This window comes from Gossypium hirsutum, chromosome A11 (assembly GCF_007990345.1).
Source record: "Gossypium hirsutum isolate 1008001.06 chromosome A11, Gossypium_hirsutum_v2.1, whole genome shotgun sequence".
In the NCBI taxonomy this organism is placed as follows: Eukaryota; Viridiplantae; Streptophyta; class Magnoliopsida; order Malvales; family Malvaceae; genus Gossypium; species Gossypium hirsutum.
Window position 1 is genome coordinate 17,915,215 of NC_053434.1, and position 69,572 is coordinate 17,984,786.

Below are 69,572 nucleotides of genomic sequence, written 5' to 3' on the forward strand. Positions count from 1 at the left end.
ATAAAAGAAATTTGCAAAAGCACGAACCGGTCTGGGAATCGGGCAGAGACAGAGTGGGAAGACGAAGGGAAGGAAAGTGCAAATAAAATAAAACATAAAAAAACGAAGCTAAAAGTAGCCGAAAACACAATTTCTTGTATTCCTTCCTTTAAGCTCTCTATTTTTCTTGTTTCAAAGTCCCGAATAATAATAATTGTGTATTATTCTCTGTATTTTTGCTAAAAATTATTTGAGAATTGACTCCTTAACCTTCACTTGTTTGTGTCTTGTTACTTTTATTTTTCCTTTATGTCTCCTCAGATCTGAACTTTTTCAGAAATATTTTTAAGGGCGAAATCGATTTGGCAAAACCAGCGACGAAAATTGGAAATAAGCGGCTGGTCGGATCCAAGAATCCGGATTGAAAATGGATGATTTACCAGGTTTATTTGCGAAAGATTTTGGGATCAAACCCCAAGGTAAAGCAGCCCCTATGGCACCTCCTCGAAACTCTTCTTCGGGTCCGAATTACGGGTACCGATCTGATTTTACCCGATCTTCATCCGCCAACGTTAAATCGTCATCCAATTCCATTTTCGATGATCAAGATCGCGACGGCGGACTTGTGTTTGACGACGTCTACGGTGGACCCCCGAAGTACTCATCCGAGTCTCGAGCCACAACCGCGCAAACCTCGTCTTTTGATTATGATTCCTTTTTTAAGGACCCGAAGCCGCCGGTTTATGACAAGCCTGTTTACGATGACGATATTTTCGATGGATTGCCTGGGATCAAGAGCTCTTCGACGACATCGGCCGCTAAGTACGATGACGTATTCTCGATCTCGGGGTCTCCGCCTCGTCCCAAGAATAAGTCGCCAAACAACTCTCCGTTTGATGACCTGCTTGGGAATCTCGGGGGGAAAGAACCGGAGATGAAGGTTAAGAGTGAGAGAGTGAAATCGGAGAAAGATGCGCCTCTGTTTGATGATTTGCTTTCTGGTTTTGGCCGGAGTAGCTCTCCTACACCCGCGAGGTATTTCCGGTTTTTAAGTCTCATTTAGAAATGAATGAACATTACAACACTTTGTTTTTTGCTGTGGTGTTGTACTTGCATTCTTTGGCGGACAGCTTAATTTTGGTATTTGTGCTGGTTTTTCATATAGAAAGGTATTGACACACAAATGCTTCTGAGGTTCTGAGATTTGGTTGCCGTTTTGGCAGCTTAGTTTTTGGCATACATAGGGGGCAATGTATTAATGAAATGGGCATGTACAATTAAAGAATTTTTTTAGTTTCAGTTGGTTAGGATTAGTGCTTGTTTTCTGTTACTTAAACTTCAATCGAGGTTATGTTTACTGTTTTGATGTGTTCTAAATATTGGCAAGTTAATAAATTGCACGTTGGTGTGATTAAGTTGTGTGGTGTTTGATAATTGACTAAAGAAGGGAACTTTTTTTGCAAATATTGACTTAAACGAGTTGGCTAGTCAATCGTTTGTTTAAAATATGTTCTATACTAGATACTTTCCTGTGATCTAGTAGTGGGATTTTCTGTAGAATGACTGAAGAAGGCTATTTTCTCTCAAATATTGACTTAGACGAGCTGGAGATTCTAGGTTTATTTATCAATTAATGTCTCTTATTTGTCTGGCTTCTAAACTGCATAGCTTTAGCTTTTCCCTGAATTATTTAGTTCCATGTAACCAACACTGCTGGCGTTGATCAAGACTGAATTATCTGATGTAAATGTTGATCTCATGGAATTTGCGTTGCTGTAAAATGTTGCTACACTGTGAATATGTAATGAATACAAAAGAAATAATATGTGGATTTTTCTCAGCTGGGGAAGATATGTACTTTGGTTCAGTTGCATATTCAAGGGAGCATTACATTTGGAGTAGCAACTACTGTAGAAATCTTCATCTAGGATGAGGAGGGCTAGCCAAAAGCTGTTTTTGGGATTCCAAATTGCCTTACATTGAACATGCATATTGAATAGGGCATATTGAGCTCATCACTCTCACTCATCACTTTCATCCACCGTAGAAATCTACATCTAGGATGAGGAGGGCTAGCCAAAAGCTGTTTTTGGATTTCAAATTACATTACATTAAACATGCATATGTAATGGGATATGTTGAGCTCATCACTCTCAGCCATTTCCACCAAAGAAAAGCTGTACCCTCCTTACTGGGTATCAGCTGTGAAATGAATATATATGCAATCCTTCAATTCCTATATGCTAATGTTGTAGACAGAGTCAAGAGGGCAATTAACATATAAAAGTCAACGACCCATAGCTTCTTTGGATGACTGAGTCTAGTCAATTGTGATGCTTACTAATACCTGAGTCTTGATATTGGCAATTAACATATAAAAAGTGATCAATGCATATTCATACTTTCCTGATGTATTGTAACTAATCAGATTCAAAGATTTTTTTTTTTTTTGAAGCAACTTGAGTTGTTTCAGTGTGTGATACCAGGTTCATACTTGCATGAATATGACATCTTATGAGAGGTATAACATGAATGCAAATGTAGCTCTATTAATCCTCGTTTGGTCATCTACCTCTGCGAATATCTTTTGTTGGTTGAGGAATGCTTGTCATCCTCTGTTTATTTCTATTTTCTCTTTTAAAGTGGAAAAATTCCTAGATTCAATTCAATGGTTAGGTAACCTTCTTTTGGTTATTGAATGTTGTTGTAAATAAGCTAGGACAATATGTACTGCTAGAAACTCTGAGATTGGCTTATGGGTATGATAACCTCTCTCTCTCTCTTGGATTTGAACACCGTAGTTAGAAACATGGCCATATCTTTTCCTATAAACTTCAGTACATATCAATATTGTCATTCATGGTGTTTTTACTTGTAAATATTTTATCTGTATCCAGACTTGGAAGAGGTAAAGAGACCAAAGATACAAAACCTTATTGTCCTTACACTTGTGGTTCTGGGCTAGATATGTTTATGGTACATTTGGACTCTAAACACTTTGTTTGAAGCTTGAGATCATGTTTCTTTCTTTACAGTTCTATATTTGTCCAATGCATTCTTATTAGTCTCTTCTTCTTATGGTACTTGGCTTTACCATGCAAAAGTTAGCTGATATCATGCTACATCCTTTGGACAGATCAACTTCAGATGCTGGTCAGTCCCAGAATCCACCTTCAAATTCAAGTAAGACTGGGTCCAATTTGATGGAAGACCCTTTTGTTGTCTTAGGATCAACATCAGACCCTGCAGATGCATCCTCAGGGTTGTTTATGGACCCCTCAGAAGTAATAAGTAAACCTAACGGGTCTGGGAAGTCAAGAGTGGAGAGTTCATCTGGTAGTGGGGGAGTGTTTGATGATATAGATCCTCTTGATGGTATTGAAAAATATGTACCTCCAATGTCATCCGAGGTCAATAAGAGGGGGAAGGATAGGAGCCCTTTAAGAACTGCAAGTGGACCACAATCTGCTGCTAGTAAAGAGCCAAACGATGAAGATTTGGGGAGCTATACAAAGAAGAAGATGCCTTCTATGGAGGAGTTTCCAGGATCTCATGAACCTGTGTTTGACATGCCCAGTATGCCAACTAATTTTCATAGCTCTGTTGGTCGAGCTACTAGCCCTCCTGCTTACTCGAATGTTGGTTCTAATGATACTAGTTCCCAGGTAAATTCAACTCCAAGATCTGAGAACTTCGACACATTTGATGATGTGTGGCTCACTGTATCAGAGATTCCCCTCTTTACACAACCTACTAGTGCCCCACCCCCTTCAAGACCACCACCTCCAAGGCCACCACGGGTTTCAAAGCCAATGCCAGGCTCATTTTCTTCCACTAATGCAAAAAAGGTCAATGAGTTTTCTTCTTTCCCAAATTCAACTCAGTACTCACAGAGCTCTCAATCAGCTTATGCTGCAGCAAGTAGCTCTGTTACCTCTCAAATTGATGAACTTGAAGATTTTGCAATGGGTAAGGCCCAGAATAACTTTGAACGGGCTGAAGGTTTTCCCAGTGATGATTTTGAGACCAGTTCTGCTGCTGCTGCTTCTGCTGCAGCCATGAAAGAGGCAATGGATAGGGCTGAGGCTAAATTTAGGCATGCTAAGGAAATGAGGGAGAGAGAGAATCTGAAGGCTGCTAGAAATAAAGAAGCTGGTCATATGGATAGAGATGAGAGAGCTATGCAAGATGCTTTGAATAGAGAAGTTAGAGAAAAGCAAGAGAGGCTGGAGCGTGAGAGGCAACAAAGGGAAAGAGAAGAGGAAGAGAGAGAGCAAAGGAGGCGTGAAGTAGAGAGGGAAAGGGAGGAGAAGGAGAGAGAACAAAGAAGGCTTGAGAAAGAGAGGGAGCGAATTAGGAAGATGGAGAGGGAAAGGGAAAGGGCCAGACAAGCTGTTGAAAGGGCTACTAGAGAAGCACGGGAAAGAGCAGCAGCTGAAGCTCGTGCAAGAGCTGAAAGGGCAGCTGTTGAAAAGGCAGCCACTGAAGCCCGAGAACGTGCAGAAAGGGCTGCAGTGCAGAGAGCACAGGCTGAAGCCCGCGAAAGGGCAGCAGCTGAGGCAAGAGAAAGAGCAGAACGAGCTGCTGCAGAAGCAAGAGAGAGGACTGCTGCAACAAAAGCTGAAGCTGAAGCAAGGCTTAGAGCTGAAAGAGCTGCTGCCGAGAGGGCTGCTGCTGAGGCTCGAGAAAGAGCAGCTGCTTCTGCAAGGGCGAGCCAGCAAAAGAATGACGATGATCTTGAATCATTCTTTATGGGTTCTCGAGCAAGCAGTGCACCAAGGCCAAGAGCTAACTCATCAGTGAGAATCTAAGGCTGCCATGCTGTGTTCATCTTCTGATTCATGCTATAGTGTCAGATTGTCTGATTTCTAACCTGAGCTGTTGCTCATGCAGGATCCCCTGTTTGATGGACAAAACAAGGGAGGGCCTGAAGTATCATCTAGCATGAGGAAAGCTTCTTCAACTGCAAACATTGTTGATGACCTCAGTTCTATTTTTGGAGGTACTTGTGAATTATAGATATAATGATCTTTGCAATTTGTAATATATGGTCTTCTCCATAGTTGCATTTGACTAAGCTGCTTTGCTGCTAAAGCTGCTGCATCTTCTTCTGGAGTGTTCCAAGAGGTTGATGGTGAAACTGAAGAAAGGAGAAGAGCCAGGTTGGAACGCCACCAAAGAACTCAGGAGCGTGCGGTATGTGCTCCATTGCTCCATGTTACATGTTTAATTTATCTTTTCTCTCCTTTACATTTTCTACTGCTTGCTGGCCTTGGTTTACCATTGAGTTTGAATTCCAGGCGAAAGCATTGGCTGAGAAAAATCAGCGTGACCTTCAAGTTCAAAGGGAACAAGCTGAGAGACATGTAAGTGGTTTAGGTTTTTTTTTTTTTTAATTGAAATCCAACAGTAAAGGACTCTTGCTTTGGCCCTAGCCTTTTATCATACACACATTGCATGATGGCATAACATTTTATGAGTTGCAAGTGTTGTTTAGGTCTGAGGTTGCTTGTGCTTTACTCTAGATGTTCAGTTAGTGTTAAAGTTAACTTGTATAATTGACTCTGGAATAGTTTACTCAGTTTTTTTACTAATACTAATGTATAAAACTTCATCAATACTTTTTGTCTCAACTTTGTAATTCTGGTATCGTCAGTGAGATGAGTTAGGCTGGGGATTTAATATCTTATATGAACATAAAATTGTGCTGACTTGCCCAACAAGCATTGCACTCAAATGATATGTTAATTTGGGTTTGGTTGGCTTAAGTGATTGAAAGTGTTATTGCTCATAATGTGTTGAAAGAAATAGTTACTGTCTGGAAAGCATTACGCTGCTTTAATATGTTATGTTTAAATGAGTGGGTTTATATTTGTGTGTGCATTTTCCTAGTAAGGTCCTTTATTAATCACTGTCTAATATTGATCTGTGTTGGTATTTCAGAGAATTGCTGAAACACTAGATGTTGAAATCAAAAGATGGGCTGCTGGGAAAGAGGGAAATTTGCGTGCTCTGCTGTCAACTCTGCAATATGTGTGTTATTACTACCATTCATCTTGTTTGTGCTTTCTTGCATAATATTTTATGTAGGAACAAACTATTTGATTTGCTGTGCTTATTTTTTATTTTATAGCGTGCTTGGTTGGTTGTTCTCATTTTATTGCTTAAATACTCAGTCTGATATTTTACTTTTGAGATCTTTTGTGCATGTGGTGGATGACTTAAAAGGCAAATTATGATATATGTGTTGGAGGAAGACTGAGTAAGATGAATTCAAACATAAGAAAGAACTTGTGGTCGAACTCTAAGCCTCCCCTGATGACCTACTTTTTAAGCTGCCAAACTCTTTACTTACTGTGTACTGCTGTTACATTAAATGGATACACTGTACATGTGATGCTGATTTTAAGTAGAACTCAAAACTGAAAAGGAGATTGGACTGGCAATTTCAAGTGTCCAGATGCAATTTTTGTTATCTTTACTGTCTGATTTAGCTGTGGATGTTTAGAATTAAGGTACTGAAGCATAAGAGTATGCTTTCGAAGCTTCTTCCCTTCATGATGCTTACTGTCTGACTTTTGCAGTTCTGTTCTTCTAGTCAAGAAACTATTCTTGTGCCTGGCATGCAACTCTCTTTTGAGCATTAAACTTTCTCAAACCCCTTTAGAAAGATTTAGTGTAGGTGGATCTCAAACTTGTTTTGAGCATCTAATACTCAAACTTGCAGAATGCATGGGCATCCTTTGCAAAACTATTCATAGTGCTGCTTACCTTTTGGTTAGATTTTGGTATCCTAGAAGTTGGATAAACATCTTGTTAAATCTTTCATCTCACAATTGATGGTCTTTTCGGATAATAATGCAGACTATACATGTAATAGTATTTAAGAAGGCAATGTGGATTCCAGCATACCATCTTTAGTTCTTTCATTTTCTTCTCGTCTTGCTAGCAGTTGCATAACAATTTGAATTCACAAGTTCTTGGACATGCAAATAATTATTTTGAGGATATGTTTAGTGTTTGTAGCAATTGAATTGCTTGAGAATGAGATTTATTTTCTTGCATTTATTTGCCTATTTGTCCATTCATCTTAAGCTTTAATTGTGCTCCAACTTCTAAATTATTGTGATGTGGGCAGTGCTTTAATTTTGAAAATGTATGGTGGTGGGATCTTTTAAAAAGTTCAGGGAAAATGTGATGTTATTGTTTTAACTAATTCGTCTTGTGAACCTGTTCTTTTGTGATTAGGTTCTTTGGCCTGAATGTGGCTGGCAGCCTGTTTCTTTGACAGATTTAATCACCGCTGCCGCAGTTAAAAAGGTTTACAGAAAGGCAACTCTTTGCATCCATCCTGATAAAGTCCAGCAAAAAGGTGCCAATCTTCAGCAGAAATATGTTGCAGAGAAGGTGTTTGACTTGCTCAAGGTACTTTATAAATGTTTTGCCTCAAGTTCTTTATGGTTGATGTGCTATTTTACTATTAGAGCCTCAATTGTACCCATTTCTATATTTATTTCACTTTTTCTTAGATGGGAAAATTTGCTGTTTGTGTATCACTATATCAATGCCCTACTACCGCATTTCTTTCCATCTTGCTTTCGGTCTCATTCTATTTTGTTTCTCTATGGTAAATAGGAAGCATGGAATAAGTTCAATTCAGAGGAGCTTTTCTGAGTTCAAATCGTTGATTATATAGCTAAAGAAATTCGTCGTTTGACAAACTAGGCATTGGAGTTGAATGAAAACACGACTGTCCAGCAGCTATAATTCGCTTAGCTGCTGCTGTTGCCTGCTTTGGTTTGATGATTCATTAAGTCAGCTGTTAAAGAGTGGCACATGATGCTAGCTCTCGCTTCAAAGGCTTGTGAGGTACGTATGTGAAGAGTGAAGTACACTCTTCTTTTGTTCTGATGTATGTACATTAAAAAATCTTCATCCAGCTAATGTGCGTGGAAATTTGGAATCACCGGGTTAGTGTAGATTAATATTCATCAAATTGGTCAGAATGATATGCACAAGTTGAGGGGATTTTTGTGTTAATTCTTTTTTATAATATTGTTTTGTTTGTGTTTCCGTTTCCCCCATTTCCCCACCTTTTGTGGCAAATACAGTATGTCCTTTTCATATAAAAAGAATAGTACAAGATATGTATGATTGTTGAGAGATGGATACTCCGAGGTGGATGATTCAATATAATTTCATTTGTTTCTTCTATGACACGGTACTTATTTCTTTTCTTGCTAATAAAATTGATCGTATTTACCTCTTTTCTTTTTTTTCTATACAAGCAGAATGTGACTGAAACTATTTGCATTTAGTGTAGAGGATTATTCCCTAGTGTCATGATTGATGGGTTTCAGGTTTTCAGCATTTGTAACTATATTTCCGAAGTTTTTGTTTTGTTGTTTTTGGATGTGGAATTGTTGCATTTGTAGCCAGCTAGGATCAGAATATTCATTCATTGATATTCCAGTTTGTCATTTCATCACTACCCAGTCTGGGTATTAATGATTGAAAAGGAAAAGACCATCCAGATAAAACAGAAGCGCGACAAAAGCAATATAATATTAAATGAAACGTTTTAGACAAAACATGCTTGATGCTTCTATGATATAAGCTCTGCTGCGTCAAATTCATATTGAATGAATATAAACACGAAAACGTAAGTTTTTAGGCATTATAACTATATGGAGCAGATAGAAGGTTGAAAGCTGAAATTTTTTTTATTAAACTTAGGGTACCTTAAGTTACGAAACTAATAGTTTATTAAATTAAAAAATTTAAAGTAAACTCTCCCAATAAATATATTTTTCAAGGAACTTTGTTTTCGGAGAACAGAAAAACTGAATATAAATGAAAGGCCTAGACGGTGGGCCTAAAAGGCCTTAAGTGTTTGCGTTTTTTGGGCTTGGGACTGAACATCTACGGATCCAGATAGATAGTTGGAGAGAGAGCAAAAGGAGTTTTTTTTTAATGAAAGCTTCGGTAAAAATAAATAATTTACCCCCCAAAAGATGGTAAAACCCTGCAGTCTCTCAGCTCTGACCTCTCAGCCCAACCTTCTTGCTTCTTTTTCAATTCATCTCTATCGCATTCCCTGAATTAAAAGTAAGTCTTTTCTCCTCCATATATTCCTTAATGTCAGCTTTAATGAATGCAATTTTATGTTTATTATCTACAATTCTACTGGATAACCAACTTGGAAGTTGGAAGTGTCGGCATGGATTTTCTTTGAAGTCTTTTATTTAGAAAAGACTCCATGCACGTCTACTTCAATAACATGTTGGATGAGTGTCTGAAAAGGGTACATGACCTAAGATGAAGGTTTGAAGTAAAATAGCTTGTTACCATTTGAATTTTACTATTCACATTAAACTTCGATATGGATAAGCTTACTCATTATTACTATATTTATGTTCTAAAGAGTCTCGTCTTGCTGATCAAGAGACAAGAGTGCGAAAGAGGAGCAGCCAAAAGGAGAAAGGTATCGAGAATCCTTTCTAGATGATCATCTCCAGTTCCTACCTCTTTTATTTTGTTATTTGTTGTGTATAGGGTTCTTTGTTCTCTACACACACCTTTAGTCAATTCTAAGAAACAGCTTAAGTTTTCAGTCATTACTGAAAGTGATTTATTTTATGCTTGATATGTGCCTCTTCCAAAAACCAAATAGATCAAGAGGTGGTTAAAAATAGTTTTTTTTTTTTCAAATTACTCTAACTATCTTCTAATTTTTTTCCCATTAAATAAATTTTTATTTCCATGTTTTTCTTTTTGTAGGATAAAGAACTTGTTGATGAGGATAGAGAGTCTTGCACAGTTGAATTAAGTGATCACATTGTGGTGATGATTTCCTTAATGATAAAGTTGAAGGTGACACAGCGGTTTCCTTGATGATGATACGTGCCTCTTCCAAGGAAAAAGATCAAGTAGATGAAGTGGCTGCCAAAATTTCTATTTCCCAGTCTTCTTATCATTCTAAGAAGAAAGGTGATGATGATGATGAAGTTGAAGCTGACACAGTTGTTTCTGTGGAGAAAAAAGTTGATTTTCTTGGCTTTTCCATTCTTTCTAAACATGCGAACTACTTGAAAATTATTTACCAGAAAGAAGGTGATTTTTGGGAGACCTTTGCATCTTTCAGAGTTCATAAATAATTTCTTTTATGTTGGATGCATTAGGAAGAGCTTTGGTGATAGCTGATGGTCTACCATTTCTTCAGAAAAGCAACGTTCATGGATGATGGCATGAAAGCTGGATTTAGACTTGATTGTATCGATTTCTGCACATCTAAAGCTCCAACTTTTCTTTTTATGGAAGCAAACAAAACCCAATTGAAAACAGAGATGAAAGAAGTTACCCAGAAGATTGCCTCTTCGCAAAAAGAGTTGGAGCTGAAGGAGGATGGTGAAACAGAGTTAAAGAAGCAGTTTGAAGCTATTTCTGAATTCAGCAGTAATAGTTCTTCTCCATTAAGCTGTATAGTTGATTAAAAGTATTTATATTTGTTTCTCTCTCTTTTCTAATTATATGAATGCATTTCTTCATTCAATAAGGAATAATCATGTTTTCATTAGTAAAAGAAATTCTCAAGGACCTCCAACTGCAACAGATAGACCTCTATTTGTTTAATTTTAAAGTTGTTCGTGTTTGGTCATTAAAAATTTTTAATTTATCTTTATTAGATTTAAATAATTAAAGGTAAGGTAAAAATTTCTTTTAGTTAAAATAGTAAAAAAAAGTTTTATATTCATGATGTTGTTGGTTTAAATCTTTTTATATTTATAAAAAAAATTAATTAAAGGTATTTAAGATAAAATCCTATCAATGAATTGTATGCTACGAAATCTTGAAAAATTATGATTATTTGAATCTAATTCACTAGATGAATTAAATTGAGAATTGATTATAATATTGATTAAAAAAATTAAAATTAATTAAATCATAAATAGATTTAACTAAATTAAAAAATTAATTAAATTATTTTTTAAATATTTAATAATTTATTTAATTGAATCCTCTAAACTGATTTTGGGATGGGTAGGGATCCAGTTCTGAAAACGTTTATAAATGGAAGGCGTAGGAGGTGGGCTTTGGTACGGGCCTAAGAGGCCTCAGCTGTTGGTGGTAGTTGAGCTTGGAACTGAACAATCCACGGAGCCAGATAGTTGGAGAGAGAGTGCGAAAGGAAAAGATATTTTTTTTAATGAGCGTAAAAAAAAAAATCAACCCCAAAACATATGAGCAAAATTAATATTATCTTTTTAAAAGAGAAAAAGATGATAAAACCCAAAACCCTACTGGCTTATTCTAAAATCTCTGGCAGTCTCTCACCTGAGCTCTCAACGCAACCTTCACTATTTATTGCTTCTTCTTCTTCAATTCATCTCTATCTCTATCTATCGCATTTCCTGCACACTAAATAAGTCTTTCCTTCTTATGTTCCCTAATGTCAACTTTAAGGAATGTAATTTTATGTTCAGTATCTACAATTCTACCCACTTGGGCTGTTGCACTTCACTGTTTTCTCTTCTATCTTTGGTTCTTTTGAGAGGAACTCAAATACTGGGGAGTTTCTTTGCTATATTCAATAATTGGAAAGCTAATTTTTTCCCGGGAAATTGGTACTTCTTTTTTTTCCTAAATTTTTTCTGATGATGGTGACATCGAAAATCTTCTGTTTGTTCTTTTACATGGTTTTTTTTTATGGTGGTAATACTCATTTTTTGTCATGGCTGGTGGAGTCCTTTAATCCTTTTCTACTCTTATTTTGGTCTCTTTTTTTTCTGTTTTTGAATGATTATTCTTTCAATTTTCTTTTTGGATTTAGCAGTATGTTTACCTCGACTCCAGTGTTCTGCTTTTTGGAATTTGAATTGAGTTAGGAGAATCAGTTTGAAGGCTAGGAGACGGTAGAATAAAATGAAGAGGAAGTCGCAATTTCAACTTATAGAACTTGAGTACATCTATAAAGGTATTTGTGGCTCTGGAGGTTTTCTCTTTTACCATTAAAGATTAAAAATTATGTTCATCGGATTATTGTTTACTTAGGTTTTTCCAATCTAGAAATTTCAGATTGTTTATTAAAAGTATATTGGGATTTAAGCTAAACCTTTTAGTAATGTCTGACTTGGCTTTTAATTTAGATTTTCATCCATGATTTTAGCTGACTGATATTATTACTCATCCCTATGCCTTTTTTTATTTTATTTTATTTTAATGTGGAGCAGATAATAAATATCCTACGCAGAAGGAGATAGAAGGTTATGCTGCTTCTTTAGGACTAACTCTGAAACAGGTTCAGCAATGGTTTGCCTCTAAGAGGAAAAGGGATAAAGGAACTATATTACCTATCCATTCTATGACAAGCCTCTCTGCTTCTACAAAAAGGAACGCTGCTGCCATTTCTGTTGCTAGAAAGAATCAGAAAAGCACCTCTTCAGTCGGAGCAAATGGGTTTGGCAAGAAAAAGAAGAAGATGCTTCTTCCTCAGGATTTTTTATCTCCACAGTACATTCTAAGCAAGGTATTCCGCAAGGATGGTCCTCCACTTGGTGTGGAATTTGACTCTATTCCTTCCCAAGCTTTCCACTGCAAAGGTACACTACTGGAAGCTTGTAACCTTTTCGCTGTAGTGGTTATTTGATGCTATTTAAAGGTGGTTGTTATTCATTTGGTGCCTTAATTTTGTGGTTTTGCTGAGTCAAAATTATGCTGGAAACCTCATTCTGTTTCTGGTGCTTTTCTATTGAGAATTTTCAAGGTTGCCATTTTGCTAAGATAGAAAATGTAATTTTCCTTGCTAATGTCATACATTAACCGGTGAAATACAGCCCTAACTAGTTAATATTTTAAATTGATTCTTTCTTATTGTTTCTGTTATAATCTTAATCTATATATTTTAGACTTGGGAGTAAGAGTGAGGCATTGGTTTTTTTTAATCCAACATGGGTGTGTTTTTAAATTTTTTTGAAGTCCTTTATTTAAAAGGTAAAGACTCCATACACATGTCTAATTCAGTAACACGTTGGCGAGTGTCTAACAAGGGCACTTGACCTAAAATGAAGGTTTGAAATAACATAGCTGGTTACCATTCGAATTTTACTTTTCCAGTACTCATGGCTATTCAAACTGTACTTTGACACAAATAAGCTTATTCATTATTGCTATATTTAGGTTCTACAGAGTCTTACCCTGCTGATGAAGAGTGCCAAAGAGCAGCAGCCAAAAAGAGGAAGGTATCAAGAATGTTTTCATGGTGTTCATCTCCAGTTCCTACCTCTTCTATTTTCTTATTTGTTTTACTTTGTTTCTTGTATTTAAGGTTTTTGAGCTTGCCAGCATAGACCATCAGAACAATAGTACTGAGAGTGCTTCAGTGAAGAAACACGGTATGGGAAAAGGTTTGATGACAGTTTGGAGGGTTGTGAACCCTGAGGGTGGAGATATTCCTACTGGCATTGATATTTCTAATCGACAAATTGTTGCTCCTTCTCAAACTAGTCCTGTAGTGCGAAGGCAACCGCCTCGGAACAAAAGACGGCAGCCATTAGTATCTCAAATGGTCAGTTATTAATTTTTTCAATCCCAAGGTTTTATGTTGACTTCTTTCTTTTAATCTTCTTTGGAAGCCTTTTGTTTTTACATTATTCCCTGAAAACCCAGGCGTTATGCTTGTTGATTGATCATTTTCTTGATTTTTCTTAATGGTTTTATGTTGGAAATTTGCTGACTACAACTTGCCATTCAGAAGCAGAGAAGTTTGGAAAAGAAGTTACAGGAAAAGAAAAGGGCCTCCATTAAAAGGAGAGAGGTACTTATAGTCATTTCTATCACTTTTTTTGTGTTTCATTCTCAACTTCTCTGTAACTTCTGTGTTAATGTTGACTTGCCTTTTTTGTGCTAGGTGCAATCTAACAAAAATGACAATCAGAGGCAGCCACGCAATGAAAAATGTGAACTTGCTTTGGATGGAACTATTTCTAATGAACGTCTTGATCAACTTGCAATGTTAGTTGATGATGAAGAATTGGAGTTGAGGGAGTTACAAGCTGGACCAAATCCATTACAATGTGCGGATCATCTTGGTACAAGCGGATTGCTTGGTTGTTCCCTTTGCAAAGGTTGGGTGGCTTAGTATTTTTTGATTTTAAGAATGCGTGAGCAATTTTTTAAATCTTTTTTGTGGCATTTATATGATGTGCATATAGAAGGTAATTTTCTTTCTGGAGTTCTATTAAAGAATCTCTATATGGTTTCCCAGATTTGCTGGCTAAGTTTCCACCAGATTCAGTTAAGATGAAGCAACCATTCAGTATGCAACCCTGGGATTCATCTCCAGAAACTGTCAAAAAACTGTTTAAGGTGCCTGCCACGCCTTATGTTCATTAATGATGTTCATTTAGTATTATGGAAAAAAGCCCTTTTATCATGCATGGTATTTGCTCTGCATCATCTTTTTCCCTTTGTTCTCATCCTCTAAATCTTGCTGAAGAAATTTTAATCTTAAAGCATGCTTCCAGTGGCTGTTGTCTTGCCCTTTTTGTGGACTTCTAGTGGTGGCAGTATGTTATGAGTCATCTGTTCCTTTATTTTTCTGAAGTATCTTGCTTAACTATTGTTTGAAATTCTTTTGCAGGTTTTCCATTTCTTGTATACCTATTCGGTAACACTTGACACATGCTCATTTACACTTGATGAGTTTGCTCAAGCATTCCATGATAAGGTTATCTCTCATCTAAGATTGTACCATATACATTGAAATGCTTGGCTTATATTTATTCCCTTTTTTTGTCCTTCTATACATGTATCCATCTCAGGATTCCTTGTTACTTGGGAAAATTCATGTGGCCCTTCTCAAGCTTCTTTTGTCTGATGTTGAAGTGGAGTTGAGTGGTGCAGTTTTACCTCATTTTAGCTTGTCTTGCAAGTTCCTTGCTCTACTTCACTCGGTGAGTAATGACCATGCAGGTTTATGTAAATGCATGCTTGAATATGCGTCTGTTTGCTTGCAATGGTTGTGCTGTGGGGGATATTATCCTCTGTTTTGTTTTACTAACATGTCATATTACTTTGGTGGTCTTGCTGGTTGCTCAGGTATGAATAGGATAAGCAAACCTTCTTGAACATTATAGATTTTTTCTTGTTGACGTATATAATGTTATTTAGAATGCTTTTGAAAAGAATTTCAAATTGGTAGACCAAAAAAGAAGGCCAGATTTGATTTTTTTATTACTACAAAATAGATCCACTGAAAACGAAGCACTTGTCAGACAAGATCCATTTTTCAAGATTTTGTTGCTTGAGTTATATTTCGCTTAAATAGGACTTTCTGGTATTGATCAAGATTGAGATGACGACACTTTGCTTCCATTTCTCTGTTTATTAAAAGATAATCTGTTAAAATGACGTGTATTCAATGACTTGGCTGGGGCCTGGTATTCTGATCTTGTTCCTTCATATGTGATAGGCTGATAGCTTTAACCTTAACACAGCTTAAATGAATCATCGAACGAGTTCCTGAGCATGTTTAAGTGGAAATGTTTGTATTAGCAAATTACATGCATGTGCAATAGGAAGAAAAAAAATTAATAAATAAGGGAAGAGGCATGTGCACCATGGTCTTGAAATGCTTCCTAAAGTAGTATATGGATATATCAGTTGGGTCTTTTTAAAGCTTTTTTGGAAAGTTGATAACCTTTCTGGAAAAACCCTTGGATGTTGAGGTATTGAATTGTCAGAGGATATTGGAGCTCTGTGTCCTTGCTAAAGAAATGGATGTTATTTCTTTCCTTTTTAACTTATAAGGTGGAGAACCAAGAATTTGTGGTTGAGTTCTGGAAGACATCCTTGAACCCTCTGACATGGACAGAAATACTGCGCCAAGTTTTAGTTGCAGCTGGCTTTGGTTCGAAACAAGGTCTATTACGCAGGGAAGCCCTTAATAAGGTATGAGCACATTGTTTTTATGAATTATCAAACTCCTTTGAAGTTCCTCTACAATCCAAAGATCCACGGTTATATTTGAAATATGTCATTTTATATTTAATCTTCTTTCCTAAAATACAGGAAATGAGCCTCATGGTGAGATTTGGCCTGCGCCCCGGCAGTTTAAAGAGTGAGCTGTTTAAAATTTTGTCAGAAAGAGGAAATAATGGGCTAAAAGTTTCGGACTTGGCGCTGTCTTTGCCGGTGAGATTAGGACCTATATGTGTACATTTTATAAAATGAAAAGGTTCTGTTGCAGAAGCCAACTAAGTTGAAACCCTCATTTTAGTCATTATTATGACCTTGTTTCAGCTATCAATATTTTATTTTATTTTTTCTCTTTTGAAGGTTACTGAATTGAATCTCACTAGCACGACTGAGGAACTCGAAGAATTAATATGTTCAACTCTTTCAAGTGATATTACTTTATTTGAAAAGATATCACCATCTGCATATCGTCTGCGCTGTAGTTCTGTTGCAAAGGACGGCAACAATTGTCATTCTGATACTGAGGATTCTGGAAGTGTTGATGATGACTCTGATGACAGCAGTGATGATTCTGACCATGACTCAGGAAATTACTATCAAAGGAAATTCAAACATAATAACCACCATAAAGGTAGAAATAACATGCTGACTGTCCACACTGAAATTGATGAAAGCCATCCAGGAGAGGTGTGGTTGCTAGGACTTATGGAAGGTGAATATTCTGATTTGAGCATTGAAGAGAAGTTGAATGCATTAGTGGCTTTGATTGATCTTCTTAGCGATGGTTCCAGTATCAGAATGGAGGTAAACAATTTTCACCTGTCCAAATTGACTTCCGCTCCTCCTTTGTCACCTCTTCACCCACTTAAAATTGAAATAAATAAATAACAATAATAAAAGAAAGAAAGTTTGAAGAATATCCTCTCCTGCTGTTTTGTTTGGTATGTTGCTTTGATGGCCACTCAATTTTTTTAATGGATCTCTTTTTCTCTTTTTCTTGAGGACCATGATCTGTACAATGATTATTTTGGATATTTTATGTCAAGTATAAACTACTGACTATTTAGAGTGTTGTAGGTATTTAAATAAAATCATGAAGAGTCTTTTATATTTTAGTCTTTGCCTTGCCATGTTCCATCCTTGTGTAGCTGAAATGTTTCTTATCCTGCTATGAAGTTATGAATCTTCAGTAGTTCCATATCTGGTAGTTTCTCATTTTACTCTTTTTCCAGAATCCTGGTAAAGCCATTGTTGAATATGTTCCCAGCATCCCTCACTATGGTTCTGGAGCAAAAATTAAGAGGTCATCATCAAACCGACAGAATTTTCCTAGGCCATCTTGGGTCTATGGTGGACAAAGGAATGGTGTACAAGTATCACACACATCATCAGACTCTCGCCCAGTTGATTCATCAGCAATTACAAAGTCTTTTGAAAAAGAGAGATGTTCCAGCAGTGGACAGGATGCAAAACAAACTGAAGTAGGAGTGTATATACACCCAATGCAATCTATCTTTTTGGGCTCTGATCGCAGGTACAATAGATATTGGCTTTTCTTGGGCCCTTGTAATGCATATGACCCTGGACATAGGAGGATTTACTTTGAATCTTCGGAAGATGGTCATTGGGAAGTTATAGACACCGAAGAGGTAACCCTATTAGGTTGCTATAATGCATGTCCCTTTCTTCATTTGCATTAATATTGGTTAAAAATTGTCTTCTTATTTCTTTATTGAGATATCTTCTCATCATAAAGTGAGGATTACTCTTTACCTAAATGTCGATACTTAACCTGAAAGAAAATTTGGAGTTCTTTTCAGTTTTCCTTCAGACGGTAAGTGATTGTTCTTGTGTGAACAAAACTTTTTACTGTTATTATTTGTTTGTCCTTATCGTGGTGCAGGCATTGCGGGCCTTATTGGCAGTTTTGGATGACAGGGGTAAACGTGAAGCTCTTCTTATTGAATCGTTAGAGAAGCGGGAAACTTCACTATGTCAAGAAATGTCAAGTAGACATTTACATGATGCAGAAATCAGGAACACACCATCTTATTCACCTGAAATGGATGCAGTCAGAGAAGATAGTTGTTCTCCAGTTTCTGATGTTGACAACCTCAGCTTGACGGTGGCCATGAATGAATCTTTAACCTCATGCTGTGCTATAGTTCTTCATGCTGGAAAGAAGGGAGAGGAACAAAATCGAATGTGGAGACGTCTTCAAGAATTTGATGTGTGGATATGGGATTACTTTTACTTGAACCTTAATGCTGTAAAGCACAACAAGCGTTCTTATCTTGATTCTCTTACCAGATGTGAAAGTTGTCATGATTTGTACTGGAGAGATGAGAAGCACTGTAGGATTTGCCATACCACATTTGAGATTGATTTTGATCTAGAAGAAAGATACGCCATCCATGTGGCTACATGCAGAGAGAAAGGAGACAATAGTACTTTTCCTAAATTCAAAGTCCTTCCATCACAGTTGCAATCATTGAAAGCTGCAGTCCATGCAATTGAGGTGCACTTTGTTTCTTTATTGCCTTTTGGATTGCTACCTTACTTTCTGTATATAAAAAAATTATATCGTATATTACATTTTCATATGAAAACAAAGAACATAGGCAGGATCCCGTACATCCGTACTAGCGGACATAGCATGCATATGCTTCATTTTTCTTTTACCATCTTTTTTTGCCAAGGACTGTTGGTCAGGCACAGGCCTTTTGTGTCAAGGTTTTATCTTTTATTTGAAAGGCAATGGGCACATAAAACTCATACCTCAGTATCTCATTGGTTTTTTTAGTCTCTATATATTTTATTAGTTGTGCTTCAAATATTCAAAAAATGACAATGCTAACTCTCTTCACAAGAGATAAAATGGGCAATGAAGTCCCTGCACAACTTTTTGTGGAAGATGGAGGGTTAAGGAAACATAGCTTGTAGAGGATTATGATTTATAGTGCATTATGATGATACTTGATCTTTGAATCACATTCAAGCTATGTAAGGAGCAAATTGTTCAATGTTTATTAATAGATTATGCATTTTACATGTGGCTTTGCGAGAAATCTGTTGTATCTTTTCCTTCTTTAGCAGTACTTCGGTATTGTGTATAATTCATTTATATATGTAAAATATTTAGAAAGAGAACAAACTTCATGCAATTATTTTTATTTAATCATTGTTTATATTTTCTTTCTTTCCTTTTGTGTAGTCATTTATGCCTAAAGATGCTTTAGTTGGCGCTTGGACAAAGTCTGCTCACAGGTTGTGGGTCAAACGGTTACGACGGACATCGTCTTTGTCTGAGCTTTTGCAGGTAGTCCTTTGTTGTTACATGGTTCGAGTTCTTGAAGTATGGTGATAAAATTTTTGTGATGAGGCTAATTGTAAATCATTGTCATTTTTGGAACTGGACTATTTGCAGGTTATTGCTGATTTTGTTGCAGCAATTAATGAGAATTGGTTGAATCAATGCCATATTGAGCAAGGGGGTTGTACTGTTATTGAAGAAATCATAGCATTCTTTCCAACTATGCCCCAAACATCATCTGCACTTGCACTCTGGTTGGTGAAGTTGGATGAGTTTATTGCATCATATTTGAAGAAGATTCATTCTGGAACGGAACTGGAAAATGGGACCAGATCAGGTATATTCCTTTATCTACAAGTTTTCTTTACATGTGCAGTCTTCTGGTTATCAAAGTTGAGCATCCTGTTTCTTTCTCTTCACTATATGAATTGTTCTGTTTACAGGATGAAGATTCATTTATGATATGTAGAAGGTGATTGTTGTGCATTTTAATTTCTTAACTATGAGTAGTTGATATTTAAGTTTGTGATAATCACGCTAGATCTTTCTTTATACTAGTTTTGTTGGTGATGGCATTTCTTAGTAAGCAGAGAATATTTCTAAAGTTTAGGTTTTAGCTTCAGTGACATTTTCAAGAATTAACCTTGAAGCTTCGTTCTAGCTGCTAGTTAGTTCTCCTGCAATTTCTTCGAGTTTTCTTGATGATGGATTGAAAAAGATACAAAACATTGCAAAATTTGTTTGTTCTCAAATGTTCGTATTTATTCCGTTCTTTGCAAGTGATGACTGCTGCGTTGTGTTTAATTTTTGTATCTTAAGACTGATTATCAGGATAGCATGGCTCTGAATGGAATTGAGGCTGGTTATTTTGAGCTATATAGATCTAGTTGCCTTATTTACTCTTCTTTTCAACAGTGTGCGGAGAGGTTACCTGCTAGGATGACTAGTTAGATCAGGTAGCTTTGTTGATTTTTACTTGAACAACATTGTGAAGTTGATTGTTCGGGCAATTATCATCTTCGAAATCGACGGCAAGGATTTACATTAGTTAAAAAAACAAACCTATTTGTCATTCACCATTTGAGCTTTGCATCATTTTTTTTTCCAGTTGTCCGTTTGGGTAAGTGGAAAAATACAGTAGTGCTTTTTTCGTAGTTATCCTCGGATATCCACAAGCTAAGATAGGGAAGTAGAAAAGAAACATGCATAGGTTGGACATGCAGAATTTTTGTGATTTCCATTGCTTGTACTTGCCCTTTCATTCCAGATCAATTTGCTGATCCTCGTTTGTATTATATTCTAGAGTTAATATGTTTTTATCTCTCTTTGGCATATTTCAGATAGAAGAGCAGCAAAAGAATAAAAACCCAGCTATTTTCAGGGCTCATACAAATGGGGAGCACATTTGATTATACAAAGCATTTGACTTTCTTATTTTCTCTTTGCTCTTCTAATTACTTAACCAGCCCGACTATTCATCATTGGGAGCTTTCTTTGATGCGTTAGGAGTTTAATTTCAAAGGACGAGAGCAGAATAGCGTATGAGACTGTACAGAACCAAGTTTTGACAAGATTTTGAATGTTCCTCAATCAGGCAATCTGAACCTATTTAGATGTTGTACAGAGTTAGCTTCATACATATGCAGGAAAATCAAGTGTTTTTTATACAATGGATACCCAAGTTAGTGAAATATGAATACCATTTTCTACCTTTCTTAATTGTAGAAAATGGAATGTTGCATATCCTTGTCTTAAGTGTGGACCGTAAACATGTCATTTTTAGTTTTGCAATTAAGGAATAAAATGAGATCAGCATATGTGGCTGAAGTTGATGTGTTAATTTCCAATTTCTCTTTCTTATAATTTGTTGAAAGGTCTTCAATAATATAGTTTTATCTTACTGGCATTTTGTATTTGGATTCCCTTGAAGCGGAATTCAACAAATGTCTATGCTGACGAAGGGAAAACAGAACTTGAAGGGATCGTTTCTTAAAACATAATAGTATCAATTTTCAAAATAGTAGGAACTAGAAAATGGATATATAAAAATCCAGGTTCAAACCAACACTGAATATGGCTTCATAAGCCTAACAATATGAAAGGTAGTGTATGGTATCAAGATGAATGTTTAAGAAGCTTCACAGTCTCGAAAACAGCTGAAAAATCAAGGTCTCCCAGCCCCATGCTTCTGGCCTTCTTGAAAGCCTACCAAACACAATTCCAAATAGGAGAAAAAGGGGTTTCAGTTTAGTCTTCATTTATGTGTTTTTCTCTACATGCCCTAGTAACTTCCATATCCAACGTCAGTAATCTAAGTGCACCTTTATATTACGCGTATGTATTAGGGTATTTTAGCTCATGCAGGATATCTCTCTTTCGGCTTAAGCATATATGCTATGCATGGAGAGGGGCAAGCAAAGATTGGGAAAAAAAAGAAGAAGAAAAAACCTCATTAGCTGCAGCGGCTACTGGCATTGATACTGCATTTTGATCCCCAAGGGCAAGAGCCAACCTCATATCTTTCTGCTGATGTTTCAAAGGAAATGCAGGGGAATAATTGTCTTTAAGCATTTCTGGTCCCTTTCCTCTAAACATTGGGTTGGCAATCCCACCCAAGTCCTGCCACAAAACTTGGATCAGCCACCGCACCTTTCATTGTGGCCACAACTTGTTAGATTATTTAGTTGTTGCAATCTTACCAACACTTCGAGAAGGCTATGTGGATTCAATCTGCTTCTTTCGGCCAGTATAAGTCCTTCCGAAAATGCATTCATCACACTATGGAGGACAAAATGAACGTCCCAATCAAGTACCCAGATTTGTCAACTCAAATGAAAGGGGTATGTTGACATATTTACAGCATAGTAGAATTCCAAAATGCATGAATAGTTGAAATAAGTATTACCTGCCCATTATCATGTTGATGACAAGTTTCATTTTGGCTCCATTACCAACTGGTCCCAAGAAGAAAGGTTTCTTTCCTAATACATCAAAAGCTGGAACAGCTTCTTCATACAATGCCTACATATACAGTGATGACATATTGCAGTTAACATCAAAGTGAAGGTAAATTTGCAGGCTATAGAGATGAGATGTGTTAGTAGAAATGATTAGAGGAAAAAGGATGAATGGATTCCATTGTCTTCCACTATTATTTTTCTGCTTTTTTTTACCATAGTAGTGAAAAGAGCATTTGAACATTTAAGTTTAGCCTACAATTTCACTTGACAGAGGTTAAATTTAATCAAAATATGAAATCAAATGTACAACACATTAGTTAATTATGATTCTCTAATTAAGGCTTAGCTTTCTATATTATTTTAGTTGGTTTTCCTTATTTAATATGATATGAACCCTAGAGTTCTCGTCTCCCTTCGACGAGTTGAACAATCATTCAAAATAGATCGTCCCTAGAATCATGATAGAGGAAACGCAAGCCATTTTGACTTTCTTGTCAAATTTCTCTTATTCTTAACATATCCATATCTGCCACTCACATAAAGATACGGCGGTATGGTTTACCAAATACATGAAAAAAAAACTTTAAAAAAAGCATTAAACATACCCATATCCGATACTTATTCCATTTTTACCTGGTCTGTGTGAGCTTAGAGTAAATAAAAAAAATAGTATTGCCAATTGACCTTATCTCCAGCTGCAAGAATCACAAGTTGACCAGTTTCTGCGGGCTGTTTGCTACCAGAAACAGGTGCCTCAAGGAAGTGGCCGCCTTTTAATGCAATTGCCTGTACATATCCCATGGAAGTAAGAAATCAGTATATTCATTTCATTGATAAAGTATCTTGACAGTTCCACAAAATTACCATTTTAGACGGTATATTACCGTATACCCGTATTTTACGCTCACCCAACACTCCTACTTTCTAAGTTTGAGACATTAAAGAAAGAAACACCCATGTATCAAGAAAGTATCAGCTAACCTCACTGATTTTGCAAGAAGTCTCGGGATCAACAGTTGACATGTCAATATAACCTTTCCCACTGCCAATTTGGTCTAGAACTCCATCTTTGTCAAATACAACCTAAAGCAATCATCAAATACATAGTTTATGATGACGAGATTTTAATCAGGACGGCAATGGCTGAACTGAAAACTGTACGTGCACCCAATGTTTGTAAATTAAGTACCGAAAGAGCAGCAGCAGGGTCAGACAAAATGGCAATGGTGATGTTGCATTTCTTTACTACTTCTGCAGGGGTTTCTCCAACTGAGGCACCATGAGCCACCAGTTCATCACACTGCCATTACAAAATTTTAGTGTCAAAAATAAGGCTGATATCAGGCTGCAGATACTCCAATATACATATACAAGGCAGTCAACCCAATACATAAAACTAAAAACAAATTAAAACCCATCAATCAGATACAGAAATGCATCAATCAGATACAGAAATGGAAACAATGGCTGTGATATTACTTTGGTACCAGAGTAATGAAAACTTTTGAAAAGGTACCTTAGAAAGAGTTCTGTTCCAAACAGTGACTTTGAATCCATTCTTCAGCAAATTCATGGACATAGCTTTTCCCATTATTCCCAGTCCCAAAAATCCAACCTCCATTTTCTTCTTCTTCTTCTTCTTCTTCTTCTTCTTCTTTCACTAATGAACTTTTTCTTTGATAGTTCTATGTGCTATTTTCTTACCAGGCTCCAATCTTTATAAATACCCAAAGGAAAACATAAAGAATATCTTCTTAACGTTAATGATGACAAAAATATGATAAAATCAATATCATCCTTGTCATCCCCACTAACATTTTTAATTTAAATAAATTGCCATCATTATGAAGATTTCTAACTTCGATAGTGTATGATAAACTAAATATTTCAATATTTTTGTATTCATCGTGTTTGTCGTTTAATAGATAAACAGATGCATAACACGTAAGCCTATATTCTAATGGTAGGGGAGATGGTGTTCAGTCCACTATTCTTGGAATTCTCGAAGGCTCTGTTGGGCTAAGTTCCGGGGTAGTGGTTCACGGTTGTTTGCTGGCGGCCTAGATTTCAAACCGTCGCAGGCAGCGGCTGGGCTTACTTAATTAACACTAAAACAACCCGCCAAAATTTTCACTCATTGATAAAGAAGGCAATAAGTGATCAGAAAAGAAGAACAATAACTCATAGGAGAAGAACAACAGCAACAAGATCAGAAAATGGCAAAAAAAAAAGGATATTAAACAAGAAGAAGAAAAGAGCGTTTATGGTGTATGGGATCAGAGGTGATGCAGCAAAAACAAAAGGGTTCAGACTGTGCAATCCTTGGATTCAACTAATGGTTCACCCATCAACACCTTGCTCAGGCTTCTCACGAGGTCTTCAGAGCATTTAATTTCTGTATATTTATACTATTAATAATATTATTACTATTTGTTTGTTTTCCATGTTCTTTTGCTTCTGTAGTTCTCTGTTTTTGTCTTCGTTAATAACAGACCCTTTGTGAATTCCATGTTGCAGCCAGCTGCTTATATGCAAACAGCTATGGGAAGAAGGAGAGAGCCAGAGGAGACAGAGGGTATACTTGTTTTGGAAAAGAAGCAAAAATTATCTTTACTTCCCATTTGTCAAAATGGCATAGATTTGATAATTTTACAAACCATACGAAATATTATACTAATAGTTTAAGAAACAGATAATACAAATACTAAATTTGTATTTTAATTGTTTTATGCATTTTGAGACATTATGGACCACTAATGGGCTGCTTTTTTCTTTTTTTTCTTTTTTCTTTCACTTATTTATGAAATAATATTCTACGTTGAGACAAAAATGAAATTGAAGAAACCAGTGGCATATATTCTCCTAAACTTCTTGTGGATCAGAAGACTCTCTTCTACTGATCAGTTCTCTTCTTCTATTGTATGCTCAGCAATGGTTTCCGCCTCTACCCCCAATTAAGCTTAATATCACCCAGAAATGTTTAATAACAGAAAGTAGCAGAATAAAAATTCAAGTACGAAAATGGCTATGCTGGGAGCAAGTCCAATTAGGTTCTCAAGCTTTCCACCGTCTTCTTCATATCTCACTTCCACCTTCAAACCCACCTCCTCTTCCACACTATCATTAGTAAGTTTAATACTATAGTTTACAATTTTGTATTATTTATACCTTACTCTAAAAGTAAGTTCGGAGTTGGAATCTTTTATCCGCAGGTTGTGGTGGGGAAATCAATTATCTATCGTCGATGTGTCGCCTGCTCCGCTGTTCAGGAATCTTCTACTCCTACAGGTAGCTTTTTCCCTTCTTATCAGTGTGTAAAAATCCTTTTAAAGCTCATCTTCTAAACTCGGGGTTGCTTCGTGTTGGCTTTTTGCCATTAGCCACTGCTGAAACCAAGGGAACCACTCCACCATCAGCCGGCGTTGCTGGTGGTGAGGAGGAAGTGAAGGCTGCCCCAAAAGCAGCTGCAGCAAAGCCTAAACCTGCTGCAAAGGCTCCTGCCAAATCTTTGCCGGAGTTGATGTCGGAGGATGTCATCCCTTCATTGAAAACAATACTTGAAGCTCAAGATGATATATCTGAAATTGAGCTCACTTTCCAAGACAACAAGGTTTGTTCTAATCCATCTTTTTCCCCAAGATTTGGCATTTTAAATTTGCTCTATATGATGAGATATATGAATGTTCCTCCCATTCAAACTCGACAGTTGGAAGGTTCATTCCTGAAGGAGGGCTGTCCCTACTCTTTCTGGGCCTTCTTCCCTGATGGAGGCCTAACAGGTATTGTATACTTTGGGCAAATTGGAAACTATGTATCATTTCCATTTCTGCAGTAATTATGTGACTAATTTTCTCCCATTTGCTTGCGTAGGTCCCAAAGGTTTTTCATTGTCTTCATATGGCTCAGGAGCAAGCACAGTGGAGCCTTTCCTCGTTGATGAGAAGAAAATTACCGCAAGGCATGTAGTTTTCTGGGTCGAAAAGCGTTTGGCCGCCCAAGGAATTATTCCTGTCTGGAAAGAATGATTTATAGTATAACAAGAAATGCTGCCATGTAATTATTCATGTCTGAATATAATTGCTCTCATACAAATTTTTCCAACTCATAATTGTTCTACAATTTGAAAAAATGAATCTTTTTAGATGCTTAATTCATGGCGATGTTAGAAAAGCAAATAACAATTCCCATCATTATGTCAAACCTCTAGGTTGAATAAAAGAAGAGTAAAAAGGGCACTGCAGCTTTAAGTTTTGAATTAACAATACAACTCTGATTCAGTTTAGCAGTCATTCCTCCCTAAAAACACAGATATGAATGATCAGTCTTAAAAAGAACAACAGCTCAAATTTACTAGAGAGAGATTCGCATTCATCAAAATCCATACAGGTCCGGCAACAAAATACCCCTCCCCTACTACTGTCTCATAAAAGGAAAGAGAATAAAAACACCACCTTAGAGTTCCAGAGTAATAATATAACATTGTATAGCTGACAGATTTCATAACGTTTTCATCTTAAATTACATGTCCAAGGACCAGGACATAAACAAATGCCTGGACCATGCTTTACACTGAATAACACGATCGCCCAAATAAGTAGCATTTGATTTGAGTAACTAATGAACACATACAACAGGTACTTTGAGTGCAAAGTTCATGAAGTTCATAAGTCCACATCTGCCATTATCACACTATGTCATTAGTTAGTTGTCGGTATTGGCATTTCGAATTGCACGACGAAGCTCAGCTAAGAAATCCATCTGTGAGCCAGATGAAGGCCCGGTTTTGTTTGCTGGGGACATCATCTGAGGAAAAGCAAGTCAAATGCATAAGGAATGGGGGCCGCGAGAAGAAGAAGAAGAAGGGGTGAAGGATGAAATGAATACCTGATGGGGAAGTCTGAAATTCCTCCAGGCTGAATCACTAATTCCAGAGTACAGAACTGGTCTTTCTGAAAGAAGGAAAAACCACACCAAAAGGAAACAACCATTATGGAAGAAAATATCCATCAGTAAACAAGAATGGAAACAAGGTCAGACATAAGGAGAAACAGGGGAAACAAAAAATAAAAATAAAAAACGACATGACAAAGGATGCCCAATATGACACTCCCAAGAGCCCCTAAACAACAAGCAGCAAACACAGAACTGCTTGCAACCACAAATCTAAAAGAAAGAGCAACACTCAGCACATAAGTAGCTTTCTTTAACATCATATTAGCAGCGACACAGAGTGGTATAGAGGCTGGTGGAATTATTTTAAGAAGATTCATAACCCATGCTTGGGATGAGGAACCTTGGAATATATTAACAACAGAGTTCTTAGAAAACCAATGATTTATCCACTAGCATAATTCAGACTGGTTTGTGGTAGTCATGAATTAACTTGGCCCAAACTGATCCTAAATATCTCATACGGATTGGATATCTTCGATGATGCTGACAACCTTGTAATTCACTCCTTCCAATCCCTTCAACTAAACTTATGCATACATCAGTTATCAAAGTACGGCATCAATCTTCGTGGGAATGGTTGTCCCATCCCCCAGCAAGGAAATTATCTCATAGTTAGCAGTTAGAGTCCACTATTCTACTTAGCCAGATCAACCAACTTCAACCACCTAGTAAAAACGAAACTGATAATAGTTACTACATTGAAGCTGCCTTAGTTTTCAAAAAATTGGTTGCCAAGAGCCCAAAGAAAACATCCCCAGACTTCCTCCATTCCTTTTGCCTAAATTAGGTTGTCCTTAATTTCGGTTTTGGAAATAAATAACTAACAACCAGCATTTTTTCCTTGCCATCAACTAATGCAGAACTTTTGATGCAAAGATACGTTTGGATCAGTGCAAAGTAAATAAAACTAATGCAGACTTTTACAAGCCAGCCAGCTAGTTGACCCATCAGTCCATAAATCTCCAGAGATGAATTAGATCAAAAAGTCAGCCAAAATGTGAGTAAAACAAGATAGAACATATCATGAATCTAATATCATATGGAACAAGAAAAGGCCCAACCAACTAATCCCCTTCCCCCCTTTTCTTTTTAGGCCAGGAGTTTTACAAAGATGTATAGACCTAGAGTAGAATGTCTCTTGCAATAAAAACCTTTATTAATTTTCTCAAAGTGTTATCCTGTAGTTGATAAGGAGACCTTTGTTGCTAATCACAGAAGTCTATCCAATTGCTCATATTATTTCCATTCTCCAACCATCTTCCATACATCATCCAATCACTAAAACTTTGTGTACCACTACGAGATTTGGTCCACATAAAGGACCAACAAGCCAATCAAATCATATTCAAAAAGGGAACTTTTTTAAGTTTTCTATTCTTCCACTCACCAGACAAGTCAATGGATGTATCATGGTAGCGATGTAAGACAGCTGCCCAACCTGCATTTGTAGAGATAAACAATGACAGTATATCAGCCATATGATTGCATGTTTGCAAGCATGGATTCTTAAAAACATTTAAATTTCATCCAACAAGGGTAATACTTGTCAAACAAGAATAAAAGGGAGGAAGGAAGTAGCATTGGAACCGAAGCCCCACCCAAACCACTTCCTACCCTTCATCACTTAACCAACCAGGAAAAGCCTTCCACAAAACTAATTAAGCTTCAGCAAAATACTCCAATATCTGAATCAATCGTAGAGCTAACCTCTTAATCTCTTTCCACTACCCTCACCCCAAAACCAAAGAAAAACAAGATCTTTCCAACTATAAGTGGAATAGCTCACCTAAATGTAATGCTGCATTTAAGCAGAATAATACAAGATAAGAAAAATCAATAACTCTAAATTCAAAGAGGTAACAGAAACAGCGGCTGTTTTCTTAACTAAAAGTACAAAAAACCAATCAAAGTGTGCAGAGATTCCATACGATTGCTTAAAAGCCTAGAGGCATCACTTCTAGAACAGCCTTCTAAAGGTATCAAAGCATGACGAGGGTTGTCTTCATTCAGGATAGCGCTGCTCCCAGCATCCCCGACTGGATTAATGTTTCTCGATGTGGCACCTTGATTCTTCTCTGAATCATTCCCATAAACATTGTTAGTCCAATCAAACCGATCTGCAAGATTTTATTACAACTCAGTCTACCAAATGAATTGAAAATTAAAATCACTCCTTTTTTAAGGGGGAAAACATTCATCTATAAATCATCGGAAGAAAAAAGACCAAGAAATAATCAATGAAGAAACCGACCTCCAGATTTACGGCGTCCGAGAGAACGATTTCTGCAATTTTGAGGCATAATTTTAGGTAGGACGAGGAAAATAAGAAAGCGAGAACGAAATTTAGGGTTGTGAAGGTACCGTTGATTGGGAGGAGCATAGCGTTTGATGGCAGGAGCGGCATCAGCTGCGGTGGGTGTAGGGTTTTCCAACATCCTCCTCTCCTCACCTCTCTTTTCCTTTACACCGCCGCGTACGAATGGCGGATTACAAATTCCGGAGTTGATTCGCGATTGCGTCGCGGCTTGTAAGCTGACTTTCTGGTCCAAAAGCGTTTCTTTACCTTTATTCAATCAACTCCTCACTAAAACGCACCGTTTCTTACAGTTTACTAATACCTTAGAATTACAACCGTGACGGCCCACCAAATACCACCCAACCCTAACACCAAATATACATTTTTAATTTTGAGATGTTTCACCTATAAAAATATTACTCATAAAATTACAAAATTATTTTAATTTTTTTGGTGAAAATAATTATTTTAATTTTGAAATAATATTAAAAAATAATTTATTAAAAATATTTTTAATTTAAATAAATATTATTTTATACACCAGCCACAAGATTTTTAATTCCACAGTCACAATTAAAAGATATTCATGTGTCTCATTTATGTATTATTTATTTTTTAATTATCAATTAAGGATACATTGTCTCTTCTTAATTTTATTTACGAAGTTAAAAAACTCCCCACACTAATGTACTAAATAGTTATTTTTAAAATTTATTCAAATAATAATTATCCTTTAAATAATATAAAATTTTAGTTATCGATTCAATATGCCCATTTTATTAGTTTTTAAGATTTTTTAAATTTTTTAACAATTAATATTTTTGTTAAATATCCCCCCAGCCACGTCAGATAACCATCAAACCAAGCATTCGATCATTTTTATTAACTAAAGGGATCATTGTTTTTTTTTTCTTTTTTCTATTACTCAAAACTCAATTAGAACCACTTTTTTCTTAAAGATTAAAATAACATTTTGTCAAGTTTTTTTAATCCTTTCACCAAAACATTGTAATTTTTAAATATATGAAAAATTAAAAGAAATCAAATAATTCATATTCGAAGTATCATCTCCAAATATATGAAATAAAATTATACATGTATTAATCTATTAGATAGATTCGCAGACTCAACACTCACTCGAATAATAGATCATACCAGCTCAATTAATTCATCAGAAACCTAGCCATTAGAAAAGTACAGCAAATAAACTTGACTCTAGACCTTAGACTCAAGCAGACGAACTTGGGATTTAACAATTGAGATCATGAAACTCTGACGTCGGAAATTCATCGAGATTATTATTTCACCATTACCTGTTTTGTTCTAACAATGTAATCATTCATCCATCAAAACCAGGTTATGATCAAAACCTGACACTGCTTGTAGAACTTTGAAATCTTCCAAACAATCAAGCAAGGTTGGCTCGGCTTCATCGCTGGAGCTTCCTAACCCAAGACGGCCACTCTTACCACAGCCCCAAACCCATAACTCGCCATGAGATGTCAGAGCAGTAGAATGCACCCGCCCTCCTGACACTGATACAGGTGTTTCCCCTTCCCATCCCTCAATCATTGATGGGAAATTCTCCGGTCCTTCTCTACCTAATTGTGAGCATTGGTTCCATCCCCATGAGAAAATGCTCATTCCACCACCTTCAACATCCGAAGATGGCACCTCACAGATTGCCAAGGAATGACCAAGACCTGATGCAATAGACACAGGATGGGCGGTTAGATCAACAGGTAACAATCTGAGGTCCAGTTTGGTTCTCCCCAGCTGACCATATACATTGCTTCCAGAGCTCAATAAAGTACCATTACCTGAAATTTGATACTCAAGATTAACAAAGATGCATATGCCAGCAACCCCACATGCTCAATCATAGAATCTACACAAATTGTAACTTACAGCAAAGAACCAAAGAATGATCAAGCCCGCAAGCAATGTCTCTGACTTCAACTCCTTGCAGTTCTTCGACCAATCGAGGTTCCCAAATGATTGGCATGTCTTTCTCTTTCTCCATTCCTTCTAAAACCATCAGCTCGGCAGCATCCAATCCTGAACCTGAAAACCGTTTGTCATTCATCGATATATTCGCATTTGAGTCCAGAGGAGATGCCTCTAAAGCTTCCCCCACATTTCCGATCCTACCATCGGCTGAATAACCCCAACCTAACAACTTCCCATCCTCTGTCTGTGCAAGAGCATGCCCCCAACCAAATGAAACCTGTCAAAGAAAATGCAACCATGGAATTTCCTTCTAATTGGATGATATACATTAGCTCAAGCTCAAGCATACTAGCAAAAATTGCAAGGAAGTTAGGAGCTAGATTAATCTACCTTAAGAATTTAGGAAGCCCACCTTGACTATCTTTTCTCCTGCAAGTGCTTCAACTCTGCGAGGTACTACGGTCTCGATGATACCCTTTCCAAGACCAAGCTGTCCCCGCTTAGACTTCCCCCATACCCACACAGAACCATCACTGTCAATGGCAGCAGAAATAACACCAGAAGCAAAAGCAGCACAAACGTTCACATGATCCAACCCTTCCACTCTCTTTGGATCATTCCAAGAATCTCTGCTCACATTCAACAGTTACCCATTTCGCATTAGGGTAAGTCATTAGATTCAATGTTCACCAATAATAACACTTCCACATATGACTAACTATGCCAAAACAACTAGGTTTTATTCATAAGAAAATCCAGGACCAGCAATAATTGGGTGAAGTTATTCAATGTATCACAACATCGCTCAACTAATAACAAAGTAAATCAACATTCTATAGAACTGACCTCGGGGCAAGTGGATCACGACCCAGCTGGGATTCCTGGTTGCGGCCCCAAGCCCAGAGTCCACCACGGGAATCAATAGCGAGTGAGTGATAATGGCCAGCGCTGATGCTGGTGATATCGGAAGGGAGACCGAGGACCCGGGTGGGCTCGTAAGCATCGCCTCTGGGACCGGTCACTGAATCGGGTAGACCCAACGCCCCCTGGCTTCCGTCCCCAAAGCTCATTACCGTACTCATCCATCTCGGTCTATTAGTAGTAACCTGAGCGAATACGGCTTTAGATGAAACTGCAACTACCGTTTTATTCCATTGATGATGCTTCCATAACAATCGGTTTACCAGCATCTTAGCTTCGAGAGTACGTCGGCAGTGGCCAATCCGCTACTGTAAATTTAGGAAGAAATGAGTTGATGGGTTGACCCAAACAAGTTAGGGGCGGTTCGGCATTGGCAGGTTGGTTCTAAAACCACTTCTAAACTTCATAATCAATCCCAAACAAGTTGATTTTGCTACCAAAAGCACTTTCAAGAAGTGTTTATCCAGCCAAATGGGATGGAGAGGATTTGTTCGAAAATGCATTTAAAAGATATGGAAAGGATTTGTTTAGTATTACTTTTTTTGAGGGTTAAAAGCTTTTTGGAAGCCAGAAATAATACTAAAGTAATTCAAAAGTAAAAGTAATTTTTTTTAGGTTTTGTTTTTGATAAAAGTGTTTTTAAGGAAGAAATGATAATTTTAGCTCATTTTATATAATATTTATATGGTATATGTAATTATTTTTATTAAAATTTATTTTATATATAATATTACATATTTAAAATTTTATTGATCATATTTATTATTTAAAATATAGTTATATATTCGAATTAAATTTTATAAATAATTAATATTAATTGCTTAAAAAATATTTAAAATTAATATTTTATATATTAAAATATTAACAATAAATTATTTTTTATATTTTTACTAAAATATCATAATATTAATTAATTTGAACATTATTTAAATACATATTTATTATTTTATAATACAATATTTAAAATAAACATTTTATTTATCAAAAATACTTTTTGACAGTAATATTAAATATTTCAAAATTATTTTTCTACAACAGTTTTTAAAAACAATTTTCAAAAATGCTAAATTCCCCCTAAGTATTTTTAGACTGTTGAAGCAATCCCAAATAGATTGCTTTTTCAGCTAAAAGCATTTTTATTAACTCAAAGAAGCTAATATCAAGTGCACTGGCGGTTGACTTTGATTATTTGAGGTGAGAAAATTACAATTTTACTTTTATCTACTCAAGTATAAAGTAAAGTAGTGTAAGCCTTTATTTAAGTATAGCTTTATTCAATATAAGTCACACAATAAATATGACAAGTTAATAAATCTATAAACGGATTCAAGATTTATTCTAGTTAGATATTATTCGATGTGTTGTCATCCAGTCGGTCATATCTATATCTCTATCTTTTGGGAGTCATTTGCTCTGATGCCCAAGACAAAGTATTTCATTAACTAGACTTGATAGACCGACATATTAATCTTTCAATCGATTTGCTCATTTTCGGTTAAACTAAGGACATGATTAGGTTCGCCTTCTAATAGAAGTTGTCTACTAATATAAGTTGACGTTCTGTATTGCGATCTGATTACGTAATACTGCTTAGTATTAGTTAATATTAAATAACCAGTAAGCTAATATTTGCTTCCATTTTGTTTTACATACAAAAATCATTGAGAACAGTATACAAAGGGTATTAATGTAATTCATGAATAATTTTATTAAACCAATCTATTCAAAAAAATATAAGTATATATAGACGAAAATACTACACTTAGAATACTAAATTAATATTAAGTGTCACCTATCTTTGATGATATTTAATAATGGTTGCATGTTTGCTTACTTTTGTTCGACAAGGGTTGTATATTTGCTTCCTTTGTTTACTTTTGTACAATGATTCATATTTATCATTTCTATCTTTTTAAAATTTTGTGACCTTAGTGAATGTATTTTCATAAGGAATGAGTATGAATAGTAGTGACAATAATTCCAATGGTAATAGAAATGATGATGAAAGAAGTGAGATTTTACAACGTCTGGAAAGTTTTAATAGGTTATTTAGTGTTGCAACATCTATTGCTCAATGATATTGTGAAAAATATTTATTGAAACAATCATGCATGAATTCAAAGCAATCAGATGATGCATGGGTTCTAGAGGTCCTTAATGGTCATGAATCTCGTTGCATGATTAATTTTAGAATGCCCTCAATCGTATTTAGAAGCTTGTTGAGAGTTTTAGAAACACTATATGATTTGCAAAGTTCAAGAAATATTTCTTCTTTTAAAATATTGGATATCTTTTTGCATATGTTGGGTGTTGGTGCAAAAATTTCTCAATGTCAAGAGATTTCAAAGGTTTAGATCCACTATAAGTCAATACTTTGCAATTATCATTAGGAAAGTTTCAAAGTTAACTATTGATAAAATTATACCAAATGATTACACTTTTAGCACAATACTTGAACAAATACGCAATGATTCAAGATACATGCCGCATTTTAAGGTAACATATTAAGAGTATCATTTTATATTTTAATATACTTATTATTGAATATGTGTGTACTAAATATGATTATTTATTTAGGATTGCATAGCTGCAATTGATGGTACACATGTCGTAACGACCCCTAACCCCATACCGTCGCTGGAACAGAGTTATGAGACATTACCAATCAGTATAGTACAATGTAGACATTAATTAAATATAAACGTTCAAACTCATCATAATTTTAAGATGACGTCCCTTTAATGGGCTCTCGCGGTCCAATATGAACAGTAAAATCAATTCGGGACTAAATGAGAATTACTACGAATTTTTCTTTCAAATTTCAAATTCATACTATATACCATTGCCAATCATAATTTACTTATTTTATCAATACTTTCACAACCTAAATGACTCTCATAAGACATCCTAGGTACATGCCATTACCAATACTCAACATGCTTTACCTCATCGAATTCGGGATCGACCTGGGATGCTGATTCAATGATCTAGCCTTAACTTAACCTGTGCACGGAAACAAACCGTACGCTGAGTATACACTCAGTGGTATTTCTATAATCTGAACACTTAAACAATTATAAAACATATTAATTTATATATATTGAACTATTCAAACTCAACGAGTATTCAAACATTCACTTTCCAACCAATGTTTTGGTCTACTTTAAATTCAAAATCATTTATTATTTTTCAATAGCAATTAATCAATCAGTAATATTCATTAACGATCAGTCAATCAGAACAATTATTTATTTAGTAATAGTCAGTTATTCAGTATCAATCAATTGATTGGTTATCCAGTAACAGTCAATTATTCAGTAAAAATCAAATATACAGTAACAATTAAATTATTCAGTAAAAGTCGATCTTTCCAATTCCTTTATTTACCCCTATTAACATGACTCGGACCTAAACGGATACACGGATCCAACCAACACACCAGTACGGCACATAGTGCCTCATCGGCCGAATCCGAAATAGTAACAGTAACAATACGGTACACAGAGTACCTCATCGGAACAAATCTGGAACAGTAACAGTACAGTACACAGAGTACCTCATCAGAACAAATTCGAAACAGTAACAGTAACGGTAACAGTAACAATATCCGACACACAAAGTGCCGAATCGGTAACAGTAACAGTAACAGTAGTCGGCACATAAGTGCCTGATCAGTAAGCCAGCAAAACCCGTACTCTTCCATATCCTCTGGCATGCCAACTATATCCGACTAGCCCGACTAGTTAATAGGGTATTTAATTCACTTTCCAGTTTTCAATTAATTCATATTTTAATTAATTAACTATATTTTTTCAATTCAATATAATTCCATTCACTTTTCACTAATAAATATTCAATTTCACAATAATCACAATTTTCTATCAATTTCATCACACTTCCAACTACATATATTTTTCAATATAACAAATATTTATTATTCAATTTTCACATCGATATTCATTTCAATTCAAACATTCACATGTATTCATAAATTAATTCAATATAATTAATATTCAATCCAATTCAAATAATCATCTCAAAACACCTACTACATATATATATATATTAAATAATAAATCCAACAATTTAAGTATTAAGTTCAAATTATAGAAATACAAACCGTATTTTCTCGAGTTAACTCCTGTTGCCTTTGCCATTTTTTCTTGCTTAGCCGAGATTTCCCGAGACAACGTTAGCAATTTAACTTCCAAACCTTGAAATCTCAATTTTCCCTTTTTCCTTCCTTCTTTCTTTCCGCTGCTCTCTATTTCGTTTCATTCTTTCTTTCTTTTTCTATTCTTTTTCTTTTTATTCCTTTTACTTTATATGTATATATTATAATAACTTAATAATAGCTATAATAAAATATCTATTTAATATCCAATATCTATTTTACATTTGTATACACATATATTATTACATTTGTCTTTCTTTAATCTATTCATTATATAAATATCTTTTACTTAATACTAATATATAATTTAATAATATACTTATATAATAAGTAAATATACATGTATTTTACAATTGTATGTATATTAATATTACACATGTCACCATATGCACCATACATTTGTCAACTTTTTATTTATTTTTCACATAAAAATCTTATAATATAAGTATTTAATTAATAAATAACTTTTATAAATAATAAATATCTATTAATATTTTTTTAATCAAATACTGACTGATATTTATTAAAACGTGAATCAAGGCATAAAAATGAAAAGTCACAATCAAAACAGAACATCAAACAACAAAACAAAACAAAACCAACCCAGCTGTAGAGTAATAATCACATCTAGAAACTACCAAAACCAAATAGAAAAAGAAAACCACCTTAAGCTAGAGGAAAAGCCCCTAAACGCAGAGCCAAATATCAGCCACCAAACGTTTCACTTCTCCAAAAGAAAATCCCAAGCTTAGAAAGAGAAGAAAACGAAGCTTTGAATCCATACCTGGAGAAGCGGTGAACTTGCACCAAATTCAAAGCAAAATCAAAAGGAACCATGGTGCCTCTGACGATCCATCATCGCCATTTCCTCCACAGAACCTGGTACTCCATCTGCCCAGACACCAAAAACCTGTCTTCGCCTTCCTTCCATCGCCAACGTGTGAGCCGTCCTATTTCCAAATCGGGGCACAAAAGTGTAAGTTACATGATCAAAATTTGCTTCCAGAAAATTAATTTGAGATGTTATTGGCCGAAGAATTGATTTGTCTTTCTCCTTTTTCTGAATGCTCTTAATGACTGTTAAAGAGTCCCCTTCAATGATCAAACGCCGAAAACCCCTCATATCCGCAAACAATAGTGCCCTCATGCATGCTCTTGCTTGAGCCAAACAAGCATCACCCACATCCGTCAACAGGTAAGTTTCTGCCCCAACGATTTCTCCTTCCGAGTCTCTAGATATAACTGCTGTTACAGCGAGACGAGATGCATGTTGAAAGGCCGCGTCGAAATTTAGTTTGATGACTCCAAAATCTGGGGGTCTCCAATTCTCTTTAACTGTAGATCTAAGAGAAGAACGAATATTCTCTTGAAAAAGGCTAATATCTTGACCATAACCCCGGATGAAACCCAACAATTCCTAGAATAATAGTTTAATCCCTTCATGAACTAGTTTATTCCTTCGAAACCAAAGACTCCATATAGAAATTGCCATGAATTGCTTCTGTTGATCATTCGCAGTAGAAAAAGTATTAATAAAACGTTGCTTGTAACACAATAGCTCTCCAAAGTCTTGCAGTTTGACTTGAAAAGAAGCCCAAACTGATTGTAGAATATCACAAGACCACATCAAATGCCCAGAATCCTCCTGATCTACCTTACACAACGAACAGACAACATCAACTCTTAAAGATCTCCGCGCTAGATTACAGAAATGAGGCAACAGATTGTTAATAAGCCTCCATATGTGAATTTTAATTTTCGCAGGAATGTTCAAACTCCATAAAGATTTGTAAAAATCCCTATAACCATCAGTATTAGGGGATGTAGATGAATGATTCTGTAACACCTCTGTAGATAAGACTGGATACGCACTTTTTACAGTGTATTCCCCAGAACCTTCATATTTCCACACCACCATGTCATTTGTATTTGCTCCAGAAATGGGAATGGATAGAATACGCTTTGTCGTACCTTCATCAACTATTTTATGTATTAACTCCTTATCCCAGGTATTGGTCTCAGCCTCAATTAACTGATTCATATTCATCCAATTAGGCATAATCTTCTGAATTGATATTCTATTGTTCTCATATCCAGGCAACCAAGAGTTGTTCCATATGTTAATTCGAGCACCACTACCAACACGCCACACCAACTCTTCCGCAATCAGCTCTCTGGCATTGCAAATACTTCTCCAGGTAAATGAAGGGTAAGACCCAATTTTTGCTGACAATAAGTCTGAAGATGGAAAATAGCGAGCTTTTAAAACTTTGGCTAAAAGACAATTAGGCTGAGAAAAAATGCACCTAACCTGCTTATCTAAGAACGCCTTATTAAACAAAAACAGATTTTTAAAACCCATCCCACCAACACATTTCGGTCTACATAAAAAATCCCAAGGACTCCAATGAATACCCTTCGCGAATTTATTATTTGTCCACCAAAACTTGTTCATTATGACTTCCAGCTTCCGACATAATGATTTCGGCATAAGAAAGCATTGCATTACATAAAGCGGAATGGCTTGTAATACTGATTTGATGAAAACCCCATTCCCCCCAATTGAGAGATAGCGCAAACTCCACCTTTCCACACGTTTTCTGAACCTGTCAACAAAATTGGAGAAAGCCCATTTTTTATTCCGACCAACTATCATAGGTAAGCCTAAGTACTTTTCTGGGCTTGCAGCCAACCTAACCCCTAAAAGATTGATAATGATTCCCCTGATAGTTGAATCCACATTAGCCCTAAAATAAATGAGGGACTTATCAAAATTCACACGCTGCCCTGAAATCATTTCATACTCATGAATAACATCTCGAACCGTACAAGCTCATTTGCAAAAAGCGTCTCCAAAGAGTATACAATCATCTGCAAAAAACAGGTGATTGATTGACAATCTTTCCCTCCCAATCGACGCACCACTCATCAGTCCTTTGTGCTTTGATTCCCTAATGAGAGTAGAAAAACCCTCAGCACAAATGAGAAAAAGATAAGGGCTAAGCGAATCACCCTGTTTTAGGCCTCTGGAAGGCAAAAACCACTCACCATTAGACCCGTTAAGGCTCATCGAATATGAGACAGAACATACACATCTCATTATCAAAATAATCCAATCAGCATGAAAACCCAGGTGAGTTATCATTCCTGCCAAAAAATTCCATTCTACACGATCATACGCTTTACTTATATCGAGTTTAAGCGCAAAATTCCCTTTTTTTTCCATATTTCTTTATTTTGAGAGAATGAAGGAGCTCATAAGCGATTAACACATTATCCGATATAAGCCTTCTTGGGATAAAAGCCCCTTGAGCTTCATCAATGCAATCTCCCAAAACACTACTCATACGATTCACCAAGACCTTCACGATAATTTTGTAAATTACATTACAAAGGCTTATGGGTCTAAATTGTGACAAATTTTTTGGTTTTTCGACCTTGGGGATAAGCACAATACGGGTCTTATTAATATCAGCTATTTCAGCTTCTCTATTCAGAATAAATAAACAATAAGAGGAAATATCAGACCCAATTAAATTCCAGTACCTTTGAAAAAATATTGTGGGAAACCCATACACACCAGGTGCTTTCAAGGGTGCCATCATCTTGACTGCCGCACCAATATACTCTTTAGTAAACTGTTTGAGAAGTGTATCATTCATGCTCTCAGTAACTCTTTTCTTCACTAGTCCAAATACATGCTCGTCTGAGCCCACCTCAGAAGCTGAAAAAAGATTCTTAAAATAATCAGAAGCAAGATCTAACAACTCCTCAGTCAACGAAGTCCTTCTCCCATTCCCATCTTCCAACTCTAAAATACGACCATGGAACTGGCGTTGAATAGCTATTTTATGAAAATAGCTAGTATTATGATCTCCATTCTGTAGCCAATTAACACGAGCTCTTTGCTCCCAAAACAGTTCTTCCTTATCAGCCTCCACATTAAGCCCCAATTGGACCTCTGTAATTTTCGCTAGATTCTCGTCTGAGGGTTCTTGATTAAAAAGGAACTCCAATTTGTCTTCCAATTCCACACGATTTCTTCTATCCTCTCTAAATCTGGATGTACTCCAACGTTGAAGCTGATGACCAAGTCTCTTCAGCTTTTTCGGAATGCTGCCTGAAGTATCATTCCACAATCTTTTAACCAGTCCTTCGAAAGAACTATCCAAGCACCACTTGGCCTCAAACCGAAACATTTTAACTGAGATACATAGACCATTCCCACTCTTTTTCATTGTATCCAACAGAATAGGGCAATGATCAGAGAAGGAATGACTCAAGTGTTCTACTTGAAAACTGGGGAAATTATTAATCCAACTCAGTGTAGCAACCCCATGATCCAAATGCTCCCGTATGTTTATGTTAGAGAAATTCCCTCTCTCCCATGTATACCACCGACAAACATAGCCCAAATCATTAAGACTGCAGTCTTCCAGCGCCATTCGGAAAGCATTCATCTGACGTTCTGATCTAAGACGACCACCTTTCTTCTCAAAAGAATTTATAATCTCATTGAAGTCCCCTAAAACAACCCATGGAGTGTCTTGGTCATGGCTTAATTGTCTAAACAAGTCCCAAGATGTACCTCTATACCTTCCATTCGGATTCCCAAAAAAACCCAGTTAATCGCCAAGTGTCGCCACATTCATTATTATGAATCTCAACATTTATATGAAAAGAAGAAAAACTTTTAAGACTAACCAAAGCGTTTCCTTTCCATCCCAATGAAATTTCTCCTCGAGACCCCACTGCCCCAATATCAATCCCATTCTCAAAACCGCAATTCATCCTAACCATCTCCATCCTTTTAGAGTTTAATTTTGTTTCCATAAGAAACAAAATTCGGGGATTAACGGCTCTCAACTTATTCTTGAGCCTTTTAACAATTCGGGACCTCCCCAAGTCACGGACATTCTAGCTTAGGATTTTCATTGTGATCGGCTGCTCTGTTCACCAGAGCTAGCTGTTAAATCAAGAGAACCACTTTCCATAGTATTGCCCAAAAGAGCAAACGAACCTGCCACAATCCTCTATCGTTTCTTTCCTTCCGTAGCTGCTATTGGGTCATTTTCTTCCTCCACAATTATTTCTATAAGCCCATTTACCAGCCCATCAATAGCAGAAGTACTTTTTCCCAAATTGCGCCTATTTTTATTTCCATTAGTGAGATACTGTTGATTGGATCCTAATGGGATTAGATTGGGATTTGACATATGTTTCCCAAAATCTCTCCCTATATTCCTTCCAGAATCAATCTCCCAATTAAAATTATTGCTTTGATTAGGACTTCCCATATTCTCAACATGACATTGCGATCCATCATCTTCGCGCAACCACCTGCTCACCACCGTTGTCTGCCGCCGTGGCACCGCACGTAAAGATAAATCCCATCCATACACAATTTTTGATGGCTTAATTTTCAACCGGAATGGACAGTAGCTCTCACCATGCCCCAACTTGCCACAAATAAAGCAAAACAAACTTAACTTTTCATATTTAAAACGAGCATAAATAGTAATATTTCCCCCCACTTAAATCTTCTTTTTGCATTTCAACGGGGCTGCAACATCCAAACTAACACGAATACGCATATAAGTCTTAGGACCTAAAACTAGAATGGAAGTATCATAGTCAAGAAACTTCCCCAAAAAATCCCCAAATTGCCGAGCCAAAGATTCAGACATTAGCCCTGCAGGCAATTCGTGAATTTGAACCCAGAACTTAAAAGAGTTTAACACAAAAACTGACGGGTTTTCTCCTTTTTAGATTTGATGCAGAATTAGCAAATGACTGTTGAAGAACCACGGTGTACCAAAGATTACCCTTTGGACGTCAACCTCGTTAAAAAATTGGAAGAGATAACGTTTATTACCAAGGTCTGTAATGCAAATCCCTCTAACGGGGTGCCAGAGATCTGCCATGGTATTACGCAGGGAAGGAAAGTGAACAACACTGTCTGTTAAACATCATCCCACCAAACAGAACTAAAAGCTTTGATTGATCACTCCTTCTTCCTCCTAAAACGCCACTTCTTCTTCATCCAATAAACTCAAACTAGCTAACTCCTCTTCCATAGTCTACTTCACAACACCCCGAACCAAACCAAAAACACCAAAAGAAGATTTAAATACAAACATCCAATAAATATCTATTAATACTTAAATACAAGCATTACAAGTGTATGTATTTTTATTAATACACTTGTACCCAATCATTACCACACATTTGTCTTACTTTTATTTATTATCATATAATATCAATTTAATAATAATAAATACATTAATATTTACTTAAATAATAAGTAAATACATACATATATTACAAATGTGTGTATTATATTTATTACACTTGTATTTATTTTTGCCATACACTTGGCACTCTTTTTGGCTTATTTACTTATTTAGCCCTTTCAATTTTCTTTATTCTATAATTAAACTTTCACACTTCATTCAATTTAATCCTTTTATCCAATTATCCTTAATTTAAGCTAATTCACTTAATTAAACTCTAATTAACCACTCGATTAACTTCGTAAATATTTTTAATAAATATTTACGAATCTATTTTTCAGAAACGGAAACCCGAAAATACATTTTTCGGTAATGGTAAAATTCAGGTCATTACACATGTTGCTACAATTGTTCCACCAAATGAACAAATTCTTTACATCGGAAGAAAAAGTGTCCCAACTTAGAACGTTATGGTTGTATGTGATTTTAATATGTGCTTTACATTTGTAGTAACTGGATGTGAAGGATCGACGTGTGACACTAGAATATTCTTTGATGCAATTTGAGATCCAAGACTCAAACTTTAACACCCACCGGATGGTAAATTATTTCATTCATTTATTTATTTATAAAAAGCATGAGTTCTTTAATTGAATGATTATCATCTAACGACAAGTAGAAAGTTATTTTATTGTTGATTCTAGATATCCCCAAATGAAGGGTTCCTTTTACCATATAGAGGATAGCAGTATCATTTACCTGATTTTCATATAGATAAACCTATATCTGGTAAAGAAGAAGTATTCAATCATACACATTCATCATTATGTAGTGGGGTCAAGAGAGGTGGAGATGATGATGGTGGACTGTGGTGATGTTGAATCGTGGGGGGTGTAGATGGTAGCAATGAATATTGTGAGGCTTGGGGAAAATGAGCTATTGGTGTTTAGAGAGGGTGAGTTGGGATAAAGTGTGTTGTGTGTGAGCTTGATGTTGCTGGTTCGAGCGGGTGAGTTGGAATGTTGATGTTGATGGTTTAAAGTGCTCAATGGCTCAGAGTTGGGTGCTAGTGTGCATTAGTTGAAGGCTCAACAAGAACTAGGAACAAGGATTAGGGAGAGACGAGAGAAGAAATAAAGTAAAAAAGAAAAAAAAGGTTAAAAATATATATAATTATGTGGCATTGTCGTGGATGACACCCATGTCAGGCTTCCGTAACATTTTTAATGTTGAGCAACAACACAATGATTAAAATGTTACAAATTGATAATATTGGTGACCAAAACATAATTTAAATCATATATGGTAACTATTTTTACTCTTAAGAAAATTAATGTTTCATTATTATTAAACTAATAATAGCAATATTTCTTGTTTTTAAAATCTCATTTTAAATTAAATTATTTTTTATAATTTATTGAAATACATCTTTAACAAATTTAGGTACTTTTCAAAATTAATTGAAAATTTATTTATGATATTATTTAGGTAAATATGGATATGTTATAATTATTCTTTTCAAAATCAATTAATTTTTAAATATTGTTAATGCTAAATTAAACAAAGTTATATATGATGATTTTTTTTCTTTTGAGTGAAATTCAAAGCAAAGATAATTATGAATTAATTTTATGTTTAAATATCAAATAAATAAAATTTTAGAAAGATGTTATGTGTTTTTTTTCACTAATTAATAATTATTTTTTAATCTAATCATTTAGTTTATTGGTCTAGAGTTTTCATCATATCTTCAAAGTATGGAAATCACGCCTGTGTTTAAAAATAACATATAATAAATAATGAAATGAAAGTTTTAAAAAACTAAGAATAATGCATATGTAATAGGTACAAATTTAAAATAAAAAAATAATTTTAAATTGTGAGTAAAAGAAATTTAAATAAGTAAATATATCAGATTAAAAATATTAAATGCACTTTGATTCTTGTCATAATATTGTCATTTTTCTCGAGTTGATATTAAATTAACTTGTAACACTAACTCAATCAATGACATTATCAATCCTAAAAATTTCATCATACACATATATGTGTAGAAACTACCTACTTAGTACATAGAAAAGTGTTTAAAAAAACATATAATAAATAATTAAAACATATAGTTTGAAGCTAATTAATAATACACATGAAATATGTATGATATTAAAATAAAATATATATTAAATTGTGAATAAAACAAAATTTAAACACGTAAATACATCATATTAAGAATATTAAATATACTACAATTGTTTATCTTGGTGTTGTTATCAATCTTTAGTTTGTGTCGAGTTAACTTGTGACACCAACTCGATCAACAATTTTATCAATATATAAAATTGATGAAGGTAATAAAGTATGATAAAAATGAAATAAAGCTTTAGTTGAGTGGTAAAATTAAAGTTCTATCACTGCAAATGATATGAGTTCAAATCCCACCACATGTATGTGAGTGAAACAATTTGTGTAATAATCTTGATATGTATAAAAATTTTTAAAAAAAGTATTGAAGTGGTAAAAAAAATCATAAATATTGGTGACATGAGTTCAAATATCATTATATGTAAATTTTTTTACAGGTTTTATTAAAAATATAAAAAAACAAAAGTGTTGTAACAATTTTAATTTATTTATAATAGAAAGGTATTTTTTGCAATTCCCTTAACCGAGTTGGGACCCGATTAAGGGTGACAACAACTTAGTCGGGGTTTAAATAATACTATAGATATTAATTTATTCATATATGAAAAGTACTTATGTAATTCTCTTAACCAAGTTGGGGCCCAATTGAGGGTGACACCAATTCTGTTAAGGGTTTAACTATTGATATACAAACAATGGGGTGAAGTAATGTGTAATAACATTAATTTTTATTAAAAAATCAAAATAATAAAGTGGTGAAAAAAAATTATAGACGTTAGTGGCTTGGTTCAAATCTTATCATATGCAATTTTTTTTCATAGGTTTTATTAAAAATATAAAAAATTATAAAAGTACCCTCAACAATATAATTTATTTATACATAGAAGAGTATTTTTATAATTTCATTAACCAAGTTGGACCTGGTTAAAAGTGACATCAACTCATTTAAGGGTTTACATAATAGTATAGATATACATGAAAGAGTATTTTTGTGATTTCATTGACAAAGTTGGGAATTAGTTAAAGGTGACACCAATTCAGCTAAAAGTTCAAATAATAGTATATATAGATATATACAAACAATGTGAATGAAAAAAATTGTCTAATAACATTAAAATGTATAAAAAGTTAAAGTAAAACTTTGGTTCAATCAATAGCTAAAAGATCTTATAGATGTTGGGGACATTGAGTTTAAATCTCAATATTTGCAATTTTTTATTGGCTTTTTAAATAAGGAAAATATAGAAGTATGCTCATAGTAATATTATAACCTCATGGGATGGCCTGATAATCAAGGGTGTTCATCGCCTCAAGTGTAGCTTGGGTTCGAGTCGCGCTAATCGCATTTGTCGTTCGAGCTTTAACCCTGTTATTGTAATTCACTAATTCACTAAAAAAATTTAAAACTATTTTAATAATTTTCTTGATTGGGTTAATATCTAATTGACTCATGACATTAACTAAATCACACATTTAAATAATAATATTAATTATAGAAAGAAATAGCGACTATAGATATGAAGAATAACAATTAAAAAGACAAATGGAGGCTATGGACACAAAGAACAACAATAGAAGTGGAGTGTTAGCAATGACAAGGAAGTCAGAGATTTACTCTCTTATTGAAAAAATTATTTATCTCGTGTTAATACTTCTGATGTCTATTGTAATGCCAAAATTCACATTTTTAATAATGACAAAATTAATTTTCGTAGCATATATGTAGATTGCCACATGAATTACACATTAGCATTTAATTAATTTTTAAAATTTTAAAAATTTAAATATATCTTTTTTATAACTTTATATTTTTTAATAAATTTAATGATTTATAATTTTTAAAAAAATTGTTATAAATTTTTTTTAATTTTAAAAATTTTAAACAATAAATAAAATATTGACGTATCATCTTGATAAGAGTCGCAAGGCCCAAAATCAAGCTCATGAACGTGATGGGCTCAAATTTCCTCAATGCCCAATAACGAGGTCGAAAGCTAAGCAAATCCAAGCAAGATTGAACGAGATCATCCAAGACTTCGTTACCAAGCCCCTAGATGCACACACGACCGAAAAAGAAAATCAAGATTCACTTTCTTATTTTCAAGAAAATCAAGAAATCGAATCTTGGTCCAATTTTGTTATTTCGGACAATTTCAAGAATCAAGAAAATTAAGATTTCAAATCTTGGAAATCTTGGCCCAAGAAACCGAATCTTGCAACCAAGCTAATTTGTGTTTTTTCAGAAAATGTTTGGAGATTGTAAAGAATGATTTATGTGGTTTGATGTAGGAGTTTTTTTCAACCGGGAAGCTGGAGAACAGTATAAACTCATCTTTTATTACTTTAATACTGAAGGTGGAGAATCCTATTGAAATTACAGACTTTAGGCCAATTTGCTTGGTGAGCTCATTGTACAAGATTGTGTCAAAAGTGCTGTCCTGAAGATTAAGAGAGATAGTCGGGGAGGTGGTTAGTGATACTTAATGTGCTTTCATTAGGGGAAGACATATTTTTAACGGGGTTTTAATAGCAAATGAACTAATCCATTCAATAAATAAGAGACGTTGAAAAAGAGACGTTGTGGTGAAAGGTTATTTTAGCAAAATATGGAGTGAATGTACAAAGGTGGCATTTCAAGACAAATTTTCAAAAAGATATGTCTTCTATATGGAAAGGAATAATTAAAAATTCTATAGATGATGTTGTTTCTAAATGTGTAGGGGTGGATTCATTCCATTGGAAGATTGGGAACGAAAAGTCGACTTTATTTTAGTGGGATAATTGGTGTAGGGATCGGCCACTAAAATTGATTTATCCAACATTCTTCCGTCTTGCCAAAAGTAAGGATTTTACAGTAGCTGAAGTGGTATGTCTGTTTGGGAATGGTAGTGCTAGTTGGAACAAATATTTTACTAGACCGTTGTTGGGTAGGGAGGAGGGGTTGTGCAAAGGGCTGGCTGAAAGGGTGAGTGGTACCATGTTGAATTTGAATATTGAGGACAGGTTGTGTTGGGAAAAAGATAAAGATGGGGATTTTTCGGCTAAAAAATGCACTGAATTATTGATGTTGGACGATGGGGAGAACAATACTTTTTACCGTGGTAAATTATGGAAAATTAAGGTGCCTCCTAGAGTGAATTGTTTTCTCTGGATGCTCGTGATTGACATATTACCAACAAAGGAGTTTCTGGTTAAAAGAGGGGCGAGCTTTCAAAATTTAACGATAAACTGTCCATGGTGCGATGGTGTTCCGGAGTGTGATTCTTATTTGTTCTTTAAGTGTAATTTTATTGAAAGTTTTTGAGTGAGAATTTTCAAGTGGTGGGAGGTGGCGTGGAAGCAGGTGGATTGCTTTTCAAACTTCTTTGTTTTATTTAACAATGCGCATATGGTCGAATTTTGGAAACAATTATGGTTGATTGTTATTGCAGCAGCTTGCTAAACAATTTGGTTAGCAAGAAATGGATTGATTTTTGATAAAAAGAGAGTTTATATGGAAAATTTGGTATTCCAATCAAAGATGAGAGCATTGCTATGGATTAGATCTATCCATGAATAAATTTTGTTACAGGAGAATCTTTGGTGAATATCTCCACTCAGGTGTCGCGTGGATTCTATTAATCCAAACCTGCGGTATTCTGTTGGAGGCCTCTTCCAGTTGGATGGTTAAAATTCAACGTGTATGGGATTGAGCTAAAAGATAAAGCAGGATGTGGAGGAGTTTTGAGAGATATGGAGGGTGTGGCAAGAGCGATATTTTCAGGTGTGCTGAGATTGTTGCAGTAAAGATTCTTCTAGAAGTTTTTCTAGCAATGAATTGGAAGCCAAAAGAGTCTTTATTTATCGAAATTGGTTTTTTGGTGGCCTTTTTGTGGTGTGTCAAGAACCTTTTGCAGAAATTGAAATCGCTATGTTGAAGGTGGGAAATGTTGTCTTCTCATTGGAGGGTAGGAAAGGTAATGGTATAGCCATTGCTTTGGTGTTGGCAGGTGTTAATCAAACGCAAATGTTTAAAACTTGGTGGTGATGCTTAGTTTTGAAGAATTAACAGGTTTTTATTTTGTGATTGGACTGTGTTTTTGTTCTATTTTTGCTGTAAGTTTTTTCTGTTTTTGGATGTTGCTCTGTTTTCTTTTGACGGTGCAGTTTGAATGAAGCAAAAAAAAAAAAAGATGTCTACAAGCCTGTCCTAAAGTTTGAAAAGTAATTTAATTGAATACCAGATCATATTATCAAAGTGGCCCAAATTGTAAAAAATTTAAATTTTAGGTCCAATTCTATTTTAATAGGTGGATCATCATGTAAGATTTCAGCCCAATGAGCCCATTTAATTCATTTGGCTGAATTCTCATTAAAAGTCCACACTTAGAATTATTATTTTTTATTTGATGAGTTGTCATGTTAGTTATTCCATTAGGCTTAGAAAAAGTTATTTTGGGGCCTATAAGTAGCATTGGCGTCCACCCTTATACACAGACAATGGATTTATATTTTTTCGAGTTAATAATAATTTTCTTTGAGTTTTTCTTCAATAATTGCTCTTAAGTTTCTTTTAGAAGTTGTTTTAACAATATTTCAGGTTGTGGGAATCATCTTCAAGCTTTTTCTTGCCGAGATCTTTTTCTTGGAGGGAGAATTATAGCCATTAAAAGGAGTTGTGGATTCTTAACGTTTCCAAGGCTTCTTAGGATGTCATCTCCTCTTTTCTATCCTTAACTTATCGTTTCTTACTTATTTAAGTTAGTTCTTATTGTTTTGGCTTGCTGATTTTTATTAAGTTTTGTTCTAGGTTAAAGCTGCTTCAAGAAAGATGTTCTCCTATCTTGTTCCATTAAGAAACACATCAAAAATAGGAATTTTAATATTTTCTTGTTGTTTCAAACATTCTTGTACAAAATAGTTTGCTTTTGTCTTTAAAATTACTTCTAACAAATCTATTTGTGTTTTGTTTTCTAGATTTGGTTAAGGCATTTTCTTAAGGTCTAATCATAGTTTCTTTCCATCCAAGAAACCCTAATTCGTTCTTTTTGGACTCTTTACCAGCCGGTTCATTTTTCTTTTGTTTTAATTTCGTTTGACTTTCCTTTGTGACAACTAATCTGTTTTCATTATTTTTCATTTCAATTTACGTTCGTCTAGATATCTAAGATAAATTCGTAACTTTGACAGACTTTACGATCTGCTTCCGCATCCATCCACATCATTCTTTACCACATCCACATAGTAATCTACGTATATGACACATCCACAAAGTTAAAAAAAGTTAATTTTTCCATCCATTTTGGGATGATTTGATAAAAATAAAAACAAGTTTAAAGGCTAAAAAATGCATAAAAATAAATGGAGAACTAAAATAACTTTTTTTTTATAAAATTGAAAGATCAAATAAATTATTATACCAATAAATAATTGGGTAACCTAAAAATGAGATATAAGTATAAATAGGTACTTGACTTGATAATATTCATATTCACTCTTTCATATAATTTATTAAACAACATTTTTAATCGAATATACACAATTAATTATATCCTCGAAAAATCATTTTCATATAAGCTCTTGACATTTGTTAGTTTAGCCAAGGTTGTGTTACGTGGCGAAATCTAGTAACTTCTCTTAAAATTATTTAAAAAAATCATAAAAAAATATTATAATTTTTTTAAAAAATGTTTTAAAATTATAAAAAATGAAAAGTATAAAATAATATAATTTTATTTAAAATTGAAATTTAGAAAAATTTAGAAATTTCCAAAATTATAAAATGTATAAAAAATGGAAAAAATTATAAATTTATTAAAATATTATAAAATTGAAAGAAAATATTAAAAATTAAAAAAGTATAAAGTTGCAAATAAAAAATAAAAAATTATATAAAATTATGATAAAGAGTTTGCATAAGTTGCTAATGTGCCACATAAAGAGTTGATAATCAAGAAAAAAACCAGAATTGGATTAAGGTAGAAGGGGAGAGGTTCATGCTCCCTGGTGAAGTCACTGTGTTCCCATGCAACATTGATGCTTATATTGACGATATCGACAAGTTGATTAATCTCAAAGACGGGTCCATAAAAAATATAATTTGTTATATATGTATATATATTGCAAATTTTTATAACTCTTGAAATTTTTTTTCAATTTTTCTAATTTTTAATGTTTTTGTCAATTTTTTATAATTTTCAAAATTCTAATTTTTTTATAATTTTTCCTTTTTAATAATGTTCTTTTTCTAAAAATATTTTTAATATTTTTTTGCAATTTTTTATACTTTTTGAAAATTCTATTTTTAAAATTTTTAAATTTCTAAATTTTTTTACATTTTATAATTTATATAAAAAAATTTAGAATTTGTTATGGGTTTTAAACAATTTTAAGAGAAATTATCAAATTTTGCCATGTGGTACAAACTTAGTGTGCCACGTGACAAAATTAACAAACTTCAAGGGCTTACACCAAAAATAAATTTTCAAGATTAAGTTTTGTTTTTGATTGAAGGATCAATTAATTATTAAATTATTTTAGACGGGATATTTTATATTAACAATTTATTCAGCAATTTCAACGCATTAGAATAAATTATGAAACTCATTATTTCATTACTTTAGAGTAGGATTTTATCTGTTAGGTTAAAAATATGGGCTAAGTTAGGTAAAATGCTGAATTTTAAAGTTAATTGAGTGATAAGGTCGATTTGGAGCATATTTATCGGAATAGGTAGGTTTTGAAAAGAGAGCTGGATGTGTTTTTTCCCAACGATCGAATTGCCAACGACCATAGAAAACGGTTAGTTATTTTTTTTATATGAACCCAAATCTTTTCCTCATTTTTTCATTCAAATTCATTTTTATCAATTCTCTAAATTCTCTAAATTCTCTCAAATGTCTCAAGAATTTAGTTCTAAAATTTTAATTAAAGTTCTTTCAAGTTTGTCTTGATTTAATTCTTTTTTTTTTTTCATTTTCATTCGTTTTGATTTAATTTTGGAATGACAAATACTCTTATTTGTTTCGACTATAACTACATTTGTGCAAGTCAACTACAAGTGGTTAGAAAATATTTCTAATTTTTATAAATTTATTTAAGTTCATTATTAAGTTGCTAAAGAGATTGAAACTTTTTTTTTGTTTTTTTATAATTAGACATGTATGCATAATTTATCTATGAGGCCGTTGCATATGATTGAACCTTATTTGGAAGTTGCGAGATTCTTGCATGTGTCCTATATGCTCGGGCCACACTTATTAGCGTGTTGGTGGAAAGATGGAGACCTGAGACATAAACATTTCATCTTCCATGTGATGAGTGTACAATCACATTCAAATACGTTCAATTACAACTTGTTTTACTGGTGAATGAGTCAGTCATTACTGGATCAGTGGTCGTTGGCGATTGGAGCGGCATTTGTGAGCAATTGTTAGACAAGGTGTGAGAAGTTTTGACGGTGGTCGGATAGAAATGAAATGGTTGCAAGACAATTTCCAAAATCTCAATGGGAGTTCAAGTCCCCTTGAAAGAGAACAACACGCCTAAGTGTACATCCTAAGGTTAATCGGAGGTGTTCTAATGCCCGATAAATCTCGAACACTTGTACATTTAAGGTGACTGCTACAACTCGTTCGAAACTGGTGACAAAGTTGGGGGCAAGTGTACTGTCAAAGGGCGAGCGACTATCACATTGGACAAAAGCTGGAAGTCATTTCAACTCGACAACAGTTGCTGTAATTAAATCACCGACTAATAACTACAATCGTTGTCACCCTGACTCGATCTCCGGCTATTGTTACCACCTCGACTTGAACTCAAACTTCTCTCCACAGCCACCATTGCTTCCCGTTTTCAGTGCTTTTGCATCCAACTTTGTCACTATTTCAGACAATAGGGAGGTTACGAATCTTGCTTTTGGTGGAAATAGAGAAAAAAAAATTGGTTATAGTGGAAAGCTCCTGACTTTTACCCTACGATTATCATCTCAAACTTTTGCATCGGGTTTATAAACCATCCTCTTCCAGTGAGGTGGAAATTGAACTTGTGACTGCATAATCATTGTTAGGTGGACTATCAAGTTATACTCCAAATAGTGACCCCGCATTAACATCAGTCAAATAGGAGCCCCACTTATACTTCAACCCGTGACAGTATATGCACCGTGAACTCGAGGCCTAAGTTGCAATATGATAGGCTTCTAAGGCAATGGTTTCATCCCAACGCGACAAATGAAATGTATGGGTCTCCGAGCATTATCACATCATCCGTCAACTGAAATATACCTTTAAGCTTTCACAATGTCTATTTTAAACACAAACACAAACACAAACATAAACACAAATAAATCGGCCTACAATTATTTCTGACCCTAAACCCTTAAAAACCTTAACTAAACCCTAAGATCCATTCACTACCTTAAAAGCCCTAAACCTTAACAAAACCTTAACCGAAACTTTAAACAAACGCTAAAAACTCGACCAAGGAGAGAGAGCTAGATGCGTTTTCTCCTCACTCTCCAAAATCAACCTATTCCAATAAATATGCTCCAAATCGGTTTAATCACTCAATTAACTTTAAAATTCAACATTTTTGCCTAATTTAGCCAAAAATATGATGATATACTCTGTATTTTTATTGAATGTAAGATTAAGTCTTTGTATCTTATTTTTTCAATCTAAAAATTATATTTCAATCATTATTGTAGTTGTTACTTGTTAATTTGAATTTTTTATCAATCATATAACTTACTCAACATGTCAAATTGACAAGTTTTGATAGAAAATATTTTTATAATTTTAATTATTGATTTGATGTTTTAAAATCAAAATAATTGAAAGATTTAATTTCTAAGATTAAAATTTAAATTTTATCAAAGAAACTAACAACATATTTTAACGTATCTGATACAAGCGTATTAGAGAGTTCCTAATTATGAAACCAAGCAAATTCCATTTTCAACAAAAAATAAATAAATAAATAAGACGATTTTTTTTAAAAAAAAGGGCATTTTCCCTCGTGGAAGATACCGCTTAATGTTTATCTCAGAAAATCCAGATTTTTTTGTTGAGACCTGAGTGAGAAACTCAACCAGGGAAAGAGCAATGGTGGAGAGCCAGCCAAGTGGCACTTAAGTTTCATCTGTCAGCTACACCCACATCATCTCTTATCAACTTAATCAAACCACATATTACGTGTACAATCCTTGTTGGACACCCAGATCCCAACCTAATCTCAACTATGACTCAGGCTATCATTTCATCCCCCCACCAGGATTTTTAGGCCCCCCAAGTAGTGGCTTAGATTGACCCTTATTTCCTGCGTTAGTTTCATTGAAGGCAGGACTCTCAGACTACTCTTTCGAACCAGCTCCACCATCACCCCCAAAAAACAAAGCAAATTGTAGAAGATGGCAACACAAGCACTTGTATCATCGTCTCTTACCTACTCAGTGGAGACTGCAAGGCAGATTCTTGGAGCTAAACGACAAATTGGGTCTTCAAGGAAAGGATCCTTTGTTGTTAAGGCAGCTTCGACTCCACCCGTTAAGGTCTCATTCTTACCATGATCTACTATTGTTTTATGTTTTGGTTGTTGGGATTACGTTCTGATGATGAATTTTGTTAATGTGGCATTTTTCAGCAAGGAGCTGATAGACCTTTATGGTTTGCATCTAAACAAAGCCTTTCATACTTGGATGGCAGGTAAATGTTAACAGATGCAATCATACATGCAATTTGGGGCCATCTCTATGAGTGATCTGATTTTTCTGTTTAACAGCCTTCCAGGTGATTATGGATTTGACCCCTTGGGACTCTCAGACCCTGAAGGTCCAGGAGGGTTCATCGAGCCTAAATGGCTAGCCTACGGTGAGATCATCAACGGGCGTTATGCTATGTTGGGTGCAGTAGGTGCGATTGCCCCTGAAATACTTGGGAAGGCCGGTCTTATCCCAGCAGAAACAGCCCTCCCTTGGTTTAGAACTGGTGTGATCCCACCAGCAGGGACATACAACTATTGGGCAGACCCTTACACTTTGTTTGTGTTCGAGATGGCACTCATGGGATTTGCAGAGCACAGAAGGTTCCAAGACTGGGCCAAACCAGGTTCGATGGGGAAACAATATTTCTTGGGGTTCGAGAAGTACCTTGGAGGGTCTGGTGAGCCGGCATACCCTGGAGGACCACTGTTTAACCCACTTGGTTTTGGGAAAGATGAGAAGTCATTGAAGGATTTGAAGCTGAAAGAAGTGAAGAATGGGAGATTGGCAATGTTGGCAATCTTGGGTTACTTCATACAAGGGCTCGTGACAGGTGTAGGACCATACCAGAACCTGTTGGATCACTTGGCTGACCCTTTCAATAACAATGTCTTGACTAACCTCAAGTTCCATTAGATGAAAGTGCCTATATTTGTTCCATGGAACTACCCTCCCCCCCCCTCCGGCTAAAAGCTCCATTGCCAAATCCCTTTCTGCTCCTTTCTTGATCTCAGTAAAACATGTGTAAATTTATTCTGTAATCTGCGAGAAAGAACTGAAATAGACTTTGTTAATGCCACTGTAATATCATGAGTTTCTTTTTCATCTCTGTTGCTGAATGATATATATAATGCATATATACACCTATATCTCAAACTCTGTATCTCATCACATGATTAATTGTGTTCCAGTTCTTTAAGTTTAATTTACTTGTAAATCTAAAATCACCTCTGTAGCACAAGCAATGTCAAGTAAGTGGCATATCGTAAGTTACCCATGATGCTGCTTATCTTTTTGTTACACATCCTATTATTTTTTTTCATTAAATAAATATAATTTTAGATCACTTTGAGAGCACAAGGCTTCACAATCGAAAAGTTTATATGTTTTAAAAAAAAAAATCAACATAATGAAATTTGTCTATAAAATTATCATTTGAAATTTTTGTGAACCCGATGTCGAGAATTACATTTACTTATCTTATATCCTTCATGTAAAAATGATTAATTAGTAGCATTGTGATAATATTAACAATCTCCAGATTATTAACTTATATCTTAATGTGGTTTTGAAACAATTAGACAGTTATCAAAGAAGTCATCAAGAATTCATCTCATCGTTTATGACTTATTTTCAAGAAAAAATGTGTTTATATGAAAGATTATATCTAATGATTTAATTATAAAATTATTATTTAGGTCTACAAATTTGTATACCTTACTTGTCAAGGCATAACCTGCACACCTAGAGTCTTTTATATCAAGTTTTGGTTTTCTAAGATTTGGAAACCTAATCAAGGCAAAACAACTCCCGACTTTAAAATAACTCAAATTTAGTTTATAACTTTTTCTGTAATGGACCAAGATTTACGGGCACCGAAAAAGTATAGTATTGAGCCTCCGTCTTAATAAATCAAATTAGTAAATAATTATTAGGAGTAGTTATAAGTCTAGTAGTGAGCTTAATTAAGTTTTAATTAGGTGAATTTAACTTAATTAATAGTAATTAGAAAAAAAAGACTAAATTGAATTAGGGAAAAAAGTCTAATTATAGATTAATAGGAAATAACAAGGACCAAATAGGCTACTAAGCCTATTTGGGAAGATGAAGCTGTAAAATGGAGTAAAAATCTAAGATTTTTACTTAAACAATGATTATATAAATATTTAATTTAGTTATAAAATTTTATTAAATTGATTTAAAATAATTAAATTTTATATGATAAGTATAGTATGATTTTGACAAGTGAATGGTGATAAAAATATGCAAATGTAATAATAATATGTATATAATTGTAACATAAATGTTAATTATTTTTTATTTAAGTAAATAGATATTTATTAAATTATTATTGTTATTATTATTATCAAATAAATTGAATTATGACAAATGCAGGTTGGAGATAAAATACATGTGTAATAATATGTATAATACAATTGTAATACATGTATTGTTTATTAAAATAGATATTTATTATTTATTTATTGCTATTAAGTAAAATATATTATTAAATAAATAATTTTTATATAAGATTTTTATATGACAAACTAATTAAAAGGTGATAAATGTAATATAAATATTTGTTAATAAAAAGATATTTTTATAATAATAATTATTATTGTTATAATAATTATTATTAATTAGTATATATATATAAAAGAAATGAAACAAAGAAAAAAAGAAACAGAGCAGGAAAAAGAAAGAAAGAAAAGAAAAAGGAAAAACTAATTAAAAGGTGATAAATGTAATATAAATATTTGTTAATAAAAAGATATTTTTATAATAATAATTATTATTGTTATAATAATTATTATTAATTAGTATATATATATAAAAGAAATGAAACAAAGAAAAAAGAAACAGAGCAGGAAAAAGAAAGAAAGAAAAGAAAAAGGAAAAACTAAGGGTTTAAGGTTAAAGCTTTGATTGGTAAGTCAATTAAGCCTTTTTTACTTAATTTTTATGTTTTAGAAGCTTTAAAACAAAGTTTTGTTGAAATAAAGTTGAGGTTTTGGAAGTTCATAGGTTTTTAAGCATGGTTCATGTTGAACAAATTGTTGAATTAGGGATTTAATTGAATGAATTTCAAGTTAGAATTGATTAAGGGATTAAATTGTAAAAGAAGTTATAAGTTTTATGTTAGAGGGGCTAAATTGAAAGAAACTTGAGATTAAGGTTTTACTATGAATATTTGATGGTTAGGGTGAATATGATAGGAAATTGAATAGAAATGAAGTATGAATTGAGTTAAAAAAGTAAATGAGTTAATTAGGATCAAATTGAAATCAATGTTTGAATTAAATAGAAATTCAATTATTTATTGTGAATTAGTGATGTATTAATAGAATAAATTATTTTAATTTTCATAGCTAACAAGGAACCCAAGGCATCGGCATTGAAAGGAAAGGAAAAAGTTATCGAGGAGTAATTGAATAAATCCGGGTTTGTATTACCATAATTTAAATTATTTACTATTAATTGTTATATATAAATTATGTAGTTGGTAAGTGAATATGAGGTAAGTGACTTTATTGAATGAATTTGGGAAAATAGAATTGAACGATGAATATGTGTTGATATTGTATTATATTTTGAATTGTATGTGAATGGATATTAATAGTATATTTGAATTGATTTGAATGATTTGTGATTAAAATTGAAAGTGAAAGTGAAATTGAAATTGAAAGTGGTATGAATTGTGAATTGAAAATCCCTATTAACTAGTCGGGCTAAGTCAGATATAGTTGGCATGTCATAGAATTGGAAGTGTTTAGGGATGCTTCGACCTCGAGTTGATGATACACTGGGTGTCATTATATTACTTCGGATTGATTCGATGAGGTACTGGGTATCAACTTAATTCGACTAGGCCGATGAGACACTGGGTGTCAACTATTACTTCGAACTATCCGATGAGGCACTGGGTGCCATACTGGAGTGTTTGGTTGGATCTGTGTATCCGCCAAAGTCCGAGTCTGTTAATAGGGGTAATTAAAGGAAAGGTTAAATTGAATAAAATGAATTGATTCAGCCATTGAAAGAAATGTGAAAATGGAACGTGAATTTAAAAAAAATGTGATTTGAATGTGGGTATAAAAATGGAAAGCATGAACTAAAGGTTCATGAGATGGATAATGGCTCAATATAAATGTATATGATTTCAATTGTTGATTAACTAAATTGAATTGTATGAATATATTGAGAATGACAAGTTTATGTTTGAATTGGTTTAGTAAAAATAAATAAATAAATAAAGTTATATGATTTAATGATATGATTATTATGTTTATAATTTGAATTATGGTAATACCACTGAGTATAAAAATACTCAGCGTACGGTTGTTTTCGTGCGCAAGTTAATAGGTGTTCAGAGTCTCGGTTCAGCATCTAGGCGATCCCGACTCCAGCGCAAAACTCGGTGATGTATTCTTCTTTTGGTAAAAGTGGCATGTGCATAGGTGTTATTTTGGTCACTTTAAAATGCTATATGATTTTTGTTGTAAAGAATAGTATTTGGTATTTTGGTGTTTAAACTAATGAAATGGTATGAAAATTTATATGATATACATGGTATAATTGGTGCTAAATTTAGAACGGAATGAATGAAATTTTAATTTAATTATTAATGGTAATATAAATGTTCATAGAGTAAATTATCAAATTAATGTTATAGGTATGATTTTAGTACGATTAAACATAAAATTGCATTCGTTGAAATATTGGTTTTGGATTGGTTCTGGTTTGAAATTGCAGGGAAGGTTAGATATTTATAAAGGGGTTATATTAAGTTTAAAAAAAAATCCTCAAAGCACCCGAACAAGTCCTGATTCCCCTCTAATACGTATTTTGGGCCTTGAGAGCCCAATTAAGGGACTTTATAATTATTTTATAAATATAATATGTTCGATAATTATTTGAATATTAATCGTAAATTGTCCGATTGTCCGGTAATACCTCGTAACTCTATTTCGACGACGATTTAGGGTTAGGGGGTGTTACATTTCAAAATTTCATAAGATGTTTTCAAGGACTGATTTTGTGGTACTCTATTGAGAATATAATTAGCAATAAAAATTAATTAGCAATAAAAATAAGTTCTCCTATAAATTTTTAAAGGCACTAGTGTTATGGGGCGTGATTCAATGTCTGTGATCATTGTAAAGAATGTCCTATGGAAGTCAATCTATTAAATAAGACTCATTTGACCTACTTGAACAAGCCCAATTCAAAGAACAAGTGACGAAGCCCATCTACTTGAAGCCTTAGTGGCCCAGTGAAACACTTATAGAAAATTAGAGCTATCTTGGTAAATAGGGAAAGTAATCTTACAAGATTTGTAATATGATAATATTTGATTTTGCAATCTTGGGGTTTATGCAAATCCATTAATTGTAGATATGCTTCAATCTTGCCCGTCGATGTAAGGCTAGTTGTACTGTTGGATTTGGGGGAGCTCAACTATAAATAGAGTGACTCCCCTTCATTTGTTATCATCCATTGTATTCTATTCTTTGGTTAAAGAATATATTGAAAGCATTTACTCAAACACCTTGTGTGTGTTGTTTTTTTTTGTGGCTATTCTGGTTTTTCGAGCTTTCTTTTGTCTTTGAATTACTTCCACTTTAGTTTTCGGTGCCTTAGAGAATTTCTATCGAACATTCTCACTTTACGAGAGTTAAGCTGACTTAAGTAGATTTGAAGCGAAGAAATCGCCTAAGACCGCATAGATTACAAGACGAAAGGTCTAAGCCCCGTTACAATTGGTATCAAAGCTAAGATTGTGAATGCGTCGATCAAGATGACAAAAGAATTTGTCGATCAAATTGAGCCAATATAGACCCACGGAAGGGCTAGGAAAGTAAGTCGATCGAAGGACATGTTATCGTCTTTGGAAGGACAAGTGGTCAATCTTGAGGAGTTAGTAGGGGATATGAGGGAGACACTCAAAGAAATCAAGGGACGCACTGCTGAGGGGCTACATTCATTGGAGGCGCAGCTCAAGGAATTTGTGTTAAAGTTTCTCAATTCCAATGTGGAAACGATGCAAGGAAAGCTCAATTCTACCGAGCATAAGCTAACAGTAAGGGATGATGCTCTCGAGGCCATGGTGATGGCTTTGAAAGAGGAAACAATGGCCACGACAAGGGCTTTGAACACGAGAATCAAGGAGCTTGAGGAGAGCTTGCCGTGTGTCAAGCCATCATGGGAAAAAGAGTATTGGGTGCAACACTCAATCGTGAGATAGATGTACCAAAGCTGAAAGAGTTTGTAGGGACAAGGTCCACAAGAGATGTGAACAACTTCTTGTGGGGAATGGAGCAATACTTATGTGCCAAAGGCATCATAGACAATACTACTAAGGTAAACATTGTTGCTATGTATTTCACTAATGTTGCTTTGTTATAATAACATCGTAGGTCCACGGATGAGAAGCTTGGATGAATCGTAATTGGGATTTGGGAGGAGTTTCAAATGGAATTCAAGGCACAGTTTTACTCAGATATGCTGAGGACGAGGCTCGAGAAAATTTATGTAGGCTTACGAACGAGGCACAGTTAGGGAGTTTAGTGAACTCACGCTCCAGATTTTCTATTTGAGCGAGAAGGCATTTTTATCCTTCATAGATGGGTTGAAGCTATGGGTGAAGCAAGATTTGCAACATTGAGGAGTCTAAGAACTTAGCAAAGCCATGACAGTAGAGAAACCCTTAATTGAACTTGCTTCAAGGAAAGACAAGTTTGGGTCTTCCAAGCCTAATGGAAGGACAATGATAAGGAAGATGAAAAATGACATGGAGAGTGTGACAACATAATAGTGGCAACAGTGGCAACGAGAAACCACAAAATAGGAAGTGGAAAACTAACAACAATCTGAAGGAGAAAGGTAAAGAGATAAAATGATTCATTTGCGAAGGTCCACATATGGTAAGGAATTGTCCCAAGAGATCTTTGTTTTTTGCCATCAAAGGAGATGATGAGTCAAAAGAAACGTCCATAAAGCTTGGTTTGATCATGAAGGGTGTCAAAGCTAAGAGGGCTAAGAGGTATAAGAAGAAACTAGCGGAGTGCTTCTTATGTTGTGGGTTGCATAAGTTGCGAGATTGCCTAGAGTGATCTAAGTTATTTGCAACCAACAGATAAGATAGATCGAAGCCTAAGGAGGATAGGCTATAGTGTTGGAAAAAATCCAGTTTGCAAATGGTTTTCTTGCACAGCGGAAAATAATTTTTTTGAAAACTGAACTGATTTGTAATATTTATAACAATAAATCAATTATCAAATTTGCACTTGTGTTTTCGACTAGACAAATCATTGTTGTTTATGGTTTTTAACTGAATGCCCTTCTCAACTATTCTCGTACCAAATGGCCAGAAGGACTGATTAGACATATGTGATTAGGGCTCAAATGGCTTATAATTAAGTTCCAACTTTTCGCCTATTAATTATAAACTCATTTAGTTACAAAGTCATTCCACTATAGTATCACGACTGAGCTCTTATCCAATGACCTTGTCATAAGTGTATTACCATCACAAGATATCCTTAATCTCTTTGAGATAATATTCGTTCTCCCAATATAATCATATTTTATCTCATGGTAACCATTACACCCTCCTTCATGAAAAGTCAATTACTATCAAGTAGTAATTAAGTCATTCATCACAAAGACGAATGACACATGGTCACGTTTACTTTTCATCAACCATGTAATGCTAATAAGATGATATCATTTACCCATATTTTAGGCTATGAATTCCATTGTTGTGAATGACGTTACATACTGTAAAAGCCGTCGAGCTAACACACTAGCTTTCGGTTCCTTATCTATTTGAACTCAAGTTTGTACTTACACCAAAATATATGAGTCACACATACATAATCTGTCATCCACTCAGGATTTCGGTATGTTACACTGTAAACGTCACAAGTGAATAAATCCATAAACGAATTTAGGATCTATTTTTCTTTGGTCCAATCAGTCACATCTATGTCCCTATCTTTTGGGAGTCATCAGCTCTGATGCCCAAGACAAAGCATCTTCCTTAATTGGACTTGATAGACAGTATATTAGTCTTTTAATCAATTTCCCCATTTTCGATTAGACTAATGGCATGTTTAGGATTGTCTACTAATATAAGTTATCTTTTTGTATTACGATTCGACTGCACAATACCACTTAGTATTACTTAAACATTAGACAACCAATGAGGTAATATTTGCTTATATTTTGCTTTGCATGCAAAAAACATGTGAGGACATTATACAAAGTAAATTAATGTAATTCATGAATTATTTTATTAACCAATCTATTCAAAAAAATTACAAGTGTGTATAGACGAAAATACTACACTTAAGGCATCAGATCCAACAGTCAAAATTGGTTAATAAAGATTGAGGCACAGACCAAATCGCTCTCTTGATACAAAAAAATGATAAAAAAAAAATTATTACTTGTCATCTCTTAAGATATAACAAGCCTAATCACCCATTATACACCTTACCATTAGAAGAATAAAGCTTTTAAAATCATGAATCTTTTTTCACCAAACAAATTACAACTCTTCAAAAGAAAAACTTAAACGACTATCATTTTAATAGATTTATCCTAAAATAATTTAAAAGAGAAATTAAATTTTTATTATATTGTCAATATCAAAGTCTAAGATAAATCTCAAATAATTTTATTCCTCTAAGATGAAAAAAAAAACTTTTTCAAAGAGTGATTTAAAGTGAAGAATAATCTCACTATTTATATAGAAAGAAAATAAAATAGCGCATTTTTATTTTATTTTATTTTATTTTGGTAAATAGTGTATTTTTATTCTTACTAATTAAACTTAAAACAATTATAGAGTATTCTTACTAATTAAACTTAAAACAATTATAGAGCAATTGTAAGTCTCAACAATAAATGATGATGCTTAAAAGGAAATCCATCAAATAATTGGTAAACCCATTTTATAAATTCACAGAGACATTTCGATAATTTTCTATTTTTCTCGATTTTTCAACCAATCTTGATCTAAATTAATAATTTAATTCAATTTATTAATTTAGATAATAAAATAATTCATTTCACTTAATTTGATCATTTTTTATATTTTTATAAAATTATCCCTAAAGTTTTACTTTTATTCAATTTAGTCCCCGAGTCTAAAACTAGCAAATTAACCACTTTAATGTAACCCATGCTAACTAAATATTCATATATATCTTCCTCCTCCTCCTCCTCTCCATTCCATATCCTTAATGTATATATAATTCCACTATTTTCTCATATGTTCATATCAAGTTGTCCACTTGAGTCATAGTAACTAAATTATTTATATCTTGAGCTAAAAAATTCTAAATTAAGAAACACTTGATGTTTCTGAAACTAGAATCAAATATATTTCTACCATAAAATTTTCAGAATTTATAATTTAGCCAATAAGTACAATAAAATCTTCAAACTTACCCCTATTCTGTTGTTTAACAGTTTCGACCTTTCCTTACTAAAAATTAATTATCTTTTAGCACAGAACTTGGATGATGTTTCTGTTTGTTTCTCTTGAAAATAGGCTCATTAAGGATTTAAAAATATAAATTTAAGTCCCTAATTATTTTTCTCCAATTTTTTTATGATTTTCCAAAGTCAAAACAGAGGAACCCAAAATTATTCTGACCTTGTCTCATAAAATTTATTATATCTCACAATTTATAATTTCATTGCTTACACTGTTTCTTCTATGAAAAACTAGACTCAATAAAATTTAATTTCATATTTTATTCAGCCTCTAATTTTATTTTCACAATTTTTGGTGATTTTTCAAAGTTTAACTATTGCTGTTGTCCAAAACTATTTTAGTGCAACATATTGATTACCAAATTTATAACAACCTTATTTCCATTCTCTACAATATTTCCCATCTTTTTCTGTTATTTCCCTTCACTAATATATCATGAACATAGAACCTTATATAAGAAAACTCCACCTTAACATCATTTTCATGCTTTTGATATTACGTTACATGAGAAACTCTACTTAAAATATATTGAAGTCTTAAGGTTCTTACCTTGTCCTATTGATTTCAATCTTTAACTTAATTTTTCTCTCTCCTCCAGCTTCTATTTCTTGAACCCAACTTGATATTCTAACTCCCCTTAGTCTCCTTAACATTTTTCTCTCTTGGTAGTTATGGAAATTCTTTTGATTTCTAGGTGAAAATGGTGAATTTTTGGTGGAAGGACTAAATTGTAAAGAAAGCAAAACTTTCTTTCTTCTCTTCCCTTCTAACGTGAAATACATGGAAAGATGATGGATGATGTGTGTGTGTGTGTGTGTTTTTTTTTCTACACACACACATATATATACTAAATAAAATAATAAAATAATCATCAATATCTTATTAAAATATTAATAAAACAATATTTATCTAATTAATTAATTTAAAATATCATCAACATAATCATTACATTCTAAAATTCTCTCTTACTAATTGACCATTTTGCCCTTCATAATCTTTTAAAATTCCATCATTGAGTCTTAATTTAGAAAAATTACGATTTAATCCCTCATAATTCTTCACCTATTCGATTTGGTCCTAATTCATCCATTTTCCTTATTTTCTAGATTATTTCACCCCTAAAATATTTTCACTATTGGTCCTTTAACTTTTTTATATTTACACTTTAACCCTTCAAATTTTGAGTATTTAATATTGAGCAATAAAACTTTTTCACTTTTATAATTTAGTCCTTTCTTGAATTAATAATGTAATATATCGTAATATACTTCCCAATGTTGACATAATAAAATTTTCCTTTTTTTCAATTTATTTCCATACTTAACTGTATCAAGGATAATATCTTACTTTCTTATTGTAGTAATTTTCAGGGTATTACAACAAAAGATAGAGATAAAAAAATTTAAACCACAAAAACCCGAAAACAAAGAACCCTCAAAACTTAAACACAAAATTCTCTAAATGTGTTATGAGTTCTAATATCTAATGAGTGTTTTTCTCTAAGGTTGTAAAAGAGCCTATTTATAGGCTAAATTCATAAGTCAAATAATAATAAAATAATCTAAACTAATTAGTGTGTAATTGAAACAAGTAAACAGAGTTTAACTAAAAGATTATTTCTAAAATTTGACTAAAAATAGGAGTCATATTTAACAAATCTCCACCTTGACTCATATTTCCACAACGCCATCTTTGCCAAAGCCCGCCACGAGTTTATCTTGAACTATGCAGGAAATTAACTGAGTCGAATCTGTGCTTAGAAACTGGAAGACTTCTAGCCTTTGACTTGTACACTGCCAAATCAAAACTAACCCGGGTCTGATTTTCACGAACACAGTGCCCTAACTTTTCAAAACCTGCATCTAAAAGAGAACCTCTCTTTAACGAAATAGTCATACATTTTTCCATCCTATGACCAAGTTGCCTCCACTCCAAACGAGTTGACTTCGACTCTGTAACGGACGAGGGACATCCGATTTCACCAGTCACTGTAGAACCTTCCAGAATATAAAGACTGTCAATTCTTTTACCTTTTAAGAAAACGAGAGTTCCATAAGATACTTTAATGCCGTTCGATTCCATATTGATTCAGCTTCCTTTCAAGTCTAAAATACTTAAGAAAATGAGATTCTTTCGTAAATCAGGTACATACCTGACATCTGAGAGTCTCTTAATCGTCTCATCGTGTATCCTAATTTTAACAGTACCAATACCAATTACCTTACTAGATGAATCGTTTCTCATGCGCACAACTCCACCTTCAACCGAACTGTATGTGGAGAACCATTCTCTATTGGGACACATATGGAAAGAACATCCCGAATCTAGGATCCACTCAGACGTGAGCTTGGAGTTATCGCTCGTTGACACTAACAAGAAATCATCACCGCTTTCATTGGCCAAATTAGTACCAGCTACATCTTTCTCGTTACTCTCAGCAGCTGTTTTATTTCGCAGTTTATAACAATCTGCTTTGACGTGACCTAACTTTTTACAATAGCGACACCTTTTATCTCGTTTCTTTGATGCTATCAAAACGGAAGCTTGCTTATCTGCCTTGCTATCCAAATGAAGCTCATTGTCAGGTTTGTCTCTACTCAACAAATGACCCTTCACATCTTCGAACGAGAGTTTGTCTATGCCATAAATCAGGGTCTCCCTGAAAGACTTGTATGAACGGGGTAAAGAGCACAATAATAGCGTATCTTGATCTTCATAATCAATATGAAATCATTTAAAAGAGTAATGAATTGACAGTGTGATCTCTAAAAAGCTCATATTCATTCATGCGAAACGTAAATAGATGTTGTTTCAACAGTAAACGGATAACCAGAGACTTAGTCGTATAAAGAGTTTCTAACATTTTCCACAAGACAGATGAGGTCTTCTCCATCAATACCTCTTGCAATACCGTATTCGAGAGGCACAACTAGATTGCAGACAAAGCCTTTTCATCAAGCTCTTATTATTCTGTTTTATTTAGATTCTCAGGGTTTTTCCCGATAACAACCTTTTTCAAACCATATTGAACTAGAATTGCCATCATCCGAACTTCTCACAAATTGAAATTTGTCTCGCCATCAAACTTCTCAATTTCAAATCTTGTTGCTACCATATCTGAACGGGCTGATCTATGAAAATTAGACTAGTTCTGATACCACTTGTTAGGATCGACCCGATTAAGCAACGAATAAGTAAAAATAGCAAAATAAATTGAGAAATTGAACACCCAAATTTAACGTGGAAAAACTCCTCCAAAGAGGATAAAAAACCACGGGTAAATATAATTTTACTATAATGGCAAAAGAAACGAAAAGTACAAAAGATGGAGATAAAAAAAACTAAACCTCGAAAACCTGAAAACAAAGAACCCTTAAAATGTAAACACAAAATTCTCTAAATGTGTTATGAGTTCTAATATCTAATGGGTGTTTTTTTTCTAAGGTTGTAAAAGAGCCTATTTATATGCTAAATTCATAGGTCAAATAATAATAAAATAATCTAAACTAATCAGTGTTTGATTGAAACAAGTAAACAGATTGAAAGATTATTTCTCATTTGACTGAAAATAGGAGTCATATTTAGCCACCCATATTTTGGGCTATGAATTCTACTGTTGTGAATGACGCTACATATTGTAGAAGCCGTAAAGCCAACACACTAGCTTTCGGTTCCTTATCTATTTGAACTCAAGTTTGTACTTTCATCAAAATATATGAGTCATACACACATAATCTATCATCCACTCAGGATTTCGGTATGTTACACTATAAACGTCACAAGTGAATAAATCCATAAACGAATTTATGATCTATTCTTCTTGGGTCCAGTCAGTCACATCTATGTCACTATCTTTTGGGAGTCATCGGCTCCGATGCCCAAGACAAAGCATCTTCCTTAATTGGACTTGATAGACGGTATATTAGTCTTTTAATCAGTTTCTTCATTTTCAATTAGACTAATGGCATGTTTAGATTTGTCTACTAATATAAGTTATCTTTTTGTATTACGATTCGACCGCATAATACCACTTAGTATTAGTTAAACATTAGATAACCAATGAGGCAATATTTGCTTCTATTTTGTTTTGCATGCAAAAACCATGTGAGGACATTATACAAAGTATATTAATGTAATTCATGAATAATTTCATTAACCAATCTATTCAAAAAAATTACAAGTGTGTATAGATGAAAATACTACACTTAAGGTATGAGATCCAACAGTCAAAATTGGATGACAAAGAGTGAGGCATAGACCAAATCGCTCTCTTGATACAAAAAAATGATAAAAAAATTTTATTACTTGTCATCTCTTAAGATATAAGCAGCTTAGTCACATTATACACCTTACCATTAGAAGAATGAAGCCTTTAAAATCATGAAACTTTCTTCACCAAACAAATTACAACTTTTCAAAAGAAAAACTCAAACGACTATCATTTTAATAGATATTATCGTAAAATAATTTAAAAGAGAAATTAAATTTTTATTATATTCTCAATATTAGAGTTTAATATAAATCTCAAATAATTTTATTCTTACAGGATGAAAAAAAAACTTTTTCAAAGAGTGATTTAAAGTGAAGAATAATCTCACTATTTATATAGAAAGAAAATAAAATAGTGAATTTTTATTTTATTTTATTTCATTTTGGTAAATAGTGCATTTTTATTCTTAATAATTAAACTTAAAACAATTATAGAGTAATTGTAAATCTCAACAATAAATGATGATACTTAAAAAGGAAATCCATCAAATAATTGGTAAACCCATTTTATAAATTCACAGAGGCACGTGTGTATATATATATATATTTTTGTTGAGCACTTTAAGCTTTTTTCCCCCAGGTGGTGACAAATGTTTAAAGGCAAACAAATGATGGTATGTCGTAGAGAAAGACAAAGTTTATTTGACAGTTGGCCGACCTTTGAATTGAATTGCATTACAAGGATGTAACTAAACTACTTACTATTTACATTTTAAAATATAGATACCTTTCCATCAAATTTAACATTTTTTTATTCAGTAACACTCTTGTTTTAATAATAATTAATGCTAATACATGTGTCATTATTTTATCTCTAGAAGACATGGAACATATAAAGAGGCATATGACTCTGTTAAATAGTAACGTGTCATTCATAAGGTAATTTATGTATTAAAAAGTACTAATTTTTTATTAATTTTGAAATAATTTAAAATATATATAAATTTAATGGTTAAAATATATAAAAAATTAAATAGAACATTTAAATGACTTTTTTGATAAAATTAGAGAATTAAAAAAATTATTATACTTAAATAAAATTAACAAAGATGGTTGCGGTTCATCATGAATCAAGACAAAAAGTTGATGTCCTTCGTATGTATAAGGGAATTAGATGGATAAGGTTAAGGATGGTTGGAGAGAAGAGTTCTAAGTGTCTAAAAGTGGTTTCTTCAACCTCATCCAGGTATTACGATTAGGTTTAAATATAAGAGACAAAGAGAATCCATACATATTAAATTTACTGACAGTAAAATTATGACATTATAGGTTAAAGATGTGACTTTTAGGATAGCCGAATAATCAATGAGCTCAAAACTTTATGTACATCTAGCAAATGTGGCTCAGCGAGGGTATGTCATGGTATTGCCTGATGCTTATGGTTGTAAGATTCATTCAACGAAACATGTGTATGGCTCAAGAACTTAAAAAAAAAAAACAAATTT

The 69,572-nt window shown here is 34.0% G+C and overlaps 7 protein-coding genes and 2 long non-coding RNA genes across 14 annotated transcripts; 5 read left to right on the forward strand and 4 right to left on the reverse strand.

Annotated features, from left to right (window-relative positions):
• The first annotated feature begins 18 nt into the window (after positions 1 to 18).
• On the forward strand, positions 19 to 8,193 carry LOC107923945 (auxilin-related protein 2). The gene is made up of 8 exons (XM_041081270.1): positions 19 to 1,014; positions 3,116 to 4,778; positions 4,873 to 4,981; positions 5,075 to 5,175; positions 5,280 to 5,345; positions 5,923 to 6,012; positions 7,228 to 7,404; positions 7,615 to 8,193. The coding sequence occupies exons 1-8, from the start codon at positions 407 to 409 to the stop codon at positions 7,651 to 7,653; spliced, it is 2,853 nt and encodes a 950-aa protein (XP_040937204.1). The 5' UTR covers positions 19 to 406; the 3' UTR covers positions 7,654 to 8,193.
• Positions 8,194 to 11,217: 3,024 nt separating this feature from the next.
• LOC107923916 (homeobox-DDT domain protein RLT3) lies at positions 11,218 to 21,107 on the forward strand. Of its 4 annotated transcripts, none has more exons than XM_016854108.2 (18): positions 11,218 to 11,603; positions 11,810 to 11,953; positions 12,210 to 12,578; positions 13,156 to 13,217; positions 13,304 to 13,543; positions 13,730 to 13,792; positions 13,886 to 14,102; positions 14,243 to 14,343; positions 14,618 to 14,704; positions 14,799 to 14,930; positions 15,787 to 15,927; positions 16,048 to 16,170; positions 16,315 to 16,758; positions 17,187 to 17,603; positions 17,858 to 18,472; positions 19,169 to 19,273; positions 19,382 to 19,604; positions 20,608 to 21,107. In XM_016854108.2, exons 2-18 carry the CDS (start codon positions 11,902 to 11,904, stop codon positions 20,628 to 20,630), a joined length of 3,414 nt encoding a protein of 1,137 aa, XP_016709597.2. In that variant the 5' UTR covers positions 11,218 to 11,603; positions 11,810 to 11,901; the 3' UTR covers positions 20,631 to 21,107. The 4 variants fall into 4 exon arrangements, with proteins under 4 accessions (XP_016709597.2, XP_016709596.2, XP_040937205.1 ...); XM_016854107.2 differs by having other exon boundaries at positions 11,813 to 11,953; XM_041081271.1 differs by having other exon boundaries at positions 11,813 to 11,953; positions 13,736 to 13,792.
• A 124-nt stretch (positions 21,108 to 21,231) lies between these two features.
• Positions 21,232 to 24,078, reverse strand: LOC107923918 (glyoxylate/succinic semialdehyde reductase 1). Its single transcript, XM_016854111.2, has 8 exons — positions 23,744 to 24,078; positions 23,417 to 23,527; positions 23,209 to 23,310; positions 22,912 to 23,013; positions 22,173 to 22,288; positions 21,967 to 22,045; positions 21,716 to 21,886; positions 21,232 to 21,472 (listed from the first exon to the last, which is right to left on the reverse strand). Exons 1-8 carry the CDS (start codon positions 23,846 to 23,848, stop codon positions 21,383 to 21,385), a joined length of 876 nt encoding a protein of 291 aa, XP_016709600.1. The 5' UTR covers positions 23,849 to 24,078; the 3' UTR covers positions 21,232 to 21,382.
• Positions 24,079 to 24,182: 104 nt separating this feature from the next.
• Positions 24,183 to 26,328, forward strand: LOC107923919 (uncharacterized). The gene is made up of 6 exons (XM_041081272.1): positions 24,183 to 24,602; positions 24,745 to 25,353; positions 25,440 to 25,515; positions 25,608 to 25,837; positions 25,934 to 26,006; positions 26,098 to 26,328. The coding sequence occupies exons 2-6, from the start codon at positions 25,249 to 25,251 to the stop codon at positions 26,250 to 26,252; spliced, it is 639 nt and encodes a 212-aa protein (XP_040937206.1). The 5' UTR covers positions 24,183 to 24,602; positions 24,745 to 25,248; the 3' UTR covers positions 26,253 to 26,328.
• Positions 26,329 to 26,573: 245 nt separating this feature from the next.
• Positions 26,574 to 29,828, reverse strand: LOC107923920 (uncharacterized). 2 transcript variants are annotated; one of them, XM_016854115.2, is made up of 6 exons: positions 29,542 to 29,828; positions 29,432 to 29,463; positions 29,109 to 29,255; positions 28,568 to 28,618; positions 27,112 to 27,176; positions 26,574 to 27,030 (listed from the first exon to the last, which is right to left on the reverse strand). In XM_016854115.2, the coding sequence occupies exons 1-6, from the start codon at positions 29,613 to 29,615 to the stop codon at positions 26,929 to 26,931; spliced, it is 471 nt and encodes a 156-aa protein (XP_016709604.1). In that variant the 5' UTR covers positions 29,616 to 29,828; the 3' UTR covers positions 26,574 to 26,928. The 2 variants fall into 2 exon arrangements, with proteins under 2 accessions (XP_016709604.1, XP_016709602.1); XM_016854113.2 differs by having other exon boundaries at positions 29,109 to 29,297; positions 29,542 to 29,822.
• A 679-nt stretch (positions 29,829 to 30,507) lies between these two features.
• Positions 30,508 to 32,880, reverse strand: LOC107924706 (RCC1 and BTB domain-containing protein 2). 2 transcript variants are annotated; one of them, XM_016855266.2, is made up of 4 exons: positions 32,273 to 32,880; positions 31,839 to 32,055; positions 31,385 to 31,703; positions 30,508 to 31,179 (listed from the first exon to the last, which is right to left on the reverse strand). In XM_016855266.2, exons 1-4 carry the CDS (start codon positions 32,614 to 32,616, stop codon positions 30,812 to 30,814), a joined length of 1,248 nt encoding a protein of 415 aa, XP_016710755.1. In that variant the 5' UTR covers positions 32,617 to 32,880; the 3' UTR covers positions 30,508 to 30,811. The 2 variants fall into 2 exon arrangements, with proteins under 2 accessions (XP_016710755.1, XP_016710754.1); XM_016855265.2 differs by having other exon boundaries at positions 30,508 to 31,296; positions 32,273 to 32,877.
• A 2,020-nt stretch (positions 32,881 to 34,900) lies between these two features.
• On the reverse strand, positions 34,901 to 36,644 carry LOC121209787 (uncharacterized). Its single transcript, XR_005904904.1, has 2 exons — positions 36,468 to 36,644; positions 34,901 to 35,350 (listed from the first exon to the last, which is right to left on the reverse strand). It is a non-coding gene; the product is annotated as an uncharacterized lncRNA (long non-coding RNA).
• Positions 36,645 to 37,053: 409 nt separating this feature from the next.
• Positions 37,054 to 38,501, forward strand: LOC107924607 (uncharacterized). The gene is made up of 2 exons (XR_001691811.2): positions 37,054 to 37,497; positions 37,608 to 38,501. It is a non-coding gene; the product is annotated as an uncharacterized lncRNA (long non-coding RNA).
• Positions 38,502 to 53,904: 15,403 nt separating this feature from the next.
• On the forward strand, positions 53,905 to 55,457 carry LOC107923442 (photosystem I chlorophyll a/b-binding protein 3-1, chloroplastic). Its single transcript, XM_016853641.2, has 3 exons — positions 53,905 to 54,422; positions 54,515 to 54,576; positions 54,653 to 55,457. Exons 1-3 carry the CDS (start codon positions 54,282 to 54,284, stop codon positions 55,266 to 55,268), a joined length of 819 nt encoding a protein of 272 aa, XP_016709130.2. The 5' UTR covers positions 53,905 to 54,281; the 3' UTR covers positions 55,269 to 55,457.
• The last annotated feature ends 14,115 nt before the right edge of the window (positions 55,458 to 69,572 follow it).

Excerpts from the sequence above, each read along its gene's own strand:
- LOC107923945 (XM_041081270.1), top strand. The coding sequence starts at position 407 with ATGGATGATTTACCAGGTTTATTTGCGAAAGATTTTGGGATCAAACCC. Across the intron at positions 5,346-5,922 it reads GGGAACAAGCTGAGAGACAT|AGAATTGCTGAAACACTAGA; the intron begins GTAAGTGGTTTA and ends TTGGTATTTCAG. Across the intron at positions 7,405-7,614 it reads AGGTGTTTGACTTGCTCAAG|GAAGCATGGAATAAGTTCAA; the intron begins GTACTTTATAAA and ends TATGGTAAATAG.
- LOC107923916 (XM_016854108.2), top strand. The coding sequence starts at position 11,902 with ATGAAGAGGAAGTCGCAATTTCAACTTATAGAACTTGAGTACATCTAT. Across the intron at positions 14,931-15,786 it reads TCCTTGCTCTACTTCACTCG|GTGGAGAACCAAGAATTTGT; the intron begins GTGAGTAATGAC and ends TTAACTTATAAG. Across the intron at positions 17,604-17,857 it reads AAGTTATAGACACCGAAGAG|GCATTGCGGGCCTTATTGGC; the intron begins GTAACCCTATTA and ends ATCGTGGTGCAG.
- LOC107923918 (XM_016854111.2), bottom strand. The coding sequence starts at position 23,848 with ATGGAGGTTGGATTTTTGGGACTGGGAATAATGGGAAAAGCTATGTCC. Across the intron at positions 23,014-23,208 it reads CTTCTTGCAAAATCAGTGAG|GCAATTGCATTAAAAGGCGG; the intron begins GTTAGCTGATAC and ends GGATATGTACAG. Across the intron at positions 22,289-22,911 it reads TTCTTGCAGCTGGAGATAAG|GCATTGTATGAAGAAGCTGT; the intron begins GTCAATTGGCAA and ends CTGTATATGTAG.
- LOC107923919 (XM_041081272.1), top strand. The coding sequence starts at position 25,249 with ATGGCTATGCTGGGAGCAAGTCCAATTAGGTTCTCAAGCTTTCCACCG. Across the intron at positions 25,516-25,607 it reads GGAATCTTCTACTCCTACAG|CCACTGCTGAAACCAAGGGA; the intron begins GTAGCTTTTTCC and ends TTTTGCCATTAG. Across the intron at positions 26,007-26,097 it reads CCCTGATGGAGGCCTAACAG|GTCCCAAAGGTTTTTCATTG; the intron begins GTATTGTATACT and ends TTGCTTGCGTAG.
- LOC107923920 (XM_016854113.2), bottom strand. The coding sequence starts at position 29,615 with ATGTTGGAAAACCCTACACCCACCGCAGCTGATGCCGCTCCTGCCATC. Across the intron at positions 29,464-29,541 it reads TATGCTCCTCCCAATCAACG|AAATCGTTCTCTCGGACGCC; the intron begins GTACCTTCACAA and ends TCAAAATTGCAG. Across the intron at positions 27,177-28,567 it reads TACATCCATTGACTTGTCTG|AAAGACCAGTTCTGTACTCT; the intron begins GTGAGTGGAAGA and ends TCCTTCTTTCAG.
- LOC107924706 (XM_016855265.2), bottom strand. The coding sequence starts at position 32,616 with ATGCTGGTAAACCGATTGTTATGGAAGCATCATCAATGGAATAAAACG. Across the intron at positions 32,056-32,272 it reads CGTGATCCACTTGCCCCGAG|AGATTCTTGGAATGATCCAA; the intron begins GTCAGTTCTATA and ends GAATGTGAGCAG. Across the intron at positions 31,704-31,838 it reads CAGGAGAAAAGATAGTCAAG|GTTTCATTTGGTTGGGGGCA; the intron begins GTGGGCTTCCTA and ends TTTCTTTGACAG.
- LOC107923442 (XM_016853641.2), top strand. The coding sequence starts at position 54,282 with ATGGCAACACAAGCACTTGTATCATCGTCTCTTACCTACTCAGTGGAG. Across the intron at positions 54,423-54,514 it reads CTTCGACTCCACCCGTTAAG|CAAGGAGCTGATAGACCTTT; the intron begins GTCTCATTCTTA and ends GGCATTTTTCAG. Across the intron at positions 54,577-54,652 it reads CTTTCATACTTGGATGGCAG|CCTTCCAGGTGATTATGGAT; the intron begins GTAAATGTTAAC and ends TCTGTTTAACAG.